The following is a 72,089-nucleotide window of genomic DNA, read 5'->3' as shown; positions in this document are numbered from 1 at the left end:
CCAGATACATATTGTTATTGCATTAGTATATGAGGGAATTACCATTCATTTCATGTGTTCTGACGGTTTTTGTCATTTGTATGTTTGTTGCATTTACCCGACTGTTCATTTGTAATGTTGTGGTGCCCTCCAGTGGATTTCTGTGGTGCTGCAGGCCATTTTCGTCCTGTATCTACGTGTATCTGTGTTTTGCTTGCATGGGTATTAATATGTACCTTTATTGTTTTCTGTTTCAGATAACCACACACACACATACACACACACACACACACACACACTCATATACGAAACATCAATAAACTTTTGAGCTGCACCATTGGAGTCGCCCTAGTCCTTCTGACCGAGGAAGAGTCGATTGACGAGAGATCTGGATTTAGCGCCTGCTTAGACGCACACAGTCTTCTACAAGTGGTCCTTCGAGCCGGAGTCTCATTGGTCGAATCAACAACATGGCTACTTCACAAGACAACGCTTCTCAGGAGAAAGGTCACAAGCATAGTCCCCGTCCACGCAGGAGCAGGAAGCTTCCGGGACATCTGGCAGAGTATGACCATGACCTACCTGATCCAGAGGAGTCAGAGTCGTCAACAAGCAGCAGCTCAGAAGAACCTGATAAGGATAAGAAGCAAAGATGGGACAAGATGGAGGCAGTATGGGGCAGCGTTTTAGAAGCAATGAATGAGATGCAAGTCACTATGAAGGAGACCAGTGGTGCATTAACCAAGCGTGTGGAGCAACTAGAGCGAACATGTAAGTCATGCAGCCCTCTCCTACCACACAGTCACGCTCAACAACATGGTAGAGCAGAATCCCTTCCTGCATTCCTACCACATCCTAGCAGTGTGGATATATACAGCAGTCACACCAGGGATCAGTTGAACATAATGGCACCAGCAAGGCAGGACAACAGAACACCTGTAAACCTACTAAGACCAGTAGAACCTGCTGCATCCTTCTCATCTCTAAAGGCAAGCCCCAGGGTACAGACAGCACCATGGCCAGTTCCACAGCCAGATGTACTTACAGCACCTCCGCATATGCTTCAGTCACCATCTGCGTCCCAGCCTTGGACGAACACGGTCTTCCAGCCTGTAGGTCGGTCTGTACCTTCACCTGTTCCACAGCCAAGAGGCCCTCCGGTTTACCCAGCGATCCAGCCGGCATCGTTACCAGCTCCGCCTCCTGGAGTGAACCATGTGATACAGCCTGCTCTACAACCTGACATCCAAGTATCACAATCCATGCAGCTTGGGCAGCTTGAACCACAGCAGGCTCAGTCTCTATACAGTCAGAGATACCAACATCCGCAGCTACCAAGCTGCGCCAACCAGTTGCACTCTGCACCATCATACAACCTCGCTGCAGCCTCCGCTACACCTCTGCTTCAGCCACCAGAGAGAGCGGCAGCACAACAGAACTACAGCCAGCATTATGCAGTTCCACCTGCTGATTTTCCCAGACATTACTCTGCTGCCTATCCATCACCTTCAGCTGAATACCAGGCAACAGCCTCCCTACCTTCAACAGCAGAAGTCAACCAACCAAAGCTGTTGGAGATGATTGTGGCATCATCATACGGCATCCCAAAGCCTAGACTGGTAACATTCAAATCAGGCCGAGAGAGTGAATTTGCACTGTTGAAGAAAGGATTCGACAGCCTACTAGGGCCCCATGCACACCTCACAGAGGATTATAAATATCACATCCTGCTGGATCATTTAGAGCATCCATGTGCTCTACAAGTTGCCAGGCGCTATATTCACGACCGCACTCCCTACACTAGTGCAATTCGAGCATTGGAGCAGAGATATGGACAGCCTCGACAACTAATCCAGAGTGAACTCAGTGCTATCCTTAACTGCTCTCCTGTTAAGGCCGGTGACCCTCAAGCCTTTGAAGATTTCTCCCTGGCAGTGTCTAGCCTTGTAGGTCTCCTCAGTACTATGGATGATGTAGCAGCCAGTGAGCTCCAGTGTGGTTCACATGTAGACAGGTTACTCACTAAACTCCCTCCTAGTTACAGAGATAGTTTCATCGAGTACTGTATCACACGTGGCATTATACGCACTGGTAGCAGCCGCACATACAATATGTATGACCTCTCTGAATGGCTCGAACGCAAGTCCCACGTTCTTCAGCTATCCAGGCAAGCGACTCAGCCTCAGTCATCAGACAGACCACGATTGGAGAGAAGTAACTTCAGAGCACCCACAGGATCTAAAGCACAGAGTAAGTCTGCATCCATATATTATGGCTCAGATCCTGCTCAAATACAGCCAAAGACAGACACTAAGGCAGACACTGTGAGTCCTTCTTCCCCTTCCAAGAAGAAACAGAAGTTTAAGCCCTATTGCCCATACTGTGAAGGAACAGAACACTACCTCAGTGGCTGTGTAAACTTTAAGAAGCTAGACCTCACAGCTGTCGCCACTTGGCTAAAGGATAAATCCAAATGCTGGCGCTGCGGCCGTAAACACACTCCAGAACAGTGCACTCTGAAGAAGCCGTGCACCACCTGTGGAGAACAGCACTTATTAGTGCTTCATGACCTGGCTGAGGCTAGAAGGCGGGACCCTAACATCCTAACAGTGAGTACCAGCAGAGTAATTTTGGGTCCTGTCAGTCACTCTGGCCGTGTAATGCTCAAGGTTGTGCCCATTCAGTTACACCATCAGAGGAAATCTCTAGACACGTATGCTCTCCTCGACGACGGCTCAGAGAAAACCATCATACTCCCAGCTGCAGTTAAGTTATTAGGCTTATCACCAGAAGAGGAAACTCTATCTCTGCGCACCATCCGTCAAGATGTGATCCAGATAAAGGGAGGCAACGTCTCATTCCAGGTGTCCCCGAAGGCCCAACCAAAACTGCGTTATAAAATAACACAGGCCTTTACTGCTCAACAGCTCAGCCTAGCTGAACAGTCATGTCCAGTGGAGCTCTTGAAGGAGAAGTATCACCACTTGCAGCAAGTGCAGCTGGAGGGATTCAAGCAGATACAGCCTCTTGTGTTAATCGGTTCAGACAATGCTCACCTTATAACTCCTGTCCGTCCAGTCAGACGAGGCCCAGCCCGTGCTCCTGTCGCTGTTTGCACCAAGCTGGGGTGGGCCATTCAAGGTCCAAGCAGTAGTATGCCTACACAGCAGGGAGACATGCACTGCCTGAATATATCATGCCTTTCTCCTGCTGAGGCCCTGCATCAGGACGTTCAACGTCTGTGGCAACTAGACGCTCCCATACACAGACCTGAGAAGGAGGTCACACGCTCAAAGGAGGACAGAGAAGCCATAGCCATGTTAGAGACTAAGACCATCAGGATGTCTGTAGATGGCGTGGAGAGATATGCCACTCCTCTGCTGAGGAAGAAGGACTTCCCTCGGATGCACGTCCCTCCAGAAGTAGTTAAAGGCCTGCTGAGGTCCACAGAGCGGAAGCTGATGAAACGTCCGGACCTGGCCCACACATACAACCAGGAGATCAAGAAGTTGGTTGATTCTGGTTATGTGGTGAAGTTGACTCCAGAAGAGATTCATAGTTCTACTGAATCTTGGTACGTGCCACACCATATGGTACACCATAACAACAAGGCTCGGGTGGTCTTTAATTGCTCTTTTGAGTTCCAGGGCACCGTCCTAAATTACTACCTCCTGCCAGGCCCTCCACTGGGGCCTACATTACTGGGTGTACTCCTCCGCTTCCGTCAGTATCCTGTGGCAGTGAGCGGAGACATAAAGGCCATGTTTCACCAGATCCGCCTGCTCCCTGAAGACTGTCCCCTGCTACGGTTTCTGTGGAGAGATGGTGAAACAGAGAGGCTCCCAGATGTATATGAGTGGAGAGTCTTGCCCTTTGGGACAACGTGTAGCCCCTGCTGTGCTACATTTGCCCTTCAGAGACACGTGAAGGATCATCAAGACACTCATAAGGACATCTATGAATCTGTACATACAGCCTTTTATGTTGACAACTGCCTGCAGTCCCTCTCTGACCCACAAGAGGCCAAGTTGCTCATCAACAGGATGAGAGAGTTGCTCCTCCAAGGTGGATTTGAAATAAGACAGTGGGCCAGTAACCTCCCTGAAGTGGTTGCCCATCTGCCCAGTACGGCCAGGTCAGAAAGCTGTGAACTGTGGTTGAACTTCAACAGCCTTGATCCACAGGAGTCAACATTGGGTCTCAGCTGGCACTGCCCAACTGATGTCCTGGGATACAAGCATCGCCCAGTGTCCTACACAACTGTCACGCTGCGCAATATTTATAAGGTGCTAGCCAGTCAGTATGACCCATTGGGTTATATCTGTCCTTATACCACAAGAGCAAAGCTCATTGTGCAGGCCCTGTGGAGTACAGAGAGAGGATGGGATGAGCCCATAGAAGGAAATCTGCTTCAGTCCTGGATTGAATGGGAGGAAGAACTGTCTAATCTTCAGCAGATTAGCATCCCTCGCTGCTACAGCCCGCACAGCATCACTGGTGCTACAAACGAGGTTCACATCTTCTGTGATGCCTCTGAGAGATCCTATGGGGCTGCTGCCTATCTGAGAGCCACAGAGCAACAGGCGCACATCTCCACCTCCTTCATCATGGCACGCTCAAGAGTTGCACCCCGCAAACAGGTGTCGATTCCCCGACTGGAGCTGTGTGCTGCGCTGACCGGAGCCCAACTAGCCAAAGTTCTGCAGACTGAACTCTCATTACCCCTGCACTCTATCTACCTGTGGACGGATTCTACTACAGTGCTGCAGTGGATCCAGTCCAGTTCCTGTAGGTACAAAGTTTTTGTTGGGACTCGGATTTGTGAAATACAGGAGTTGACCTCCTCAGAGCAGTGGGGGTATGTGAACTCTGATGAAAATCCAGCTGATGACATCACAAGAGGGAAACCACTGTCAGAGCTCACTATCTCCAGCCGCTGGTCACAGGGCCCACACTTTCTCACACAGACTCCTGACACCTGGCCAAAACCCCCAACAGAGTTTCCAGATTGTGGCAGTGACGAACTCAGAAAGACTGCTTTCTGTAGCTTCACATCTATATCTCAAAATCTACCAGATCCTGCACAGAGCACATCATTAGAGGACCTGGCTCTGGCCACTCACCAATCTCTACATGGGACAGCTGCCACCTCCTTCACTGCTGCTGAGCGTCTAGAGGCAGAGACTCAGCTGCTTCGCTCTGCACAGAAGGACAGCTTCCCAGAAGAGGTCCGAGCCCTCCATGCAGGTGACTCTGTCCGCTCAACCAGTCGTCTTAGTGCTCTTTCCCCTGAATATGACAGCATCAGTGGACTGATCAGAGTTGGAGGCCGCCTGCGCCAAGCTATAGATGTAGACCCCGACAGCATCCATCCGGTTGTGTTAGCTCCTGATCATCCTCTGACTCGTCTCCTCATAAAGCACTACGACTCCCAGCTGCTTCACCCAGGTGCAGAGAGACTCTATGCAGAGATACGGCGCACATATTGGATTCTCAGAGGTCGACAGGCCATTAAGAAACACCAGTACCAGTGTGTGGAATGTAGGAGATGGCGCGCCTCACCTTCCACACCAAAGATGGCTGACCTTCCTTCAGCTCGTCTGAGACTCTACAAACCCCCATTCTGGTCTACAGGCGTAGACTGTTTTGGACCCTACCTAGTCAAGATTGGACGTCGAAGAGAAAAACGCTGGGGGATCATCTACAAATGTCTGACCACTCGATGTGTTCACTTGGATCTCCTCCCTAGCCTTGACACCGACTCTTTCCTGATGTCATTACGCAGGTTTATTGCTCGCCGGGGAAAGCCGTATGAGCTGTGGTCCGACAGAGGCACCAATTTCAGGGGAGGCCACAAAGAATTGCAGAGCGCCTTTGAAAACATGGCCCCAGTGTTGCAGCAACAGTTAGCCAAACAGACCATCAACTTTAACTTCAACCCGCCGCATGCTCCTCACTTTGGGGGAGCCTGGGAGAGGGAAATCAGGTCAGTCAAATCAGCTTTACAAGTTGTTCTGAAAGACCAGGTTGTGGCAGAGGAAGTGCTTCTAACAGCTTTCATGGAGGTTGAAGGCATCCTTAACTCTAAACCTCTCGGTTATGCCTCCTCTGATGTGGCTGACCCGGACCCCATCACGCCAAACCTTCTGTTAATGGGGCGGCGGGATGCAGGATTACCACAAGCAGTGTATGGTCCTCATGGTGCCCTGTCCAAGAGAAGATGGCAACACAGTCAGGTTGTCAGTGATCATTTTTGGAAACGCTTCATCCAGAACTACCTCCCAGGACTTCAGTTAAGACAGAAATGGATAAAATCTACTGATAATACTGCTGTGGGACAAATTGTGATGATCGCTGATTCCAACCTTCCCCGAGGACTATGGCCTGTCGGGACCATCGCCAAGGTCTTCCCTGGGACGGATGGCGTCGTTCGAGCTGCTGAGGTGAAGGTCAAGGACAGTCTCTACATTCGCCCGGTAACCAAACTGGTGGAGCTTCCTGAAGTGCCTGAAGATTTGGATCGTCCTTCCAACTAGCGGACTTTGTATGAGTGTATTTGTTGCAAATACAGGGGCGGCTGTTAAAAGTCCGTCTGTTAGTTTAGTTTACTACATTACCCAAGATGCATCTGTTCATTTTGTGATTCCGTTTCACGTAGCTGGGTGGCTTGTTTTTCTGTGCTACTGTGTGGCTCGGTGGCATGGAAGTGGCATCCGCTGACATCCACTATCAACCTATCTTGGGTCCTTTGTGTACGAAACCTGTGTGCGTTTTTATGATGTAAGTGTGCAATTTCATGTTCTATATTTGCGTTTGTGTCGATTGTTGGCCCAGGAGGTGATGGCGTCCTCGTGTTTCTCTGGCTGCCGACAATCCAAGCGTTTAATTATGATAGCTCAAGTTATACTATACTTTACCAGATACATATTGTTATTGCATTAGTATATGAGGGAATTACCATTCATTTCATGTGTTCTGACGGTTTTTGTCATTTGTATGTTTGTTGCATTTACCCGACTGTTCATTTGTAATGTTGTGGTGCCCTCCAGTGGATTTCTGTGGTGCTGCAGGCCATTTTCGTCCTGTATCTACGTGTATCTGTGTTTTGCTTGCATGGGTATTAATATGTACCTTTATTGTTTTCTGTTTCAGATAACCACACACACACATACACACACACACACACTCATATACGAAACATCAATAAACTTTTGAGCTGCACCATTGGAGTCGCCCTAGTCCTTCTGACCGAGGAAGAGTCGATTGACGAGAGATCTGGATTTAGCGCCTGCTTAGACGCACACAGTCTTCTACAGTGGACCTTCCCATGAGTGCTTAGCTTACCAAAGCCATTCCAAAATTATAGACAATTCATCCAAGAGGTCAGAGAAACAGGGAAAGAACTACAGGCCTCATCTGCATTGGTCCAGCTCAGTTAATATCATTCAAAAAAAAAAAAAAGACTGAAACCTCTGCTGACCAAAAACAACTCACTGACTCATATCGCATTTGACAAAACATTCTGATAACACCAACACTTTGGAAGATAATCGGTGAACTGGTGGACCAAACGTTCAGGCAATGTTATACATTATTCTGTTTTTTTACCTCTTGGATAAGTTGTTAACATCTTGGAGTAATTTTGGTATCAGCCACTCCTGTTGAGGTTCACCACCATTCCATAATTTCTCTAAATGTAAATAATGGCTCTCACTGTGGTTCATTGGAGTCACAAAGCTTTAGAAATGACTTTGCATCCTTTCAAGACAGATTGATATCTTAACTTTTTTGTCAATGCCAAAAAATATGTATTTTTTACATTTACTTTATGATTGAACCAAGGGGGAATAATTTTTTCAAATAAGGGTAAGTTAGTTTGGGCAGATGTTTTTCCTATAATAAATAAAACAGACAGATTTTTCTATTTATCCAGGTCATGTTACTCTAGATGGCCTAAAACAAAAACAGAAGAAACCTGAAGATTGTGGCCTCGTGCTTCTGCATCAACCTCCTACTGTCTGACTATGAAAACTCTCAAAGAAAAGAAATCTTAAATAGCTGAATAATCTAAAGAAAAAGCAGCGTGCAACAGATTTAAGTACGGTTTTCATTCTGCCCTCTTTGTCTGTGCTGTCAGACGCAGACCGTTTAAAATACACACACCAGGTGCCTAAGTACCTTCTCATGCTGCTATATGCATTTCCAATCTTAATTACAATGCAAGGACTTCCCAGCAAGTCATACAGAAACCTGTCAAATGTTGACTGGTATTGTTCTGTGTGAGACTTTCTGTAGTCTTTGTCTGTGCCGGCATTCTTAACTGTAAAGAGCAGTTTCATAAAAAATATCCCTCTTAATGTTTGCACCTACGGTTGACATTGAACAAAGCTAGCTCCTATACATCTCTGTCTAGAAACTACATGCTGAGTTTTATTAAAAAAGATTTCCATCATAACGTTTTAGTCAATATCAGCATAGGTGCTGAATCGTCAGACTGAAACATTTTGTAAGTCAAACTGACTGACGTTTTTTCCCAGCGTATCTCTTATTTTTTTTGCCTCTGGTGACACTTTCTTATATGTTTTCCGAAATTACAATATCATGTTAACAAAAACCCTCCACAGGATTAAATTCTATCCTGCCTCCTCTGCGTCTCCGGTCCAGTTTTAGTTGCCTTCGGAACAGTTGGAATCTGGAGGGAAAAAGCAGCTTGAAACACACTCCAGAGTGGTTGCTATTCTAACCCTCTTTGTGCTGTCAGAAGCCGACCATTTAAAAACACACACCGGGTGCCCAACCACACGCTCATGCTGAGGTACACACATGTAATCACAATTATAATGACAGTGATTTTCCTGCAAGCCATACGGAAATCTGTCAGAATTATGACTTGCATTGTTCTGTTCGAGCTATTAGGCCCATAATGGAGTGGTTACCTTAACAACCGTAAAATCAAGCAAAGTAGGACGAGAGGATGGCGGCTCCAGGGGTTGAAGAAAATTCAGCTTACAGTAAAATACGAAAAAATAGAAACAGTGCAATGCATGGCTTTATATACAAAATAATCTGCGAGGACATTCATTTAATTTCTTCCTGGACCCCCTAAAATAAGAAACTATCTATCAGTTTTCTACTTGTAGCTTTTACTGGTACACCACTTTATTGCTAGGAAAGTGTAAAGACATATCAGACAAACACCCATTTGCACACACCTGAGGCAATGCATTGATTTTGACTGTGGGTGGATACCATAGTATCCTAAGAAAACCCACCCACACTTGAGCATTGTTTAACAAACAGCATGTGAATTTTTTAAAGCAAAATTCAATAACATTTTATAGATAAATGACTAGATTAAGTAACCATAAGCACAGGAAGAAGTTTTTGGTGGCTAATGTTTACAGCTAACTCAAAGCAACTTTCAAAGTTTGTGCTCTTATTAGCTGCTAGTTTCAGGAAAAAACTTGTTTGCTTTTAGTTTCCATTTATGCAAACTAGCATTAGCATTTCCAGGTTTAGACTGTGAAATAAAACATGAACGCTCAGACACCACAACACCACACAAAGCCAGCACTTTCATATAGAAGACATATCTTTCAAACACTCAACCAAGATTTTTAGGTAAACGACAAGAAGAAGTGAGGCTGAACAGCTTGAGCAGGAAGCAGCGTTTGGTGGCTAACTATATTAGCTACCTCGCCGAAATGTTATTCTGGCAGCTGCACAGAACAAGACAGCTTGTGTGTTTATAAGCATCTATTTTTATAAGCATCTAGTGCAGCTATAGAAAGTGACAAAAAGTAAAAAACTGCAAAAGAACAAAGCAAAAACTCACCTCCACTTTTTATACATCGACATTAGCATAGCAACATAGCAACATGCTTCTGAGCTAGAAGCACAAATAATTGAGAACTTTGAGCTACTCAGACATAAAGGGTGATTTATTTTTTTCCCTTTCATTAGGTAATTATTGTATAGTTGTTTTTTTTTTCAAAATTCACTGATCCTGAGATTATTTCAACATTATCAATGGACCTTACCAAGCTCCGCCCACAACCGACCCACGTGACCGCAAGTCTCACAAACAAAGCCTCGCGGCGCCTTGTTTCTATGTAAATGTGACTCGATTAGTGCATCATTTCTACCGGATTTTCACAATATATCAGCTACTTCAATGGACAGAGGAACTAACAAGTTCAAGTCATCATCTGGGAGGAGGTTACTGGTTTCTCAGTCACAAGCTGGTTGCAAACCTGAGGCCAGCAGGTGTCAGTCAGTTATGGTAGATCTGAAATTTGGTTTGATGACGTCAATATGAGAAGCTACAGACTGATAGGAGGAACCAAAGAGCTCTGTAAAGGTAAAGGCAAATCTTCTGAAGTTGGGATGTAATTAATTTAATTTCACATAATTATCGCGGTAGAAGCCATTTGTTTGTTAAAATTTTATGAAATGTATTTGTTCTATTTGATGTTTGTTGTGAATGACGTAAACTCACAAACGAACGAGGTAATTAGTCCAACGTTTAGAAACTACAGCGGCTGTAATGCGCCACAGCAAAGGGAAACAAAGGTAAAATAACCCGAACAAGTGATCAACTCAAAACCACTCCTACCTTTTTACTCTCTCTCTCTCTCTTTGTAGTTTAAGCACACCTGTTACCGTGGCAACCGCCTGCGCCCCGCAAGACGAGCGAAGATTACATAAAAACATAACATTCAGTCCGTTACGATATCAAGTTTCCAGGCTTGATATTTATTTCTCGATTATTAATCAGCGATTCCCTGAACACAGCGATGGTTGATTGACTAGCTGTACTTGGTGCTAGCGTGGCTAACACGAGTAACAGTTTAGTCCAAAGCCTTTTCTGCTAAAATAAAATCTTTAGTGTATGTCAGATACAGTACACATTGCATATTGATCTGTTTAGCTAACGTAAGACTGTGTAGCAGACAGGCTTCAAGGTGTAGAAGTTGTATCAGTGCTGCCATTATGCTGTACTTAGCTAACGGGAAGTTAACGGTCTGTTTGTGAGACGGCCACGCACGTGACCACGTAGAATGGGCATCAGCCAATGAAAAGCGGCCCCTGTGGTAAGGTCCATTAAGAGCCACCACAATAAAAGTCTCATGGTCCCAGTATCAATGGCAGGTAAATAAATATCCTTTTCATGACATTTGTAGAAAAAATATAATTTTCTAGAATATTTCTTTGATTATTTACTATGATCTTCAACAGCATCACATTCTACTAATTTGTCCAGACGTCTTAGTGCCAAAACTAACAACAATTTTGTCTTTAAAATAACCTCATAAAACATTGTGGAATAGTTCATTTCTGATTCATTTTCATAATCTAAGTCTATCTTCAGCTAACCCCTTTTCAGCGGCTCACCTTACAGCTAAATTGTTGCCAAATGTGTTGCCTAAAAGGCACGATTATTAAATTTAACCACACTTTTAAAAAAAATAAAATAAATACCAGCCAATTTTGGTATTTAGCTGTTTTGAGCTCTCACCTCGTATTCACTTTGTCCCGCCTCTTCTTCAACCTGCTTTAAAACTGCTTTCATAAATTGACAATTACTCATATTTCATGTAAGCAGTTCAGAATGACACTTGCTGTCAGCATCTATTATTTCTGCAGCTGTTGCGCCAGAACGAATCTCTAACTTTTGCCAAAGGCTTTGACCACATGCCAGGAAGTAACACCTTGAGAAACAGAAAGACGTTGCTGTTTGTACAACTGTCAGCACTGTCTGCAACATGTACACGTCCCAGGTTAGCAGATGGGCGAAACACTGATCTCAATGAGTAATAGTTTTCACCACAAATGACAAGAAAAGGTTGCTATAGTAAACTTTACATTTAGAAAACACAAAATGTTTTGAAGTTTGTTTTTTTTGTATAAGTTTTAGTTCCACTGGCAGGTTATTTTTTTTATCACATGGAGAAAATGTATTGTTATAGTGAAATAATCTGCCAGTGGAACTAGTACTTTTTAAAATCAGTATTAAGAAAGCATTGACTTAAAACAAGCTCCTACATCTTGTTGAAAAGTTACTTATAAGTTAGATTTGTCGTATTTCAAATGTAATGGGATATTTGCACCAGAAACTAGATAAAAATACTTGGTAAGATTGAGTGTTTTTGCAGTGTAGCATTTGTTCTGTTTCTTCTGCACTCCGATCAGAGTATTTCTCGTTATGGGGACGTGCTCAATTTTACCTTGAAACTTTCTCACAGCCTCTATAAAAGGAGTCAATTAACGGATCAAGTGTTTACCGCGGGCAAGAACAAAATATAACATTTTTGTTTAATCATCCCTCCTTGTTTTGGCTCTTGCAGATTACTCTTTAACATCCTTGATTAAAAGTGAACTAAATGTCTCCTTTCACTCTTCAAAAATACTCTTCTGCATAAAATTTCACCATCTCATTTCTGGATTTTATTCAACTTTTAAATAGCAACATTAATCCATATACTAATCCTTCAGTCACTTCTATATAAAAGAGATTAAATCTTCTTAAATGGCACTTACACTAAATTAAATTAACCTGATAGCTAATTCATCAATCCATCCGAAATTAATTTTAAATGCTAGACATGAATCTCTGGTGAATATATTATTTTCTCTACAAGTTTTTAAAAATAATAAAGGTAAATGGAGCCTGTGGTTTCGACCTGGATAAATAATGTCCAATCGGGGACACTTAAAAGGACACCAGAGGCAATCAGGTAAAATATAATTTGTGGAAATGACACCAATTATAGCATCTGGAAAATATTCAGTTTAAATGAGCATATTTGGACATGTGTAGATATTCAATCTAAATTTTAGCAACACTTAGAATTTATATAATCAAACAAAAAATGACATTTTAAAATCTTGTGTAAAATAATTTTTAAAAGAATTACGCTTTTGTTGAGGAACATAGTTGGGCATTCCCACATTTGTTCCTATGTAAAATGTCTAAAATCATGAATAGGTGAATAACAGAAGCTCTGAGCCAGTGATAACTCCTAAATTCAGCTGATAAACACAGAAGAACATGACCAAGTGTATCATAGCTGAGCTGACCGGCCCAGTTCAGGAAGGAGTCTGTTAAACACAGTGCCAGGCCAGGTGTACCTTCTATGTAGAGAATAAAAAAGTGTAGTTAATGGCAGCAATAAAAGACATTTTGTCAGTCAGAAAATACATCTTTGTTGATATCAAGGTTAAGTTTTGGTGTTTACCGCTGCTTATGACATATAATAAGAACATATCTGTGTAAAGAACAGAATATTTAATCTCTTAGAGTTTAACTTGGCAGTATTTAAGATGGCGACAGAAAAGGAGTGTTAAACCTGATCTTATCTGCCTGATTCACAGAGCTGTGGGAACATGTTCCACCTGGGGGTTCCTGTAGGCCTGAATGCAGAGAAGAAAAGTTGAACACACATAAGAAAAATACTGAGATGAGATTGTAAAATTCACTTTACCAGTTAGTTTATCTTTTATGGTCATGTAAACGTTTAGCTGATAACGTCAGCTGGAAAGTTAACAATACTAGCTGAAGTAAACAAAACACAAACTATTTGCCTGGGAAGTGTATTCAAAATCATCCCATGAATTAAGTAACACCAAGGGTTCATTGTTTTATGAAACATTAGTTTATAGCTGGAGAGCTCCCCCCAGTGGAGATAAAAACAATTTGGGGTTCTGGTTTTCGTAAATCTTGGACCTACCAATACCAGTTGTATCTTGTTCACTTTATAAGAAGATATAAACACAGAATTCAAATAACATTTGTTAGTTTAATTACTAACAAATGTAAATTATTACTTGAAAAATGCAGGTTATCTTTCACAGATTTGTTAAAATTTGTTGGTTCTGAAACGTTAAAGTGTGAAATAAAAAACTGCAAAAAGAGAAGAGGTCTGCGAGGGCATAAATGCATTTTGATGTCACTGCATGGATGTTTAGATGCAGAAATGCCTCCTCAAAAATCAAGGAACAACTTATTCTCCGAGTTCTGTAGGATTCTTCAGAAATGTCTCAGAGGAGAAGGTGTCCCTCGTTAAAGTCCAGTAAATCGTTTATTACTGGTTGTAATGAACTAAATGTACAGACTGGCATCAGAACAACCTGTCATTTAACAGCTCCAAAATTCAAATTTCCTTTTAATAAATGCATGAAGCTGCACCTGTGGCCACTTTTGAATTACAGTGAAGTCATATTTACAAGCCTCTCCGTCTGAGTCTTCTAAATTCACACTGGGTTCGGCTGAAACTAATGTAATTTTGATGAATGCCAGCTGAATTAATATATTCTTGCTGGGGATTTTTTTTTTCCTCCTCTCCTCCAAATGCACACGCTTTAACTAAATGCCATAAAATGTCATTTCTTTATTACAATATTACATCATCAAAAATGTTTGTAATGCTTTTGAGAAAGTACAGGGCCAAAGTGGGGCTATCAGCGAAAGGTCAGAAGCATACGAAAGCTGGCTGCAGTGCTAATGATTGGTCCAAAAGGTGGATGTGAATGTGTTGTGGATGCAGAAGAGTCCACAGAACATCTTTTCTGGAGTCTAAAAGCTTTTATTAATCCAGAGGAGCATTATTAGTAGATTTCATAAGCAATATGGTGTCTGAGCAGTCATTTTGAGCAGGTATTAAATTACCTTTGACCCGGAGGAACATTAGCAGCGAAATAATACCCCAACTTGACCCTCGACATTTACAACAGCTTATATCTCCCAGCTGAAAGAAGCAGCCTTGGCATTTGACTCTCTGCTCTGGCAACGACAGCAGAGTTTTTCTATTTCCTTTTCCCACCACAGACCAAACCTGACTTTGTAAATCCAGCGTGAAGGAGGATGTGTTCAGGCAAACAACAAGCCCTCGTTTCTAGTAATGGTAACAAATTACATTTGAAATTCTTCCCCGATCTGCTTAAAGTGTTGCAGAAAATTCTCCATCTTTCAGTTGCATCTTGATTTTTTTCAAGTGGTGCCATTGATTCTTCACTTAATGCAGAATTATTAAACCAATAACTCTTTGCTGTTGCATCTTCCACATTAACCGGTACTGAGTTTAAAAGCAACCTTAAAATATCTATTTTTTCCTCTAAGATTTAGCGTCTTGCAATTTTCATTAGTCGCTCTCAAGGCTTATTTGTCTTTCAAAAGTTTTTGTTGCACTTTGGCTGCTTTTTACTCATTTCTTATCGCAGCTTTTCACAGGAACCTCTTTAATAAAAAAGAAAAATGCACTAAGGACCTGAAAGATGCATCATTCTTAAACTGATCATCAATATTTTCCCATTTTTGACATTCTAGCTACAAACCGCAATGTGTGTGGAAGAACGGCAAGAGGAGAGCCACTGTTGGAGGACACAGATATTGAACTTTATTCAACTGTAAGCTTACAAAACAGGCACGTAAGTTATCACTTTAGTATTTATCTGGAAAAATTCATATAGAGGAAGTTAAGCACACTAAATGTTTTCAAAGCTAGCAAGAATGTTAAGGTGTTCAATGAAAAATAGTGGCTCTTGACTTGTAACAAGGTTTCCATAGCATATTTCATTGGGTAATTCCTTACTGTTCTAGAGTAAAAGCAATAGAATAATAATGTAAGATAACGCTATCTTCATAAGAAAAGTCTTTTACATTGAGCCTCTTCAGCAGATATTCCTACAGTGGTCAGCGGTGAAAATATGTAAACTCTAAACACAATGATTTTAACAAACTGAAGGTAAATAAACTAAGAAGGTTGCAGAAAACCACAACACACTTTGCTGAAATCAATGTTATCGCTTTTGTGATTTGGACAAGAAACCAAGCCTGGATAAACAAATATCTTGTATAATCTTTTTTTAAACTTCATGAAACGTTTGGAAAGTCCTTTTGTAGACTCAGCACTTGGTTTATCTGTTAAGCTATGAAGCTTATCTAATTAATTCATAGGTCAGGGTTGACAGGCGATAAAAGAGAAAACATTTCTCTGAAATAAGTAGCTGAAGTCCAGGAAAAACTTCATAAAAAGCCGGAGGAACAATCCATAGGGATCACATTTAAAGATTACAGGAAACTCTGGTACCTTGGAAACTAAGCATAAAGAAATTAGAGATGACTCCAGAGTTTTGTGTTTTAACCTTTTACCCTTCTCTCCTGAGCCCCGCTTCCCCTCTCCCCACATTATTCCAGCTTCCTCAAACTGTGTACCCTCCAGCAGCGTTGCAACCAGTTTCCCATGAGGCCAAGTGGCAGCCTGATCGACAGCCTACCTCCACCTGACTCCGTCTCTTCCTACCCCTCCTCTCCGCCTAAAAAAATGTTTCCACCAATTTCCCCTTCCATCCACCCACCCACGTCCCCGCACCCTCGGATGACTCAACGCGCTCCTGCCCTGCGGCTGTCGCCTATCAGTCAATCTCAGTCACAGAGGCTCACACAAAGAGGCGATCCATGAGATACATGCGAACAGTAACCGCTGCGAAGGACTGGAACGACAGCTTCAGCCCTCGGGGAGAGGCTGAACCTCTGCAAGTGGCTCAGACTGCACCTCCATGCATGTGTGCACACATGTAGATTCAGTTATGTCTATAAATATGTATGATAATGCACAGAGAGGGGTTGTGAATAAAACATGCAACAGGCGAGGGTTCCCTGGATGGGTGTTAATCTCTGAGGCTGTGATTGTGAGGACTTCACAATGTCCTGTTCAAATGAAGCAGGGTTCTGCAGGTCATGCTGAAGGGAACATGTGTGAAGCGGTGCTTCTTTATAGCAGGAATGACAAGAACAATTCATGTTTTTTTTTTGTGTGAGGCAGTGGCTTCCAAACCACCAAAACTATTAAAGCAAGACAAAAAATACTAAAACTATAAAATTATGTTATTAATTTTTTTTGTACCTACTAGAGAACAAACTGAGGATCCAATGTTGCATTTAAACAAAAGCAGTAGTCATCGTTTTGAAAAAAGAAAGCGTGTCTAAGTCATTGTACAAATTAAGGGTTTTTTGGGGTGTCATGTAGCGGAAGCAGTGGTGGAGCTAGACTTTCATCGTTGACGGGCCCAACCCCCAAGGGGGCTCTTTGGACTGAGAATGATAACTAACACAGTAAGAGTACTTTTAAACGAAGAAATGAGTGAAGGAACAAGTGAAAGAAGAAAGGAAGAAACAAAAGAACAGCAGAAAGAAGGAATGAGCAAATAAACAAATGGACGAACTAAGGAAGGAAAACACTGAAGAAGGAAGGAACGATTGAAGGAAGGAATGTAAAAAGAAGAGAGGAAGAAAAAGCGGAATGAAGGAGTGAGTGAACAAAAGAAGGAACAAAGGAAGGAAAAAAGAGAGGAACAAACAGATGACAGAACAAAGGAGGGAAGGGTTGAACAAAGGAAGGACTGAGCAAAAGAAGGAATGAATAAGCAAAAGAATAAAGGAATGACTGAAGAAAGGAACACAGGATGGAATAAAGGAAGAAAAGTGAGCAAAAAAAGGAAGGAAAGAAGGAAGGAAAAATGGAAGGAAATTAAGGAATTTTTAAGATTTTTTAAGAAGATTAAGGAAGGAAGGAGAAAATGAACAAATCAAAAACTGATGTAAGAAAGGAATCAATCAATCCATCCAGTTTATTTGTGTAACTCATTTTAGCAGCGAGGCGGTTCAAAGTGCTTTACATAATAAAGACAGAAAATTACAGTTATAAAGAAAACACCAATAACTGAACAAACATTACATTTTGATGAGAGCCATCACCAAAATCATACACATCAAATATGTTGGTCAGTGTTTCATTCATTATGGTTCAGAAGCAGGTGGGTTTTCAGACTTGATTTAAAGGAAGAACATCCATCCATCCATCCACCCACCCACCCACCCACCCATCCACCCACCCATCCATCCATCCATCCATCCATCCATCCATCCATCCATCGTCTTACTAACACGTTGTGCTGCAGAAGTTTTCCCTGCACCCCTCCCTCCCTCTCTGTCTCTGTTCCAGCCTATCAGACATGACAGTACCAGCTGGCTGCAGGCGAACTCCCAGCCAGAGGATAGCAGCCGTGTGGTTGTGTACGTGGACGGGGTGTGAGGGGGATGTCAGCATGTCTGTCTTCTGAAGGTGCGTCTCCTCTGCTCTGACAGTTCGCGGTGGGATGAGAGCGCCAAACGGCGGCGTGCGTTGAGTCAGGGAGGTGGAGTCTGAGCCTGAGTGATCCGAGTCACAGGTGTGAGCCAGTTTACTCGGGGCGGGGCTCAGAGCAATATTTAATTCCTATAAAGATAGCTGTCAACACTTGCTCGAAGCAGCTGTGTACTCTTGTGGGCGCTTGGCATTTGCTTCTCTGTCTGACTCAGCGAGCGCATTAAAAGCCACTTATTTGCCTTTCTTGATGTGTAGATGTGCTCCCTGAGAGCCCCGTACCCTTTCCTTTGTGCTTTTCACAGAACTTCTGGTAATTTATCGAAGTGTCTAATGAGAAAACGGGGAGCGAGACCACACTTTTCTTCTACACAGAGAAAATCAAATAGCACTAGTCCTTTCTGTCCTGGCAGCTCTGTGCACTTTCACAGGACTTTGGGAAACATTTAGAGCGTATTTAAAACATTTGAGATGAACAGTAGATTCGTTTGTGATTTTGGTCCTCTTCGACATGTTTACCTTGACAACGGTTGCTCCCCACCTTTCATACGCTGCCCGTATTTTCTACCAATTAATAATTGAGACAAACACATACTTCCCTTTTTCCATCTGTCCATTCCAAACCTTCGGTGGCCGTCCAGGCTGCAGACCATATAGTACGGAGGTAAATTGGGGCCAAAATGTTTGTTTCAAATAGAAAAAATAAAATCCAACTTTAGAAGATAAATTTGAAAATTCAAAATTACTTTATTATTCCCAAAAGGAAATTAACTATAAAATATATAAAATGAAGAATATAAAAGTTGGACAAAATTGATACCAAAGATTTGGAATTTAAAATAGAGGAAATTTTTAAATGCAAGAATTGTTTTTACAATCATTAAAGTTTCTCATTTTAACACGTCACAGTATCAGAATAACTATTTTAAACATGAATGCAAAAAATATTTTTACAAGGCGTGAAGGTAGAAATAACTAACTGAAAAACCATTTTGAACTTGAATAAAAAAGGACCTTAAATTGAGTGAAAATTTCATACATTTAGAACTAAATATTCAACATATAATTACAACCACCCAGTGAACATTTACTAATCCTGTTTTCTGTTTAATTTCTTCTCAGGAGTTTGTCAGTATATCTGTGGAAGAATCGCTGGATGTTAGCCTCTCACCAAGACACAGTAAGTGATTGCTCTGACTTCAGCAGACAAGTAACACTGATTGTGGCACTAGATTTTATTTTAGGGAATCAAAGTGAAATACCTATCCAGACATTTCAGGTTTTATTAGTGAACTTGTATTACCAATTCCCAATATTGCACCACTTTGCATCGATCTATCGCATGAAATAAACACCTTTTGTAAGTGCTGCATTCAAAACTAAATTTTAAAAATGTAAGATATTATTGCATGATTATAAGCAGTGTCTAAATGGGTAGCTTGTCCTTTATAAGCCAAGAAAAGTTTCCTCACAAGCATACCAGACTTTCTTATAATCTTTTAAAGTTATTTTCTTCATTGGACTTTATGTCTTTGATCCCCTTTAAAGCAAAAAAATATAAAATCTTGGGTTTGGCTTAGAGGTTTTACACAGCACTCCAGAAATGATGAAGTAGTGAAGCCTAGAATTTGATGCTTTTAAGTGAAATTTGGTGTAAGAAACATGGCATTGTATTGTGAAGCAAAATGTGTGTAATTTTCAAAGAATAAATTATAAGCCGTTAGAAGAATAAAGCCAACGCCGCAGTCGGAGTGAATCAGTGAGAAAAAGAGCTGAACATGTGGAGAGTAGATGACTGGAGGCGACTTGGCAGGGACTGTGAGGACTTCTGTAGCAAGGCGCTGATTCTGTTGCCGAGCCCTTGAGTCAGGGGCATTAAAACTCAACAGCAGCCAAGAACAATGGCTAACAGCCCCACAAATGGACAACATGTGAGCTGAATTACAATCTCCACTGCCTCAGACGATAACATCTGGAACTGCGAACCCGAATCAAGGGCTCGGGGCACGGTCTAGGTGTTGAAAAGAGAGGCGTACGGCTACGGCGTGGCGCAGGTGAGCCCCCTGGAGGCGGGGTGAGGGGTTGAGACGGGCAGATGCACCGTGGTGAGAGTGCAACCTGACAATCTGCTGACTGAGATGCTTCTCTCATTCCGACCCCAGCTCCCCTGGGACTCGTTTATCTGCAGAGTGAGCCTGGCTTTTTTTTTTTTTTTTTTTTGAATCACCTACGCTGTAATGTGTGTCGCAGCTCATTACTGACAAGGCTCGCTGTGATACGATCCCAGGGGGTCTTGGGAGGAGGAAGGTGACTCATCTCATGGGGCTTACAGGCTCACTGAAACCACCATGTATCTATCTGCCTGTCAGCGAAGCTTCAGTCACGTTAAAATATGGAAAAGTGTGCGATTTCTGCTTCTTGTAGTTTGTAAAAACTCTAATCATGAATTAACAGTGACGATGGGTTTCATTTCACTAGCAACATTCCCTCGCCTGATGACTGCCAGAGCTCAAAGAAATCTCTGAAATAGAGCCTGGAAGATCTCAACACATTATGCTCCAATCTCCCCCCCCCCCCCAAAAAAAACAAAAGATGAACAAACTCACATCTATCAGTCTGAAATAGCTTATGAGGCCATTTCTAAAGCTTTTGAATTCCTATGAACCACAGTGAGACACATGGAGAAAACATGGAACTGTTATGATCCTCAGATGTTTGGACTTTTAGTTTTTGTTATTTTCAGTTTTGACCATTTCTTTATTGTTTGTTTTTCTCATGTCTGGACATTTTAATTTATTCCTTGTGTTAGTTTAGTTATTCTCATTATTCATGTTCTGGATTCATCTCAGTAGATTAGTATTTGCTTTTGTTTTCCTTTTGGTTCTGTTTCTGTTTGTCTTCTCCCCAAAGCTCAACGTACCATTGTGTAACTCGTCCACACTGCTAATTTCCTCATTTTCCCCAACCTGCTCCATCCCTAGCTGCATCCATTCACCTGTAATTAGCTCTTCTGATCATTTTGTCTTTTCCACTCCCTCCTCAGTATATTTAGCTTCCTCTTTTCACTTGTTCTCCATTGGTTCCTTCTGTTACTACCTGTCTATTTTCCGTTGCTAGTGTTATTTTTGATCTACTACCTTGCTGCCTCAGTTTTTGTAAGGCCTCAATTTTTTACTAATGAATTCTTTTATAATGTCGATTCAAGGTTCTGCATTGTGGCTCTTTCTTAAATCCACACCTCACAACAGGAACAGTGGTAATCCTTCCCAGGAGAGGCTGGCCTACCAAAATTACTCCAAGAGTGACGACTTATCTGTGAGGCAACAGAAGAACCCAGAACATTTAGAGCACTGCAGAAATCAATGGTCAAGATTCAACAATGACACAGAAGCCTGGCAAAAAAGCTGTAATTCATGGGAGAGTTCCCAGGTGAAAAGTGATATTGACATCTCAAAATTTGCCAAAAAAAACCATTTTGATGATCCCAAAAAGCATTTGGGAAAATATTCCTTAAACTGATGAAACAAAAGTGGAACTTTTTAGAAGGTGTTTTTCCCGTTACATTACATTTCCCATTAAAACTAACAAAACCTCTCAGGAAAAGAACACACAAAAGAAAATGTGATGGTCTGGGATTATTTGGAACAGGTTTTATCCCTGTTTAGGACTAGAAAAACCTTAACAAGACAACTAAATATGAATCAAATCACATAAGCAAGTCTGTACATCTTGCGTGTAAATAACCGTACGTCTTTGAAAAGCAGAAGAGCTTTATCCTCAACCAACAAAAATGCAGTGAGTCGTTTCTAAAAATGTAAGTCAACAACAAAACACTTGTCTTTTCTAGCAGCCATTGTACAGCACATACAATGGTAAAACCAGCTGACCAAACATGCTGGAGCTCCGCTTGGGTTGCTAGGTAACAGGCTGGGCTTTGTTGGGGTTGAGGGGCAGTGCTTGGAGATTCATGACGTTTTCTGAAACGTCTCTTTTTCGAGATATCAAAAAACATTTATTGCCAAAAAACAACCAGGTGGTTTTTTTAAGCGCTTGGGCAGTAGAAGCCCAAATGGAAGTACAAAAATGTGCAAAATGTGAATTTTGCACAATATGTCCCCTTTAAAATGTGCTTAATATTTAGTGAAACCTGAAGAAAAATGTCTGGTTGCACATACTTCATAACAGGTCTATAATTTATGTGTTTGCAAATGTGTTTGAGTAAATGATGGCCGTCCATCAGCCAGAACTCTATTGATTTGGCTGGGCTGAATAATTGGTTGGGTCTACAAGCTGTCATGTTTGGCCTGATTGCAGAGCATCGGTGGTCTGTGCAGTTATCATCTTCCATATCCCTCTCTGATCCATCTTCGGCCTCCTCAGCCTAACCCCGGCTGTATCGATTACAACTCAGCATGGCTTTAAATTTGGACAATAATCTACTGTTTCAAAGTGCTGTTGTTACAACCTATTTGTTCACCTTGCCTTGTTTTGTTTAGGGGGGAATTTGGAAAAGTAAAAAAGAAAAAAAAAAATAGAAAAGAAAAAGAGAAAGCAGAATGAGGTCGTCTGGTAGGGTCGGAGCAGACATCAAGCGGGCTTGCCCTACTTTTTCTCGACAGAGGGCGGCAGTTTCTGCAACATAAGGATATTTAACATGTGTAAGAGATGCCCTGGAAATTTTATCACATGAACTAAAACCTGGAGCTGAAATGAGGGACTTCTGGGAGGCTAGCATGCCAGAATCTATCAAGATTTGATGTAACAGTTGCCAAAAAGGGCACAAATTCAAATTGCTCAGCCAACCAAAGGCTTTGCAGAAGATTTTCACATTTTGGCTCATTGCAACTACAAACCTTCATGTTTTTATTGGGATTTTATTAATAAACCAGCCCAAAGTTGCACATATTAGAGAAATTAGATGTACTTTTCTAGTTAGATTTACTAAATACAACCTGGAAACTGTGGTGTGTATTTGTATTCAGCTCCCTTTCCTCTGATAACTGCTGCTCTGTGAAGGCCTGAGAACATTAGAAAAAACGAAAAATCATAGCAACCAAGGAACACTTCAGGCAGGTCAGGGAGAAAGTTGTGGAGCAGTTTATAGCAGGGTTAGGGTATCAACATCCCACCCTCAAAAACTGACATGGTGGATCTAGAGAGAAGCAGCCACGGAGAGTTGAGGAAATCTGTTGATTTAGGTACTTTTAATTGTGAAACGTTTTAAATATGGCATATCACATGAGATCAAAAGTACTTTTTAGGCTATAAGGCGCTATGTTTGGCTAAAAAAAACAAAAACACTGTACATCACCGTCAACACACTGTGCCCACGGTGAAACATGGCAATGGCAGCATCATGTTGTGGGGATGTTTGATATCTGCAAACATATCAAACATCCCATAGTTCAACATACAGCCACAGGTTAAACAACTTTTACATGATAAATATTTAGCTAACACTAATTAACTTATAATTAACTAATATATTTTACTTATGTTTTTTTTTTTATCATATGGAACGCTTTTGTATAAAATAAATGTGAATTAATTTGCAATTATTTACTGTAATGATATTAGATGGAAAAAGCTAAAAAGGTTAACAGAAATAAAAATTGATGTTGAAATAATAATAATAACTATATTTGCATAAGGTATGAATAATTTTGGATTTAGATTATGTCCAATATCTGAGCAGATCAGGAATTGCTCAGGGCCACATTCTGCGTTGGACCGGCCCTGTCAAATCAGTACCAGCTCCTCACCAGTGGCACTGATTGCAAATTGCGTCATATTTGCAAATTAATATTCATAAGCACCGAGGTGTGGGTCACGTTTAGTGGCCAGAAAGAAGAAAACTCTTCCAGGATTGCTGAGGCAAGGAGAAGATCAGTAGTGACCCCGCTTGAATAAATAGGGGAACTGCAGCCTCCTCCTCTGAGAAACAGGTTTATTACGTGAGGAAAGTTTAAATGTATTGAACAAATATTTATTCCACACTCTCGACTTATCGCTTTAAATCGTGCATTATACAGATTTTGTAGCCTTACTCATTCAGTTCTTAAATTGCCATTAAAGTGACTAACACGCCATGTTTACTTCATTAAAGGCACACAACAATAGGAAAACTTCCATTTGCAGCAAGTTGGAAACTGCGCCGACTTTTATTCAACTTCAGAGTCAGTCTGGCACACTGCGGTCCGCTGAGCCTGGAAGTTTCTAGAAAAGCAGGAAAAATCCGTCCTCTCTTTCCTGCCACGTCTGAGCCTCCGGTTCGGTCCCACTTCCCACTTCCTCCGGAGGCTCAGGTGGAAAGAAAGAAGAGCTGCGGGGAGAGACGAGTGAATTAATTAACGGTAAATATGAACAAATCGAGCCATTCTCCTCTGTTTCCTCTCTGTTTGTCGTCAGGAGCGTTTTTTGGAAATCAGAACAGAGTAGGCAGAACCAGACGGCAGATGTTTCCCGTCTCCTCACAATCAATAACTCGGGGTTTTCTTTCCTTTTTGCCCCAACACCCCTCCACAACATGAATGCTTTTTTAGTGTATCAATTTCACCCGCTTGTTCAGTTTGAAAAGGGTTTTTTTCTTCTTCTTCTTCTTTTTTTTTGCAACTTCATCAAACTTAATTGTCGTACTTTGATTTTTTGGCGCTGCAGGAGAGATAATTATCAAGCGGGGAGGAATTTACAAAAAAATCCAGTTCGCTGCTTGCGACTCTGCAGGAGCGCTTTGCGCATGTAGAAGTTTTAACAGCGAAGAGGGAACCCTCCGGCTGTTTATAGAGCTTTATCTCAAATATTAACAGCGAGCTAAAGTAGCTGCTCAAAGGGACGCCGGTTTGCGTGAAGAATAGAGCTGCACTCTTCTGCTTGCATTGTAACTCAGAGGGGTGCATTCCTCTCATCCTCCACGTAATGCACACATACAGAGCACTGCTCAAGTATTCTTTCCTCCCTGGAAGCTTTTCAGATTTTTGTCATGTTTGCAGCCGTAAACTTCTTCTGGGTTTCTTTCAACAATGGCTTCCTTTTACCGCCCTTCCAAAGCCCCAGACTTGTGGAGGGGGCTATTAATGAAATAACGGTTGTGTTTTGGACAGACTCCACCATGTGGCTCTCTGTAGAGCTACTCCAGAGTTACGACGGGTCTCTTCAATGCCTCTCTTGATTATTTCCTGAAGGTCACAAGCCAAAACATGTTGATCTTCAAATAAAGTTGTTTCTTGAAGTGCTTTGGGCAGTTTATGTGGCATTAAATCCTTCCTGATAAGAAATACAAGTCCAGGCTCTAATTGCTTCTCCAGAGTTACCCTGTTTGGCTTCTTCTATAATTAATTCTCTCTTTTCCTGTCAGATAAGGTGGGCGGCCATGTTTTTGTAGGTTGGCACCTTTTTTTCTAAAGTCCTGGCTCCTAGTAGCTTGGAGAACAGCCTTTAAATACTTTTGTTTTTATAAAATCATTTAACGGGTCAGTAAACACCTGCTGTTGTTGTGTCTGCCTTCCAGACCACTCAGGTTTCCCCAGAACCAAACATGGCATAGCAGCATACAGTGTTTATGCTGCACCACCAATCTGGAACAAACTTCCAGAAAACTGCAAAACAGCCAAAACAAGCCCAACTGTTTAGAGTTGCCTTCATGTACCTTTGAAATAGGTACATGTCAATCAATAACAACATATATTGTGATGGACTCGGGATCGATATCAGTAGAAAATGTCTGATAGAATATTTAATGTTCAATAATTCCTTTCCCCAGACTTGCACAGCATTCTGGGGGATGTAGGCAGACGAAAGGCTTTAGCTGCTCAACCTCTCACAGCCACCTGGGTAAGGCCGGTGGGACTAATTCACTCAGTCACTCTTGCTTTGGTTACCTAGCAACAGCTTGTTGAGAAACTTGCGCAGCAGCAGTTTAAGTTTGGCCCCCCTGTCTCATAACAGCTTAAAAATAAACAGCATGGAGTGAAAACTGTGGATAGAACAGGAAAGGTCACACCTCCAGTTTGGCAGTATTTAAGATATTTAACACAAAAAACTAATTTATACTTATCGTTATTGACTCGTATGGAAAGTTTTTTTCAGCCATGCCATCCAGCCCTATTAACCAGAACATTAATCAACATGTTTGATGTATATAAAATGTAATATTTAGCGCTTTTTAATAATTGGTTTCTCTACTATATTTTGTGTTTAAAGCACGTTGAGCTGCCTTATTGCTGAAATGTGCTATACAAATAAACTTGACTTGATTTGACTTTGCCATACTCTGATCTCTGACAGCAGGCTGTTAAATTGGATTTCATTTCGAGGTATCGGACTGAAAGGGGCTGAATACTAATGTACATCTCTTTGTATGTCATTTTCTTTCATAATTCTGCAGTGATATGCGTTTGTCACATGAAATTCCTGAAGGTTGTAATGAGCACAGCCTCAGACTCCCTTATCGTTTTGTGCTCTGCCGCAGACCCGCCATGCTGTTCAGACTCGCCGTTTGCCTCCTGGTTTCTCTGCTTGTCCTCCTGGTGCAGAGCAGCACCACTAAATCATCAAAGAGCACCGCCGCCTCAGTAAGCCCCTCTCTTCGTCCTCTTGTGAATGACCCAAGCTGGCCTCTGGGTGTGCGCCTCTACCAGGCCCTGCGCTCTGACCCCAGCTCTGTAAACACGCTCTTCTCCCCTCTCCTCTTGGCGTCCTCACTTGAGGCGCTGTCTGAAGGCTCGGCGGGTAAAACTGCCGAGCAGATTCGAGAACTTCTCAAGCCTCCGTCTGGGACCAAAGAGGCGGTTGGGGAACTTCTCTCCATGGCGTTGGAGAGCTTTGTTAAAGCTAACGGGACTAGCTTCCAGATCCACGCATCCTCTGGTGTGTTCACCAAGCAGGCTCCTGCCATCAGTCAGGCTTTTGCGAAGGAGATCCAGAGCCGGTTCAGGCTGCAGCACCGGACGATGGGGAAGGGGGACGCCAAGGCTGACCTGAAGCAGCTGCGCGAGTGGGCTGAGGCTGCGCTCAGTGGGAAGGAAATGGCTCCTCTGGAGGCAGAAATCAAGGCTAAAGCTGGAGCCATGATCCTGACAAATGCTCTTCACTTCAAAGGTAAAGCAGAGTAGTGTGCTGAGTTTTGATTGGGACGGTCCTCTTTCAACCTCTTTGCCCACACCTTAACCCTACTAGTTCCAGTTGCGTGTTCAAACTGGGGAGCAGGTGTGTTCCAGTTTGTTTTGCCATCTTGACAAGTTAAGGTGGGGCAATCTGTTTATTTAAAAAAATAGTTTGTAGGGGGGAAAGTACCAAAGAAGAGGTAGAAGCAACAAACACAAGATCAAAGCAAATTTTTTCCATTAAAAATATCTTTCAGTTACAATAGCCGTGTTTCCATCGAGGAGTTTTTTTATGCACATTTTTAAATGTCAGTAGAAAAGGTTGATGGAAATTTGAAATAATGTCATAATTTTGAGCATTTGATAAAAATTGTGAAAAACGAACTTTTCTCTAAACTTGATAACTAGTTGTGCCACCTTTCGTAGCAACAGATGCTATTTAGACTTTTCAAAACCAGCCAGTGAGTCTTTTAAATCAGGATTTTGGCTCATTCTTCTATGCAGGATAAATTTAATCCAGCCACATCAGAGGGATTTTGACCGTGAATTTTGACTAATTAATTTCAAAACCTTTATTGATTTTTCTTTAGCCATTTAGAGGTGGAGTTCCTTGTATCCTTTGGATCTGTGTTTTGCTGCATAGCCCAAGTTGACTTGAGCTTAAAGTCACAAACTGATGACTGGACATGGATTTTCACAGCACCACCATGTTTGACTGTTAGTTTGATCTTCATGTTCTTAAATACTGATAGTTTTATACCGGATGTTACTTGGATGCTGACGTTCAAAACAGTCAGCATCCAATTCTATGGACCTTTGTCTCAGCAGTCCATACAATATTTGGTGAAAATCTCTCTGTAGCTTCAATCTTGTTCTTCTTTTGCTCTTTTTATTGTCTTTCTAATTAGGTTTTCTGCATTTGGTTGTGAATGTGCTTTAATTTCTTATCTACTACTTATGACATGTGATGCAGTAAATACATAGACCACAAAATGTCATAAAATTTTGAAGTCCATATCGCTCATCCCTGAGACCGAGTTACAATTCAAGTGCTGGAGTGGCCTATTCAAAGTCCAGGCAGAAGTCCAGTTTGAGAATCTCTGACAAGATTTGAAAATTGATGTTCAGATTTTCTCTGTTTGGTCCAATGGGGTAAAACATTTCTGTTTCTGGATTGGGTGAACTTGTATGGATATAACCCAGAAGATCCCTTTTTTGAAACCCTTTTTCGACAAAGTGTTGATTTGGAGAAGCTGAGTACAAACGCACACTTCAATTATCAGATTATTTAAAAGAAATTAATAGTAAAAGAAATGTATAGCTATGCACTACTTTGTGTTTCTCTAAGTATATAAAATGCCGGTAAAACACGTTGAAGTTTGTGGTCTCAATGTGACAGGTTCGATACGTATGGACGTTTTTGTAAGGTACTGAACTGGTTTTCAGCCCTAATAAACCAAATCTATAAATCCGAGGTAGATAATTGTGTGTGTCTCTGCGTTGTGACACCTGTCCTTCCTCCAGAATCCCGTCTGGAGGAAGGATAAGTGTGTATAGAAAATGCATGGATGAATTTAGGCGAACCTCCAGTTACATAATTGTTTGGATAAAATAGACATGAAACACTGGAGCGTCTCTGCACCGAGCAGAGTCATGTTGAATTATCCAATCTGTTCATTTTGGACCCGTTTGCGGCGCTGAATGGGGGGGGAAAAAATGAAAAAACCTCGCATGTGAACATGGCACCATTTTTCTCCTGCTCAAACAGCAACATACCCTCTGCAGGCTGCATGCCAGCATGGCCACCTGCGCTCAGAGTGCGCGTCCTTGATGCATTGGACTCCAGCTGGTGGACGCTGCGGATAAAGGATGATTCTGGGGTCCGTCGCTGAGAGCGAATCCATCTTTCATTGGCGTTTGCGGCGTTGGTGTGGGTGGGGGTGATATGTCGTCTTAAATAATTGAGTAACAAGTGCCCGGACCCTCTGCCTCACCGTCATGCCTAACATCTGCGCTCGGAGCGCTCCAAGCCTGTCGCGGCACAGCTCGGCTCTGTTCTTTTGTGGCAGGCTGCAGTGGTGGAAAGTTGTCATTGTTTCAGACTCCAATCCAGTCCATCAGAACCTCCATCTGTGATTTAATAGCTTCATTCCCAAAACATATCCATCTAATCCTTATCAGCACTCTGCTGTAGCAGCAGAGATGCATCATTAAAGGTGAAATGTTCCTTTCAAAAGGAGCAGTGGGAGTTTTCTCTGCTAGCCAAACGAAATGGGCTTTATTGTCCGTTTTCATGACGACCTTAAAGGAATTCAGTCTCAAAGCCAATGTGTCAATGCAACTCCTCCTGTTTCCACTCTCCAGAAAATCTGATAACGTGTTAAATATATTCTTCAGTTACATTTGTTCTCATTGTGCCATCCCTCCTTGTTTTTCTTGCTTTTGTCGTTATTTATCAGACGCCTTATCTCCCCCACTCGCCGCCTCCTCCTTCGTCCCCCGTTTGCGTCTTTATCTGCGTCTATCTGCTGCTGTTTTCCCCCTGCAGGTATTCTTTTTATTAGGCAGCGGCAGCTGAAGTGGGGACAGGTTGAGAACCCCCTCCAAAAACAACATTCTCTAAACAAAGTAAGCATTGATAAGCAACTTAATTAATTTTTCTTTGTTTGAGGATTCAACTCTATTATGAAATTAGTTTTTTTTTTTTTTTTTCTCTGTGCAGCAACTCTCGTTGGTTCATTAATTTTGTGGTGGAAATGTATAAATTAGATTATTCAGACCATGACGGCACACAAAGTAGATTACAGAAAATTGGATTCCTATAGTGTTGATTCGCAATTTAGAGGTGGTCGATAGTTTGCTTCTCGCCCCTACTAGCTGCTTTTATTTATTTGTTTTTGATTTCAGGCTCCTAAATTAGTGATGGCAGTGATTGGGCATTGTCCTCTGACAAGGTGCCAGTTTTCCTTTAGGTAAAAAATAATCGTTAGTGGATTGCAGTTCAGGGTGGAAGTACGATGGTTGCAGTGATGTTAACTGTGAAGATGCACCAATAAGTTTTTTTAGGCCCTTTCCAATTTTTCTAAAATTGCAATAAGAATTGTCCAATTTTTGGGCCCTGTTAATAGATCTGTATCTAGAGTTTGAGTTTATTAAAAATCACATAAATACTGGGAACACACGCTGAAATATTTGATGCTTAATGTGGATAATCGTAGTTCACAGATTACTATAATTTTTTGATTGTGTTAAAAACAACTAACTATACAGAATATACAGAATTGCAACATTTCTCTTATAATCAATTAATGTCAATCGTTTAGATGGCATTAAACGATTTGGAAAATATAGATTCCTATTTTAGCAGACTTTTTTGTTTTCTTTGGTTTTGTATAAAACATCCATTTGATATAAAGACAGCCTTTTTATGTTATTCTTTAGTCAGTTGCAACGTCTACACTGAAGAGGAGCTGCTGCTTAGCAGTTTAGCTAGATTGTGTTCACTTGTTCGGGGAACAAAGTCATAATTGTTTGAATGTAGACTTCCTAGAAGGAGGATCAGGTCAGTGGTTGGTGGTGAACTTTTTCTTTTTTAACTAAGAACCAAAATAGATGTGTGAATGGGTTGCAGACAAAGAAGCACTGGGTGGATTGGATAGGGTTAAATTAAGGAGCGAAACACTAAGAACAGTAAACTAAGGGACTTTGGCAGACATGGTTTAAAGGGAAATACTGGTGCTTTTGAAGCTCATCTTCGGAGTTCTTGTACATGCTGATTAATTAATTCAGGCTTTGTTTTGTTGGAGAGAAATACCGGCGACAGTGGAAGAAAATAATACAGTGAAACGAACAGGAGAGGCAAAGTTACACAAGGTAATGCAACAGCATGGGGGGGAAACAAGTCCCTGCATATTTGTCCTCAAATAATAGCTTCTGAAAGCCCACTTCGCCACGCAATCAGAAGTTGACGAGGAATCAGAGAAAAAGTGCTCACTCTCACTGATTTCAGTCTGGACTTTTGCTGAAAGTTGAAGCACAGTTTCAGTCTAAGGTTTTTATTCACTCGCGTGCATAAATGTCAGTAATTTTGTGCTTTTAAAGATTTACTTGCAAATAAATTTCCAGCTTGAGATTATGAGCCAGTTAATTACATTAATTATTTTAAGAAATGAAAATAGGATACACGAGTTTAAAATTAAGATGCATCTTCAGAATGGGTCAGAGTTATACATACATAGAATGTGACCAGCTGACTTTTTCATGTTATCCAGCAAATGTGAATAGAGTTGAGGTTTTAGCTTTGACCAGTCTGACCATCAAGCCTTTTTCCATACGGGTTTTTAAAGTTGGATAGTTGTGTCAAGTTTCAGTTTCATCAGGTAAAGCTTTTAAGAATTTCACTGGAATATTTTAGACTGGACAACATCCTTTTTTTTCCCGAGATATCAACCCATTTCCATATTTCCACTTTTGCTTTTTGTGAGTTTTCCCAAATATGTCTCACATTGTCTTTTATTACAACCGGTAAACTTTAAATGTTTACGTTGATTACCAGAAGGAAAGAGGAACTGCTGCCAAAAAGCTACAATTTCTTTGGAGGGCACAATTGTTAGCCTTATTTAAATATTGCACAAATTAAAATGTTATTTTTTAGGATGTGAATTATGGAAATGGTAGTCTTTCTGGAAAATGAGATTTGGATCTCAAATCCAAATTAATTTACCTGGTAAATTAAAGGTAAGAATCTAGTAAGTGGTAAAGATCTTCCAGTATGATCCTCTGTATGTGTAGAATCTGCATCATCTGGTATTGATGCATCAACACTTGGCTGTCTGGTGGGAGTCTCATTGAAACTCAACATTATTCTACAATGGGTGAATGTTGACGTCCAAAAGGTTACAATTAGTTTACATTTTTTTGTTTTTGTTGTAAAATGAGCAGCGACATTCTGGTTTTCTCCTGGACTATTAAAACATGAAATAAGATGAAGGAATATAAAAATACATCTAAAGATGAGGCGTCTTCAGATAAGGAGGTTTATCATTCATCTGAAAATGTTTCTTTCCTAAATTGTCTTCCTCTTTTTTGCTTAATCTAATTGAAATAGACAATAATTGTATAAAAAGGTCAAAACAACACACATAGCAAAAGCAAACTTTTTTCAATTGTTTTCATTGTTGGAACATGCTGTAGTTGTCTGAAGTTTTTTTCTGCAAAGAGCCAAAAGGAGGCAGTTTAGTTTTTATTCTCAGTCTTTTTTAAGGGCTTCAATCTGTAAAATGTCACCTTGCGTACGTTTTGCCTCCAAATCAGATCAATCATCCAACAATGGGAACAAAACATGATGCTTCACACTCCTTTTAATCTGACCCTTTGATCACGATAAGTTATCAAAATGTCTCACTTGTCGTTTTTGGACCTCTTTTCTCCGCAGCATTGTGTGCTGAGAGCGGAGATTTTTCCAAAAGATTAATCAGTAATGAGTCATCATTTGTTGTTGCCAAAGCCAGTCTAAAGTGTCATTCACAAAGGCCCAAATGGTCATAATTTTGTCAACCTAGACACACAGGCACACACACACTGTGATGGTCCAGCGGCTTTGAAAGTGTGTTTTGAGGTTATTACAACAGTAATTCCACTGCTCTCAGCCCCTCTTAAACTGACAGCTGTCATGGGGGGAGTAAGCAGGGCCAAGTGGGACGTGTCAGACAATGAACAGTACACAGTGGCCTTCTGGACTCTATAAGAGCCTCTGCAAAACTCAGCAGTTTTGGGAGAGGTTTACATAGTTTAATTGGCAATAAATGATTGATAATTCATGCTCTGTGTCGCTGTAAGAGGCCCGCATGTATTCTTAGGGATGTCATGTCCTTTTGAGTGCCTTTAATCATCTACAACTTTCAATGCCTGATGATTTTCATGGCTTTTTTTTTTTCCTCCTGCGTTTAAGATGTGGTTGTGTGTTCAGGGCTGTGGCAGAGGGAGCTGAGCGAGGAGAGCACCGATCGCCGCACCTTCTTGGGGAAGAAATACACCAAAGTGATTATGATGCACAGAGCAGGTAAAGACATGAAAGATAAAAACATGCAGCTGGCTGCTTTTTGATGCTAAATAACTGAAAGTAAGAGAGATTCAGCTTCTGTAAGGTCCAATCTGTTTCCCACCCATTTATCATGGTGCACCTTATGATTTATTAAGCATGCTCTCTATATTTTATGGATTATCTTCAAACAACAACAAGCCAGAGTGAATTTGTGCCATTAAGGCAGTAAAAGACGTCAGAAAGATGCATTGTGCTCATTTTAATGCTCTTTTTACAATGTCGTCTTCAATTTGAGAGAAACTTAGTCCACTTTATGGCTCCAGCTTGAACGTCTGGCTTCCTGTTGGAGTACAGCTGAGTCGAACGACGCAAACTCAAGTGACTGTAAAAAAAAAAAAAAATAAACATGTCTGCTGAGAGCTTCAGCACTGAAGTAGTCAAATATAAAATGCTCCTGTCCTCAATGCTGTGATCTTCTCTCACCCCTCCTGCAGGTCGGTATCGCTTCCATGAAGATGTTGACAACATGGTGCAGGTTCTGGAGGCGCCGCTGTGGGGAGGCAAGGCCAGCCTTGTGCTCCTGCTGCCCTTTCATGTGGAAAATCTGGCCAGGCTGGACAAGCTGCTGACCCCAGAGCTGCTGTCAAAGTGGCTGGAGAGAACCGCCGTTACCGGTGTGGCCCTTTCTCTGCCCAAGGCAAACATCACCAGCTCACTCAGTCTGCAGGTTGGTGCACCGATGTTAGCTGTATGACAGTTTTCACAGTTTTCTGATGGAGAACTGCTATTTATGAACATAAATGTTTTTATTCCATACTTTTAGCAACCTTCAGAATGGGAATTGTGCAAGAATTTTCAGCAGTGCTGACAGAGCTTCTGCATGTTGAAAGCATGAACCAAAATAATGTTGTTTCTAGTTCATGTTTGTAATATTTTAAAGCACTTACTTTAATTCAATAGGATTCCAGTACAGTTTGTCTCTGAGTAGCGAGGCTCATGCTACAAAAGTTTTGACTTATTCAGAGAGTGGCTTAAGTTTGATTATATATGCTGCAATTTCAGATGTGAAGGAAGGTGGTGCTGGAGGGTTATTCTCCTGAGGTTGGAGTCATTTTTATCTACATCCTTAGTAAATTAAATATGACCCAAGTTTATCAAGATTTATTATCTACTGTATAAACTTTTTGTTTTGTATTTCAAATAAACTTAAAATGAATGAAATTTTGCAACTTAGTGGACAGTAATAGCCTGCAAGTTATGTTTAAAATACATAATAGTACAGTACCAGAACATATGCAAAAAGAAAAAAAAAAGATTTATTAAAAGAGATAGCAATTTGAAAGGATCTGAGAGTTTTTAAAATACCAAGTCAGAATTAAATAAATGGAATGTTGTATTTCTACATATGGAAAAAGTATGTGAAACAATCTGTCTAAAGTATCCAAAGAGAGAAAATACATGTTTATTTTTTTTTTTCAAATCTGACCACAAATTCAAAAATAGATTCCACACTATTATGACTTTTGTTTTTCACAAACTATACAGAAATGCTGTGCACGTCTGACACTAACCATGCTTTCATTGCTCTTATTGGATTTAAGTGGGAAAGCAGCAGCCAGGTGCTGCAAATCAAACACATCTGATTATCTAATTGTGGCCAGATCTATAAATAAATGAGCTTCGGTAGTTTGCTGCTCTTTGCAAAGTTCTTTACGTTTTCGGATTTAGATTTTCCAGGCGGGTTTTGTTTGTGCATTTTTAAAACATTCTGAACATTTGAGTACTTGTAAACCTTGAACCTGTTTGAAGAGTAGTCGGGACTTATTATCTGTTAATTTCACAAATATTGAAAAAGTGTGGCTTTGAACCATTTCATTGCCTTTGTGCCTTCTGGACTATCTTACACTGCATTCACACAACAGGCAGTTGCGACCCGTATCCAACTTTGTTTCTCACCTTTCTCAAATATTCAGTTTCAACCTTAACTCTATAAATGTTGAACTGCAGCTGATGGTGACAAAGACATGAGGAGCAAAAAAAAAAAAAAAAAAAAAAAAGACAGACTGGAAGAATAGTTGGACCAGACGTATACAGATGACATGGAAGTAAAAGCTTTTTCCCAGAGGAAGGGCATGCTGACTGAAACCGATTACCATGTCCTCCTCGTGTGCACGCTGTAACCTCATCACGGACTAATGAAATCTGCTCTGCCCTCGTTTCCAGTTTGACAAACATCTCTGTAGAGCTACGCTGCCATGTTGCTCTGCTGGCCGTGCCCTGAAGAACAAGCTTTTGACATTAACATTGTCGGGACGCTCCGGGGGAGGAGGAGGCGGCTGTAATCTAGTGCTGAGGCCTGAAACAACTCTTTTTGACACGGCTGTGGCCCGGCTTCAGAAAGCAGGAGGAAAAAAACTCTTTGTTGCACATATCTCCATTTGTTCCATGAAAGAGTTTGTCAGGCTGAAGGAAAGAAAAAGAGCTGTAATTCCTGTAAATACATGAATCAGTGTTTTGATTATGTACTCAAATTTGGCCTCTGATTTTCTGAGTCATCACAGCCTAGGTGTGTTTGATGAGTCGTGATGGAAAAGGCTTCGGCAGGTTACCGCTATCCGGTTATACCAAGGTTTTAATAAATCTCTCGCAGGAATCGTACTGTTCCTGCAGCTTCAATAAGACGCCAGACAAAAAGACACAGCCTAACAGTGCTGCTGATCTCCTACATGTTGCACTGCTGGTCAGCTGGCTGAACGAAGCCAACTACACATTTCCTTACAAGTCTACAGCTAGTAAGCAGTTAGCTAATATAATAGCACATTATGTCAGCTGTTATATTAACTGATATAATGTATCAGCTAATATCATGTTAGCTGTTGCTAATATGATATATTAACTAATATAATTTCAGCTAATATCGTATTAGCTAATATTAACCAGGTAATATAATCCCTTAATTATATTACGTTTAGGGTTAATCTGTCAAATGAATCAATATGTAGGACTATGTCCATACAACATGCAAAACTGAAATATTTTACACTCTTATAGTTTTAAAACAGTTTATAATTTGTGAAGATTGTTCTTAGTAAACAAGTACAAAAGTAAAACATTTGATTCTCAGTTACACCTCAAAAAATCTAAGTCTCTCAAACCCACTAGTGTCTACATATTGCATTGCGTCTGTCAAATGCGAGTAAATAGATGTCATAGATAACTGTAATAATAAATATGTTAATGCAGTTATTACAGCAGTATAAATTACAGCTGATCATGTTTTACATTCTGAGATTTTTACCGTGTCGTGCGCTCTCACCATACCGTGAGATTTTCTAATCAGGCTGAGCTGCTCTGCCCTCCGGCCGGTGACAGCCCGGCATGTCTTCATTGACGGTTATTCTTCCAACTGGGTCTGGCAAATAATTGCTCATCACCGTTGGTTAATTCTGTTTACCACTCTGTCTGTCCGCGCTTGGGTCGGCCATAGCCCTGAGATTAGAGGGCAGCATCTGGACAAATAGATGATTATTGTTATGTCTGTGTGTGCCGTGTGTGTGACCGTATATGAGAGCAAACAAAATCAGCCTCCTTTGAGTCAGGTTGAGCAGATTCTGCCCCCCCTTCCCCATCCAGATGCACCCATTTCCTGCTTCACCCCTGTCCTCGCCCTCTTATCAGTCACAGGGATCTAAATCCTTTCCCTTTTTTTGTGGGACTCACATGTTCCTCTAATATGCTATCACCGAGCAAGTGTATCTCAGCCCTTCTGACCTAAATGGAAGTGACATTCGGCAGGGAAGTGAGCGAGAGATGTGGAGGAGCATGGTGGCAGTGGGGGTCAAAGATTGCCCAGGGACGAGGTGGAGAGCGTAACACGGAACTATAAATAGCGGCTGAATTTAGCTTTCTCCTTTTTTTTTTTTCTTCCTACGTTTTCCAATTTGTGGTGTTTTCCTCCGAAGGGCACATTACGTCGGGGGTCCGCGGTCGGAGACGAAGAGCCCTCTTAACAAGAGGTCAGCGATAAGCCACCCTTTTCCCTCAGTGATCCTCCTCTGACCAGGACACACACACACACACACACACACATACACTAATGGCCAATGTTGAGGCTGGATCTCCAGCCGGTGACTAAGACATATGAGTGTGCGCCACAGAGCTCACTCAATCATAGCTAATGAGGTCAAGAGGGCATCAAATATTTACAAGAGCTCACTCCGCCGTGTACAGTGTCGAGGGGGCTGCTGTTTCGACGTATCGTTGCCAGACCCACGTATGAATTAACCAGATGTGCTTCATTTGTGTAGCTGCTCGCTAAAAGCAAAAGCTCCCTTCTTTCACCTTTTTTTATTTTTTTTATTTTTTATTCCGATATGGCCTTGTGGAATAAAAACAAGCTGTTCTTGTGTGTACGCGAACGAGTTGAATGAAACACTGAGCATATTGACCATGCAAAAGAGGTAAAAGCCCATGGAGATAATACACCAGTGGAGCTGATGAGATCCAATAAAGGAAGAGAGAGGCTTTGAAGTCTTAAGGGAGCCGTGAGAAATAGAGCTTTTTGTTTATTTCTTCCTCTGAGCCCGCATCATCAGTGGCTCCATGAAATGAAGCCGTGATGATGCCAGAGCCGCTGCATGCTTTAAGCCACCCACTCAGGATGTTATGGGCAGCGCTGAATTAAGCAGAACGTGTCTGCATTTGTTCAAGGTGGCAGCGGCTTAGAGCAGCGTCTCCGGATGGTTAGTGGTGAACCAGAAGGAACCGCAGGTGTGAGCTGTGGAGGCAGAGACAGTCTGTCTCCAGGTTTGTTGCTATGATTGTTTTTCGTTTGATTTATAGAACTCTTTCCATGCTGACAAACTACTAAAATTGCTCTTTTAATTCCCTTAACTCTGTATATGTTCTTGCGCCAAAGCGCTACTTCATATTTGCTTCTTCTTAAACACCCTGGAATAATAAACCGCAGGAAACTGAGACTGAAGACAAGTATGCAGATCAGACTGATAGCACAGTTCATGGGCCTGGAGTAATAACGGCAGTAAGAATAATAATCGAGATTTGTGGTTTAAAAGGTGCCTAGGGTAAAGCTAATCTTCTAATGGCCTCAGTTGTAGATTCTGCAATCTGGCTGTTAATCATTATATGACATCATGGGAGCATATTTCAACACAAAGTGATGTCAGAACTTTAGGGAATGTGCTGACTTCATTCAAACTCTCATATGTATTCATAAAAAAATTTGGACATTCTTGTAAAGATTCAGCTCAATTTGATGTGTTTTGTGAAAAAAGGTCTTTTCTGGAACGGAAATGACATTTTTTTCATACTTGATCTTCGGTCTTCTGTTTAGTGATGCTGCCGCCAGCGTGTTATGGGTCACCTGACTCAGAGCAGCTCGTCTCATTCAGCTTGCAGCACACATGTCCGACTCCGTTCCAAAATTAGGAATCACTAGCAAGTTCTAGATATAATCTTTAAGCCAAAAAAAAGGTAAAAATCTGCTGACCTGTGGTCAGTTTGGCCAGTACAGCTACAATGTCATGAAAGAATGGCCATAGTGATTCTTCCTCTGACACATAACCCCCATCTGAGACGATCTGTCTTGACATTGTTGCTATTGAGCACTTAGACATACCAGCTCCTTCTGACACACAAGTCAAGGTCAGTGGGAGTATAATTGAAGTGCCTTCAAATTCCCTCAAAGCATCAGTATGGCAATAAAAGGTGAACAAACAAATATTATGGCATCATATTCATAAATCCTGGACAGTGTGGTCTTCTCAGAAACCTTAGGAGAAATTTATTAGCAGATTTCTCATCAGCGAGAGTCGAGGACACGGAAACCTTTTTAATCTCAGCTGGAAGACAAGAAATATTCACATTTGTTAAGATCTATTTAATTTTTTAAAAAAAAAGGTTTTGAAGGAAAAAAACAGCTACAACAAAAACATTTGATTAATATAAAAAGTTTTAAGGTTGTTCTGTTGTAGCAGACAACCAATCCCATTAAAAGTTTTCTCTGCTGGAGAGCAAACAGGTTCCATATTCATTGTAACACTTTGACAAGAGATGCAACTGAAGCTTATTTTTCTCCTGTGTATGCCCCTGAGAACTAGTTTTATGTCTTTTATGCAGACTAATTATTTTTGCTCTGTTGAAGGCTTTTGTTAATGGACTTTGTCTGTTCAGCAAAATTCTGAAAATTATCTCTAAAATTGTGAGATGGCTTGATAGAAACTTTTAAAATTAGCCTTACTTCCATAAAGCCCTCTTTGCTCTGGGACTTTATGCAATTTACCGTCTTTTTTTTTCCATTGCTTCTTCACTCAATATCTCCTTGAAATCTTTTTTTTTTTTTTTTTTTTAGGTTTGATTGCCTTTTCTCAGATATTTGTACAAAGAATTAGCAAGAGATTCATTTTTTTGACAGATGTCAGTTTTTATTTTGAGCAGGGAGTTTTTGCCAGATTAACTTGGAAACAAAAAATGCTTAATTATACCCTTGGGGAAAATTTCTACTTTCACTGCTGCCATTCCAAAAAAAAAAAAAAAACAATAAAATGCAATATGCAGTTTGTAGATATAAAACATCACAAAAGACAATTAAGAAACAAAAGAAATGGCACAAATGGGGCCGCAAATAAACCAATTACATAAGAAATTTTCAGCTTACCTGTTTTTTTTTTACTTTAATTTCTCTGACAGGATACACCAGCTGTCTGTTGGTGAAAACAGTCATTATCCTGTAATTCTTAGGTTTTGATCTTGGCGTCTTTTCCCAGTTCGTATCGCGTAGTTTGCATGCAGCAGCGGGAAAAAGATCTTCTCCTTAACATTCTCTGTTTGATCCGTTTCTTTTTCGCCGAGCCATAATTAAGGCTCCCTTTTAAAATCTGCAGTGATTCCTCACAGATCCTCTGTCATGCCCTGGGTGCCCCATACTGCCCTTTCGACAACCCCCGCACTATAATAAATACAAAAAGCTACTTAGTTTGTCCAACCATTAAGGTGAAATAATGTGATGGTGGGGGTTATGTGTGCCTGGGGGCTGACGGTTTGCTTCCTCAGGCCTGGTTAGCGTTCACAGTGCCGCGTGCCGAACAGGCCTTGCAGATGTTCACAGGAGGAAGAAACCGGCAGCTGACAGCTCCTCCAGCTCCCACTCGCAGACAAATGCCTCGTGGATTCTGTGTGTGGGGCATCAGCAGTCCTCCCAGAACTCCTCCATCTAAGATTCATGCGGAGCGCCGAAGAGAAAGGGCAGCCAAAGAGCACCTCCCAGAGGTTTTTCCTCCCAAAATAATGCAGTGCCACACCTCTGCAGGGCTTCTCTTACATCTCGTCCCCCGTGCTTCTTCTTGATCCCTTCGGTTTCACATTTCGCCGCTTCCAAAAACAATTAAGCAAAAATATATATTTTTTGCTTTGCTGGAATGTGAAGGATTATCAGATTAGGCAACCTTGTCGTTTGAAGTTGATTTGTGCTGTTTATATGATAAAAATATTAGTAATTGTTTTTTTAAAAAAAAGGGGTGCACTGATTATTCAGCAGGTGATAAAGCTGTCTCTGGATTTAGTGGATTTTTATTTTTGCAAAACTGACCAGTGACCAAGAGATTCAGCACTCTAGAGTTCAGACTGTAATTTACTTGATTGATTTTACTTTAAATAACTCATTTTGCTGAAAAGTAATAATAAAAAAAAGTCAACGCACTGATTGCATAGCAGGTGACTAAACGTGGTTGATTTTTCACCTTTAACAAAATTGACCGATGACCGAAAGGTCCTGCAATTTTGCACAAATATTTTGGACTATTACTATAATTTACAAAAATGACGGAAATATTTCAAGAGTGGATAACGATTGAGCTTTTATAGCTCACTCAATCACAACAACAATCAAAAGCAGCACTCTAATCGTATTTATCTAGAATGACGTTTAGTTTAATGTCATTTTATTTCAACTTAATATCATTTAAGGCCTGAATGAGACAATACATCAAGAGCTAATCCTCATAAAAAGCAAAGACTGGCTTATTTTATGCCATAGTGAATTTTGAAATAAACATTAAGGACCTTGGTTCTGATGCCACTCTTTATCCTGTACTGCACTTCTGTACTATAGGAGTTTGTTTTAAATCGATAATTCTTTAATATTAATGAAAAAGTACTACTAGCAGTTTATTTGAGATAAGAAAAAATCTTGTTATAAGTAAAATGATTTGACAAACTTTTACTATTTCATCAATATTAAGGAATTGACTTAAAACAAGCTACTATATCTTGTTGAAAAGTTACTTAAATGTCAGTTTTGTCTTAATTCAAGTGTACTGAAATATTTGCTCTACAAACTAGACAAAAATGACAGATTTTGTGTTTCTGCAGTGTGTGAACTTGGACAGTATTACTGTATTGTTTATACATATGTTGGTAATTTTCACTTTCAGTTTTAATGGCTGAAATATTTCAACACCAAACTTGGCAAAGAGAAAAAAAAAAAAATGCAACTACACAGACTCTAATAAGGACGCTAAATTTGGTAAATGTAGAATAAAAATCTTCATATGTTGATAACTGAACTTTTAATCCTGCTCAATTACTGCTTAACTAGAAGATCTCAATTTTTTGATGACTTTTACTGTGAGTCCCGCTAGAGGAAGTGTACTGAAACATACCGATGCTCAAGTTTTTAAAACAAAACCTGAGCATGGGCGGTCCTAGACAGGGGCCAACGGGGGCCAGTGTCCCTAGAGCTGGCCCCCGTTGGCCCCTGTACTGAAGAGATAATGTTAAATTAATTTCTTATGATGAAAGTAGAGAAACTGTAACCAATTAGTTGCTTGGACTAATTTCATTTTTTGTGTTCCCAGTTTTACATAAACAATTAATTTAAAGTGAAGGTGTTGAACTTTTCTGATACATCAGTATTGAGAGGATCTCAGCTTCCATCTGCTAGATAAGCGATCTGCAACCTGCAGCTCCAGAGCCACAAGATGATCTTTGGCTCATTTAATATATAAGCCGATGAAATATTGCCCTTTATTTTGTCTTGGTTCATTTTTTTGTTTTGTTTTTACCTCCATGAAAATGGCCTGTTTTTCATGTTTGGTCTACAGTGGCAACTAAACATGAGAAAAAGAGACTAAAGAAAATGTGAATGCAGCAATTTCTGTAGATTCTTTTGTTGTCTGGCATTTAAAAGTATTACTTTACTCTTAAGGTAATACTTTAAAATAGAGCTAATGTATAAATACATAAAAATATTCTTTAATTTTGGTCGCTCTATTACTTTGACATAATCCTTGTAAAGAATGGTGAATATAAATGCAGATGTCAAGGCAGATGACCTAGGTGAGTTTTGTTTATCATCTTGGCAAAAGTGAACTGAGAACAAATTTTTAAAAGTTTTAACTTGGGTTTTAAATTTTTGTAATTTATGACTAGATTTTTCCACAGAAGATTCAGAACTCAAAATACCAGTTTAATTATTTTTAGTTTCTTCTAAAAAATTAGTTACATCCTCAGTTTTTTTTTATGTTTTTGTGTGTGTTTTCTGTCCATGAATGCAACCTTTTAGAGAAAATAATAATAATAAAAAAAAGAAATCTTCAGTGATTTACTATTTTCGACCAGAAATGTTTAAAATATTCATGGAAACCAAGAAATGAACTATCAGAAACCCTGGAAGAATAGGCAAAAAAGCAATCCAAGCCGTTCCGCACGCGCTGTCATTTGTCTTGGACAATTCGAGCGAAACCGGCTGTTTCCCCCAACAATAAGAAAGCTTGAAATGGAGACCGAAAAGTTGCTAGAGCACAGAGTAACTGCACCGGCAGGCCTGTCAAAGAAGAATGAGGTGAGGAGGAAACATACCAAGTTAGGAACAAAAAGCGGATAAAGTACAGGCGGAGGGTCAGATGAAGGATGGGCGACGCCAGGCGAGTGGCGGAGCAGCAGAGGAAGACAGTGATGTAGTGGTGGCGGGGTAAAGGAAAGAGAAAAAGTGGAGTAATAATGGATGAACACAATAGAAGTGCATTAGAGCTAGAGGTGGCACTTGAGTTTCTGTGGAAGGAGGGTTTGTATTAAGGACACATCTGAATATCCCTGTAATTCTTGATCCAGGGTCATTTTTTTCTGCAAGAAGTTATGTAGAAAAGCAGATAATTTGTATAGATTATCTCCAAAATCGGTCCTGACAACGTCATGGAGGCACAGAAAATGTACCCATCCAGATGATTTAAGAGAGATCTTTGGTTTACTCAGCTGAAGTCTAAAACGTGCCGGAAAATCACGTTGTCACCCTCCCGACTCCGCTTCAGCTTCCTTCCGCGGCTTTCTCCACACATGGGTCCGCGCGGCCTCACATGCGGCCCCCTCCCACCACCACACCTCAACCACGTGCTCTCATGTGGCCCCCAGAGAAGCCTGTCACTGTGAATGGCCTTCTGCCACGGGAGGATAAACTACCTGTCACGCCGGCGACTTTCTGTGGAATTCATATCAGAGGCAAAACAAAGGAGGTGCTGAGGTCACGGGGCATCACTCTTAAATTATTCATCCTCTGCTTCCTCCTTCCGTCTCCTCTCGGCCTGTTGCCTACTTTGTTCTGCCAGATCACAACAAGGGCAACTGTCAGTGTCCTCCCCGACTCCCGGGTTTTTTTGGACGCTCAGTCAGTAAGCGGCACTCCGAAGCCCCCCGTCGGAAAAGTTACTGTTTTGGGAGGGTGCGTTGAGTTCAGGTTAATCATGTGACGAGGTTCAGGAGAAGGAGCACGTCTTCCACTTCTGAATGTCACAGCATCATAAAAATTTTAAAATATTCTTTCCCTCCCACTCGTCGTTTGGTCTCCCTGAGTGCATAATTTATCAGCGTCTTGGCAGCTGCTTGTTTGCATACACTTTGCAGGACGTCTCCGAGTCGGATGGCCTGGAGATTCAGGGGTAACTGATTTGAGAACATGCACAGAGGAGAAAACGCAGCCGCTCTGCTCCATAGGCTTCAGAGCAAACCCAGTCATCCTGAGGATTTAGCAACTGGACTGTAAATGAATAAAGGAAAAAAATTAACAAAATGTCAATGAAGACGCAATACTACAACAATTTCTTAATTTACATACAGTTAAGCTCCAAACTATTCATACCCCTGGTCAGTGGGTGGAGCAGTTCTCTTGCAATCAGGAGATTGTGGTTCGATTCCAGCTTTCTCCTGTTGCATGTCGATGTGCCCCTGGGCAACACACTTAATGTGTTCATTTGTGTGGAAAGGTGCATGTAAAGTCCATGTAAAAATAATTTTTATTCAATCTTTTTTGCAAAACATGTATCTTAAGATATTAAACAATGTAAAGTTTGAAAATAATTAGTTTTTACTAACATCTCTTTTTAATGGCATGTTAAAACAATTTAGATGCTTCTCAATGAAATAATTGTTATTGACACTATAGCAACTAAAGCCGCCTTATAATTTGTTACCAGTGTCTCCACTGGTATTTTGATGTTGGATGTTTTGGTTTGTGTTTATCTAGCTAGCACTCGATGATGAGCTCTCTGTTTTAGTCCCAAGTGTCCCTTCTGTTCAACCTCAAAGTATTTTTTTATGTCTATTTTTCTAGCCATACATCCATAATTAAGGGTTCCACTTCTACCCCTTAAATAGTATTTTTTTGATGAGACAAAATGGCAAAATTAAAGGCAGTTTAAGCACTATGTTAAAGTTAGTAGTTTGCTGTTTGTTCCAAGGTAAATTACTGTAATTTAGGTGGATTTTAAGCACACACTCTCATTAGGTTTTCTCTTATTTTGATTTGCAGATAATATTCCTTTTAGTCTCAGTGCCAGCCACTGCTAGGCCTAAAGGTGAATTTATTTTGGTATAGCTAAAGAACAGTTAAGTCAGATGAATCAACACTTCAGTCTAATTCTGGTTACCAAGCATAATTAAAAGCATGCTAATTTCCATGGAGACCTTTGTACTCACAATATGGAAGATGCCAAGGGAGGTCAACAAAGTCGATGTGGCGCCTCTTCTTCTATGTCCATGTTCAACATGCTCCGATAACTCTGTTCACTTGTGTTTTCGTCCAATTCCAGAAACAGCTGTCTTCTCTGGGTTTGAGTGACGCCTGGGACCAGAAGGCAGCCGACTTCTCCGGGATGTCCGACAAGAGCAAAGGGAAGCTTCACCTCGGTGGCGCCCTCCACTGGGCTTCCTTAGAGCTCGATCCCGCAGCTGGCGAACAGGACGCTGATCTAGAGGAGGAGAACATAGAGCGACCCAAGCTGTTCTACGCCGACCATCCGTTCATCATCTGTGTTAGAGATAACACCACTGGAGCCCTGCTGCTGATGGGCGCTTTGGACAACGTCGAGGGAGACCTCCTACATGATGAATTGTAGCATCTCTTTCTACTTCCTGTCTTTTTTCGTTTCTTCCACCAGTCCCTCTCTGAGACAGCTTGCTGGTTTCTGAGTGCAGACATTGTCATTCACTGTGGCACTCTTTCACATCACACTGTCATACGCTGACACCGCCATAGTCTTTTGGCTGACTGGCACCGACACTGCCATATCCGACATTTACACTGTCACACACTCAGAGCTACACCTACACTGCATGTATAAATGATAACTCTGTACAAGACATTACTGAAGTTGACGGATACAGGATAAGCCTCCAACTCAAGAGAAAATCGATGGCATCTCTTTTTCTCCCAAAATCTGCCCCCACGCAGAAACCTTCAGAGACTGATCAAGTCAACAGACACGACAAACAAGACCACTGTAGCAAAGAGCCGCCATGCTGACATACAGAGGAGTGCTTAAAGAGACACAGCATTCAAACAGAAGCCCTCTTTCTCCAAAAAACACCAGGACAGGATCAGGAGTGACACCGCGGTTGTTCTGGGTTGCCAGATACCCGGGACAGCGTCCCCTGAGGGTCAACAGGGGAAGATTGATGGTCCACCCAAGTGCTTATTGATGAGCCAGATAATGCTAATGACCGTAATGCGTTACAGAGTGTGTCAACAACATGGAAAGCATGGGCGAAACCTTTTAATCTCTTAAATCCATCGCTGATCCATGATGCCATTTTATCACTTGAATCGAACTTGACTGACATTACTTGGCCTAAATGTGACAAATTCATGTTAATTGATTTCAAGAGGTCAATGAGTTGTTGACGGTGCAATTTTTTAAAATAAATAACCTAAAATCAATAATAATGTTGTGATTTTAGTATTTTGCTTTAGGTCTTCATGGTTGTTTCACTTTGTACTCAGAAGTGGGAATTTCTTGTTGCAAATTGGAAAAAATAAATAGAACAGCTTCTGAAAGTTGGGATTCAGATATGAAAAGTTGATCAACCCTAAAGTAGCTGCGGTGTTGTTCAGTTGTGCAGAAGTGAAGACAACAGTTGGATTAGGAAGAGGTCCAATCGGACTCTAGAGTGGTTTGTTCCTTGATGCAACGCAGCTAGTATGGCTCAAAGCTAGTAAGCCTTCCTGTAGCCAGATTTGAGTTGCATTGTGGGATGCCGTACAGTAAATATGTTCTCAAAATGGTTTGGTGTACCACTCAGATGCTGTGGAGAAACATACAAATGAATGACTAATTCTGCGCGTTTCCATCTAACTCAGAACACAGCATCCACTTCCTGTATTTACATTCTGCTTCCCCACCATCTGACCAATACATAGACTACATTTTGGCTCACTTGAAGTTTTCTTTATGTGAAAAGAACTGGAAAAGTTACAAGAGAATGTGGCTCTTAAAATGGCCCAAAGGTCGTCACTGTGTTTGTTGGTATGACAATGTTGTCCTGAAATGCTTAGTTACTCCAGATGTAGCAGGATACAGACCTTTTGTCTTGTAGTTCTAAGCAACATTTTACAGAATCATCAAGATGGTTTATTTTTGTTTCCTTTGGCAAACCTGAAACTAACCTTTGTTTTCTTTTGGCCTTGAACTCTTCCACTGTTGTGAGTTTTGCTCAGTCTCATTTTATTCTTAAACCATGAGCACTGACTCTATTTAAAGCCAGAAAACCTGCTGTGCTTTATTTGTCGTTCTTGATCTTTTGTTGCCTCCTGGACGAGGTCACTTTGATTGGCCAGCCATTCCTGGGAAGGTTCATGACTCTTCCATGTTTTCTCTATTTGTGGGTAATGACTCTCACTGCAGATTGAAATGTGTTGAGTCTGCCTCATGTTCTCAGACAGGTTCTATTAAAGTGATGTCTTGATTCTACGAGTCAGATGTGGCGGAATTTAACTTCACTATCCAAAAATATGGATATTCAAACTGTTACTCATATTATTAAGGCAGCTGCTTTTTCACATATAGGGGTGTGTTGGTTTGGATAGACAAAAGTTGCATTTTGTAATTGTCTGATCTAAAAAAGATGTTTCTCTGCAACATTTGAGTGTGACAGAAAAGCAAAGTAAGAAGGAATTGATAAGGACAAATATATTTTCACAGCAGTGTTTCGAGGGAGGTGATTAGTCTGAAAACATGAAGCATTTGTGAAACTGGGCTTAAGACCAGGACAGCCACAGGGTCATAGCAGAATAACCAATAAAGTAGCAAAACAGCTACCAGGAGAATGGAACAAAGCATCAGTAAATACACAAAACCTACACCTAAAACCTTAACTGATGCTAAAACTCAATCCAGGTCTCTCTTGTTGGTGTAGCTCAGAAAGTGCACTTTAAAAGGAGAAATCCACAAAAACATGCTCTTAGTTCTCAGCGTGAATATAAATGCTTCAGAGCGGTCGGCTACCTCTGCTTTTTCACTCAAGTCAGCAAGTCCTCGCTGCGGTCAAACACAACAAACATCTGTTTCCATCTACTTCAGGCCAGTTCTTTCTCCTGACCCATCTTGAGCTTTTACCAGCGGCAAGGTGAAAATGGAGGGTCCCCCTTAGCATCTCTATCAGCAAGCTGACCCTCAGTTGAGTCACTTCTATGATTTTTCTTCTAAAGGCCAAGTGCTGTGCTGTAATTGGGATGACTGTGCTCTGAGTGCTCTTCCTGCTGTCTCGCTCTTTCTTTCTTTCTTTCTTCTTTTTTTTTTTACCTCCTCAGTCATTTGGCCTGACCAAAAGGTGAACCCATCGCAGAGGGCAAGGAGGAAGACAGGAAGTTCACATTCCTACTTTACATTATGTTTTATTTAAAGACACAGATTAAACATTAAAACGTGATTTTATTTTTTCATGTGAGAGGGAAACTGCAGTTGGTGCTGGTGTCAAGTCATCACAGGAAATTAATATTGATATTAATTTACCACTAGGGGCTGCACAGTGGCGCAGTTGGTAGCACTGTTGCCTTGCAGCAAGAAGGTCCTGGGTTCGATTCCCGGCCGGGGTCTTTCTGCATGGAGCTTGCATGTTCTCCCTGTGCATGCGTGGGTTCTCTCCGGATACTCCGGCTTCCTCCCACAGTTAATTGGTCTCTCTAAATTCTCCCTAGGTGTGTGTGTGTGTGTGCATGTTTCTTTGTCCCGTATGTCTCTGTGTTGCCCTGCGACGGACTGGTGACCTGTCCAGGGTGTACCCCGCTTCTCGCCCGGAACGTAGCTGGAGATAGGCACCAGCAACCCTCCCGACCCCATTAGGGAAAAAGGGTGAACAGAAAATGGATGGATGGATTAATTTACCATAAAAAAAACACTAAATAAACTCCCATAAAAAAAGACAAAGAGAAACAAGTATTAAAAGCAAAACATCTCTGACTATATCTTAGAGTTGCATTTTAAATCGCCTCATAATCCTGAGCAAATCCAGATATAGTTTGTAAAGTGACATGATGTAGTTCACGGCAAGCATCAGATATGTGGGCAAATACCCAATTTAATTATCAATCTTTTCATGATCCTCTGAGATCAAATAAACTCTCCTTATGCTAATTAATGCTGTGTTTGATTTGTTCTCAGATCTGGGAATTAGCCTTCCTCCCCAGAGTTGAGCAATGTTCGAGGCAGAAAACCAATGGGATTTAATAACTGTTGTGGTGATAACTAAAAGTAACAAAAACAAGCCAAAAACAATATTCTGTATTTCTCCTAATTTTATGAGCTGAAACACCAAGGGAAAAAAATTGTAACAAAAATATACAACGCAATGTATGTTTTTGTACGCCTATGATTTATTGTGATACAAAAAGTCAGAACAATTTTTTATTTTTTTGTGCAACCTCTACTGTGATTTATTCACCATTGAACTCAGAGGTGCACAGAGACATCCCAATTTCTACTATTATATTCTTTAAATGAAACACTGAAAACAAAAAGAATCCAAATGTTTTTATTTAAGAAGTAAATTAGTTTAGGCTGCACATGCAATATAATGTTAGTAAACGTTGTAGCAACTATGACTCGTGACAAACGAACACGTAACTCAGCCAAGTATTTGATTTAGATTTTTTGCAGACACTGAAAACAGTTTATCCAACTACTGGAAAAAAATATTTCCGTCTGAACTGCATGGTTTTGTTGAAAAAGTTGCATCTGTCTTCATCTGCTGTTTAGACAATTAAACAGTGGTAGTTTCTTAACGACTCTACCAACACATCTTAATGTTCATCTGAAACATTTTCTGCTGCATTAAACAAGCAGCAGTAATTACAATACTGGTAATGTAATTATTTAATTAGATATTTAATGTAGCTCGAGCAATTATTTGCAATACTGACGTCGCTTATAGTGACATTGGCATAAAGATAAATGTCTTATAGCTCACGCAGCTTTCACATTACTACAACTGTTAGTGCTGAGGGTGAAATAGAAAATAGTGAAATAGATCATCTGTTTCTGCTTTTTCAATCGTAGTGGTTCATTATATGGAGACCTAGTAAAATTCAAGAATAAAATTATGTCTTATGATCGATACCTATCTGTACATGCAGTAATAAACAGTGTTGAAAGTTGTATCAGAAACAAAAGAAATTAGATCGCAGCTGCTGAAAATGTTATTTTTCATACCATTACTCTGCATTCAGATATTTTCTCTTGCCTAAAATGTATGTTTTGTAATTCACATTGACATGGAGCATCACTGATGAGACAAATTAAAAAAATTTAAGATAAAGTAAAATAAATGTAAATACCTATCAAGTGTAAAAGTAACAACAGTGTAAAAGACCATGAAATATTATATTGTAAACATTGCTTTATGCTTGAAAACAAACCTTTCCATTTAAAGAGAATATCAAAACATTGGGATTAAACCAATGCAGGTCTAAAAACCAAATATATTGGGATATTTTACTTCCTCCTCAGGTGGACTGGATAAAAAGAATGTAAGGCTGCTACCCAGCACTGCGAATTGATTTTTATTTTTTTTTTTAACCCTGCCTTTTCCTTGAAAGTCACATTATGTTTGGCTAGCTGTGAGTCGATGTAGACATGCATGTGTTTGTCAGTGTTCTGACCTGAATAAAATGTGAAGGCGAGCCAGCTGGGAGCTGGTGTTAGAATGGGCAGGATTGATGTGCTCACAGCAGACAGCCTCAGATCCATCATCGGCCTGTCTAAATTGAGCACATGGGTTTATTCATTGTGGAGTGTACCTGCCGTATTGTGCCCTTTTACCGGTCTGAGCAGCGCAGGAGGCCTCTGTAGAGAAAACGGCGCGGCAACGCTTGCTGTTGCTAAGCAGAGCCGTACAAAGGGGACTAATTTGGGTAAAAGCTGGAACACTGGAGTGTTTGAAAAGACTTTGTTGAATGCTGCGAATCAGACAGACCAGCTGTGCGTCTAGACAGCGTTTCCTTACAGTAGCAGTAGAACAGGACAGGCGCAGCCGATATTTACTTGTTTTTACCTTTCGTGGAAGTGCACATCTTTTTCTGGCTTTGTTTCTGGGCTTTCAAGGCATCTGGGAGGAAAACTGCACAAACGTCCTGTGTGTGCGGACAGATGGATAGTCAGACTGAAATGTTGTTCTTTAAATAAAACACTGAACACAGTGAGGATGCCAAACGCAAACAGCGTTTTAAAAGGGAAGGCAAAAAGGGCACATTTGCTTTTCTCCCTTTTAAATTTTTTTTTTTCTCAATTATTCATTTGTGTAAATGGAGGAAACATCTTAACTGTGGTTGCTTGGAAGCTTTTGGAGAGTGTTTCGACAAAGTTTGTGCTACACTTCAAAGTCTTGTCATGAGTTGCCTCGAAAATTGAATAACTGATGCCGGTTCAGGGCTTTAAATCTACTTCCATGCACCCTTGAGGCCCAGCGTCAGTCAACCCAGCTGGGGTGGAAATGAAAAAAATAGAAATGGCCTCATGTCTTTAATTCATAGCTGTGTGAGGAGATAGGAGTGGCATTTCTCACATTGCGGGTAAATGATCAAATTTTGGACATACATGTAGCAACGTGGTGTTGTTTTTTTTCATCATCTCAAAATTCCTGACATTTGACCTTTGAGAATTTTTCTTTTTTTTGTAATTCATTCAAGGTGGTCTTGATCCATACTTGTCCAGACTTTCTAAAAGTCTTTAAGTTGTGTTTGATAAATCTAAGCATACAAGTGGGTCTTAAACTCAACTGCTTTCTTAACACTTAGAAAAAAAGTAAGAATTTTCTCTACTTAAGCACAATTTAAAACAAGAAAATTGTTTCCGGACTGATTTCTTTTCATTGCTATAGATTCAATTGACTTTACGTGAATCTTTACAGTCCTACTCACTCCTGTGATTGCAGTGTTGATTTTTTTGTGAACATTTGCATAGCTGTGAAATGTCCCTTACCCAGACTGTGTTGTAACGACACTTGTGTACGTGTCCGTGCCTCTATTTAAATATCTATGCATGTAGTTCTTGGACATCAAAAAACTATTTTATATGATAAGTTTACAAAACTTAAGAATGTAACTGATAGATTTCATGGCACAGATCCAGCTATTAAGCATAGTTCACAGGAAGAAGTTTACTATTAACCCGCATTATTTGGTCCAAATAGATGTGTGGGAGGATTAAACTGTTATGTCCCAGTTTCTGCCGCTTAACTCCAACAGTCGGCGTTAGATGAAAAGAAATTGGTTAGGATCTTCAGCAAACACAAACAATAACTACCATGACACAGAGCTACCATAAACTGATAATTATTGGAACAACAGTGGGATTGTCCACAGCGAAGCCAGTTTAATATCAACAATGTCAACCGAGAAAGAAGCAGTTGTTCTAAAATCACCACTTTAGTTTGACAGACAAATTTGGAGAAAAGTTTTGGGAGGAGATTTATGTGATTTATCTAATAAGAGCATAAATTGTAAAACAAGTGAAAATGAACGTTATGAATGGAGGAATTCCTCTAAATACTTCACCTTGTGTATTTAGAGACTAGATGGTTGATGCTTTGAAGCAGTTCAGTGTTTGTTTTTTTTTAGAATAAATCGTTAAATGACAAACTAATAAAATATTCAAGTCGGTATTGACTGTATGCAGACCTCTAATTGGATTTCCTTGGTCTTCATTATTTTATGACCTCAGATATATTTGTTTTTTTTTTTTCTTTTTATATAAACCTTCATGTTTACAGTAAGAAGTGAATCATTCTGGTGTAAAATAAACTTTCTCTGCTCCACTAATTGCTGAAACCTAAAAACAGAGCGCTTGATGAGTTCGGTTTATTAAAAATATTAATAAAGGTTAAGCATCGCATTGATATTTCCCGTCTACGCAAGCAGATAGTTAATATGCCAGAAGCAGAAAGTTTGCTGCAGCCCATATTAATGTTATTGATCACTGTCAACTGTTGTCTCCTCCAGCCGCCGATCACATCGCACACAGCACTTTCTTGTCTTTTTCTTTCCAGCAACAGTATATATTTTTTCATTATATATTTTCTCTTTTCTGCTCCCCAATAACCCGTCTTCTTTATTGCACACAGTCCTTAGAAAGTGACATGTTGGGAAACTGAATCAAAGTTTCAATAAAGTGTGGACCGCTGCGGGCCCTGACAAGTGAGGTGGACGGAGAACAGAAGGAGATTCAAGGAGGACATATCAGTTCAAGAGAGATAAATAGTTCATGAAGCTGTTGACTCCCCCATTTTATTACTTTTGTCTATGATTTTTCCACCTGCCTGGAGCCCTTACTGTCCACAAATTATTCATTGAGCGCCCCGCCGGGCTCTGGCTGCCAATCCCAGAAATAGGAGTTGAAAGGGAGGAAAGCATAAATTTAAAGGTGATTTCTTTTTTAAGGCAATCAGATGTTTGTATACCTGGCAGAACCTCGATAATCAGCAAAAGCTGTGAATGCATTCAGAAAAGTCTACATTTTTTACAAAAATATTATAGTTTTGTGTTTTTACTCCAATTAACGGCTACATTTCCCGGTTCCAATGTTACTCTACTGCTATGAAGATTATTTTTAAGGCATTTTACATACTTTTACCAGAGATGGATATAATTGCTGAAGGTACGGTATTTCATGTCAAGATGCTGAAAAAAACCCCCCATCTTTTCAGACGGGAAACGCTCGTTAGTCATTGTCAGTTTCTTGTCGTAGGTGTTGCAGTTATTTGAGGTTTACTTGAACTAAACCTTGAAGTTTAAAACACCAGACTTTTCTCTCTGGTAGAAGTTCCTCTGTTAAACAATGAGATGATGTATGTAGGTTAAAATAGATGCAAGTTTTACATCCAAAAAGATTATTTGTTCATTCTTGCTGACAACAGATTATGTCTGCTTTGATTAGTAAGGAGAGTAAATCGTCAGTTCATTGATTTTTAACTGTTGTTAAAAATTAAAAGCTCTCAAGGAACCTTCACAGTAAAGGACAAGCTTAGCAAAGCAAATGTGTGAACTCTTGTTGTCTTCTCAGCCACTATCCAGGTTTTTAGTGGCGCCTTGATTAGACTTTGTAACTTCTTCCAATATGTTTCACTGCAGGTATGAGATCCAATAAAGCCTGATCTGGATAACATGGAGAGCAGGCTTGAGATGGCTGCCACCTGCTCAGTGAAGCCACACAGTCACTCTGCTCTCATCAGTTGAACTGATGCAATTAATTACTCCTTTCTGCCTGGGAACACACTGCTGGCATTTACATGTGCTGACCCATAATCCCTCCTTCTGCACCGCCGTGTGTTTGCGTGTCCGTGTCAGCACGGAAATGAACAGCTGCAGCGCGTGGACACAGATCAGGCCCGTACCTTCAGTCCCCCTCGCTGGCAAATTGCACGTTCTGCTGTACCTGCCTGGTGGCGTTATTCAACGAGACAGCTCCCTGTATAATCTGCACAGGGTTTGTGTTTGGGTAATATTGGAGGAGGTTTAGGTGCCACCTGTTACTGTGGTGAAATTGCAGCTGAGAAATGAGGCCAGGTGGGCGTGGGGGGCGCTGGAGTGAGACCGCAGCCTTCTCTAATTATGATATACAGTGTTATAATAGGGGGGATACATGTATTTGGGTGTGATTGTTCAAACCTTATTGCCTTATGCCACCGCAGTGCGGAAAGTCTAACGTGAGATCTCGCCAGACTGAAGATATTCTCCAGAACAGATTTTAAAAAAAGAAAAATCCTCACCATTTAAATTTATTTTACTTCTAAGAGTTAAATGTAGTAAATTTTAATAGTTTAAATAAAAATGTCAGCTAAAAGCCATGCTGTGTGCAGAAACCAACCGAAGAGCGGTGGGTGGAGCCATAGTACGGGATATTTACAGCAAAATACTACAACAGGAGCACAGAGAGAAAGGGGAATTTCCTGGCCAAAACGGGAGACTTGACAGGCATGTCAATACTGCCTCTGACCATACAACATGTTGAACTTTAAAGCTGGTTCTGCAGAGAGTAGCAGAGAACCACACCGCAGCTAAAGCATTCAGATAGTTGAGCTTAAATGTATGTATTCAGTTCAGACAGCTGGTGTAATAATGGGATATTTTCTTGTCATGCTTTATTGCCTACTGAGCGTCATTGGAACATCACATCCTCCCCATAAAGTTTTCCATGAATTTATTTTCCCGTATAAATTCTGAAGTTGTAATTTACTTGTCTGCTTGGTCAAGTTTCAGTCGAAAACATCAGTTTTGATTATTGACTGCTAAGAATTCATCAAGTAGACAGATGTCTCTACTCATGCTCTTATTTTGAAGTGCGTGAAGACACAGCAGTTCATTCTGTAAAGCCCTTAGATATATTTGTGTCTTGTTCTCCTCTATCCATGTTTTATTTTGTTACTGTATGTTTCTTGTTTGAAATAAAGCTCTTGGGGTTTGGGGGGAACAGAGAATGTGAGGAGAGGAAATTGTAAAGTACAACACAGTATCTTTTAACGGTAGATATAATTTGAACTGAAGTTAGTGCTTTAGCATTAGCTTCCACTAAATATAATTTTGCTGTAGTTTTTTAGCATTAGCTGAACTAATGTTTATGGTTAGTGCTTTATGGTTAGCGCAACTAACGTTTTTAGTTAGCAGTGTCCGTCACTGACCAGATCTATGTCCAGTACAACCTCTTGATATGTAATTTCATATTGTAAATGTAATGTAAACCACAACCAATCTGCAGCGAAATTTGCAGTTTTCTGCGGGGAAATTGAGTAGTTCGACAAATATCACTACTAAAGCTTAGACAGAATCAGGTATATGGTGAAACTAATAAAAGTCTCCTTAAATTACATATTTTTACAAGTTTCAAATTTATGAAAATAAATCTATTTGGAAATTACTAATAGATTCAATAATCAAACAATTAGGAATCATTCTAATATACTGATTAATTAACAAACAAGATATAAATGATTGTGAAATTTAACTGCGTACTTAAAGGCAGTAGTTGGAGAATGAACATTCAGGCTTTCTTTAGCTGATAAAAGTTTTAATTTATCAAACGTCTCTCTGGGAAGCAGAACTTCTGGTTTGCATGCATAATTAAGATTTCTAAATACCTGACTGGTGTCTAAAGGGAAAGTTTGGAAGAATTTAAAATCACAATCCCAACAGAGGAAGGGCAGCAGATCAGGTGTCAGAAACCAGTCTTATCATGACAGGATAAAGAGTACCTCCATTTTTTTCTTTTTAAAGATTTTTAGGCCCTTGTGGCCTTTATTGGGCAGTAATTTGACAGGAAAGAGGATAGAGAGAGAGAGAGAAGGGAAGACATGCAGCAAATGACCAGAGACCAGGAACTGGACCCAGGACAACTGCGTCGAAGACTATAGCCTCTGGACATGATGCGTCTGCTCTCCCAACTGAGTCATCCGCCGCCCAGAGTATCTCCATTTTAGGTCAGATCCTGTTTACTTTCCCAGAAGCAGGCTGGGTGTCTTGCTCCAGGTTCCATCAGGTCGCTCTGGGCCTGGAAAGAATCGTCAGCAGTGGGTCACACAGACGCTGTCCGCCCAGGGACTCTTTCTCTGGGAGGCTGTTGGGTGTGTAGCTCCTGCTCTGTGCACCATCTCTTTACCACTCTGTTGCACACTTCACTGACTCAGCTCTCAGACACAAGTCAGAGTTTTGTGCCACGTCTACATTAGACCAGACTCACATTTTTTTTAGAACCTTGTGTTTACCTTGGCACAGGGAGCACATAATATGCCAGATAAGGAATGTTACTGTCTGGAACAGTGGATTACTTAAGGTATTAAACCTGCACTGAAAAAATACAAGCTTAACTTAGAAGAGAAAAAGAGAATTATTTATGAATTTAAAGTGCGCTTGTACTTCAATAAATGTTTTAAACATTATGCCATGACTTTATAGTCATTTTTGGACAATCTCATTAGCACAGTCCACAGAGTTAAAAGAAGATTTTGCTCAATCTAATGTAACTCAAAGTCATTTTCACCATTGTTGGTCAGATTATTTAAGTGTTTACATTTCTGGGGAGTGTTTTTGACATGGTTTAAACCTTTTCTTTTCTCTGTAGTGGCCTTCATTGAACCCTGAAACTGGAAACAGAACCCAGGATGAATGCGCCAACAACTGAGCCGCCCAGACCCCCATTGACACCGTTGAGTCCATACTGCAGAAAAGAGGCAGTTCGGAAGTAAAGTTTATTTAAGTGCCTTTCTCAGACAAAATCATCAGAAAACACTTTACGGAAAACCACTAAAATAACTATTAAAACTAACTGCAGATTTTAAAAAAAGACTAAATAACAGCAAAAAAGACAATAAAAGTAAATACTCAACAGAAAGCCTATTTTAACAAGTTTATTGTTGCTTTCTGTACCACAAGTCCACAAAGGAAGGCTGTTCTACCATCCTTGTGTCACAAACTGTTTGGTCCCCTTTGCTCTTAAATCTGCTTCAGGTAATTGAAGATACTGAGCAGCAGTTTGTTTTGAGAGATGATTAGAAAATTAAGATCTGGACATTTAGGGTGAATTCACACCAGCACTGGTTAGTCCACTTTAATTGAACTCTGGTTCGTTTGCCCAGAAATTCAGGTTTAATTGGGTTGGGTGAATATGCAATCAAACCTTGATGAGGACCAAAAAGCGAACTTGGTCTCGGTCCAGTTGAACGAACTCTGGCGCCGTTTTGAATTATGTGAATGCCAAGCAGACCAGCGACCGCTCCAAAAGCAGGAAGACTGGGACATATCTAATAGTTGCAGGGCAACTATACCAGCCTTTGAGAACTGGAATTTTATACCAGTTTTTTCAGCTCTATGCTAATTTTCTGCAAACAATACGGAGACAGAAAATCCACAAATACTGAGACGAGAGTAGTTGAGGCTCCATACTACACTGTACTGAAGACTTGGATATTGTTTTATTTTCCAACCTTGCTTCTTCTCTCCTGCTTTATGACCATCACTGTATTTTATTTAAGAAGCTGAACACAAATTATTTGTTTAAAAAAAACCCAATTGGTTCCATTTTGTGTTGGATTGTCACATCAAATGAAATCCATTAACATTTGAGGTTGTAGTGTCCAAAAAAATGTTCAAATCTAAAGTGTGCTTACATGCTAACTTACTGACAGAAATAGCGGCAGACACAAACGTGACCGAACCCCTGTGAGACATGATCTTGAGCCTTTAATGAAAGACTCGTGCCCCATTGAGCCTTATAATGAAAGCCCTGACACTGAAAAACCCAGGAGGGGAGCATTAATTCCTGTGAGTAGCTGCTAGCTGTTTTGAATAGCAGCAGAAAATATTTTTATGGCCATATTTTTATGAAGTTCTGCACAAACGGAGAAAGGTGTTCCAGCGCCTTTGTTCCGGCTCTGTATGAAGGCTTGTCCAGTGAGTCTGATTCCTGTTCAGCTTTCATCCTGACTAATGGAAATGTCAAAAAACACAGTAGAGGAGCTGGACTGCCCATTCCACTCAGATGGCAAAAGATGTGAAACAGAGATAGGAGGCGAGTCGTGTGAAACAAACACACACCTCAGACACACAGGCAGCCCTCTGCAGCTGATAAGAGCTTTTGTAGGTTTTGGTAATGATGTCCCTGAATACCAACCGCGCTCCGTATAAAGAGGCCCACAAGAATTAATACAAATGCCTGTCGTTTTATGGCTGCAGTCGCTTTCAGTTTTCTGACATTACAAAAGAGAATCAATGAATGCCACAATTTAATTATGTCTTTCATGAAGTCTCTGCTTTTTGGAATTCTGCATCTTGAACTCAGTCCCGCTCTTTGTCTATTTTTCCCCCCACTCTGTCCCCTTTCTGCGTCCTTCAATTTTCTCTTTTTCATTATCTCCACACATTTCCATTATCTCCCCTCCACACCTCCTCCCCCCTTCTCTCATCCATGTGTCCAACATTTCCTATTCTGGTCTCATTCCCTGTCCTTTATGTCTCCAAGCCCACCCAACTTTCATCCTCGTGCTCGCTCCCATTAATTTCTCCTCTGCTTCAGGTCTTTACTCTGACAGGTGGTGCAGCAGCTGGCCAGCTATGTCCATGTGTCAGAGGCGGTAATCACAGAGGAGATGTTTGATGCAGTGCTGCAGGTTGGTGAGGTGCAGGGCCAACCCACCCAGGGCTGAGCAAAATGACAATGTTTGCTTGACCTCTCGGCTGAACCCAAACCCTGCTGGGGAAAAGAGCATCGGGGACAGCTGCCGACTGCACAGTTTGATGCAGGTATACTGCTAGCGTTCTTTCATACTGCAAATACGTTCTAAAGCATCCTACTGTTGAGTTAGGTTTACTTATTTTAAACATATTTATAGAGTTTTTGTTCTTTTCGGTAGAACCAGAGCAGTGATTTGGTAACGAGGATATGATACTGATCAAAGTTCCTCCCTAACAGGATGTTTTATACCCCAAATGGCCGAACCTCAAAGTGACAAAAGGGTTGAACTGATTTGTGTTGTTTTTGCTTCTCACGCAGAACATGCACAGTAAGGCTAGAATATAAGGTGGTTGACGGATGCAAATGCACAGCAAACGTGCTGCAAACATGGCGCAGACTCCAAAACACACAAACACAAATGCAACAGAAAACGTTGCAACCACAGGAAATAGAAGCAACAGGGAGAATACAGCAAATGGCAAAATCAAGAAGTACAAAATGCTGCAAACTCACTCCACAAAATGGAAGTGCTCCAGACCACTAGGGGGAGTCAAGAGTAGATATTACCAACATAATTATGATGCTGTGCGCACCTTTTCTTTCTTTCTCCAACTTTCTTTTAGACATCCCATTAAATCATGACATCCCATCTTTACTGAGTGTCTGGTCACAAATGATTTGGTGGTTGACTCCCTCTAGTGGTCTGGAGGACTTTTGTTTTGTGGAGCAGGTTTTCAGCTCTTGATACTTGCTGTTGTTTGTGGTATTTGTGCAATTTCCCCCTTTGCCCCTATTGTCTGTGATCACAGTCCTTTATTGCATAGTTTTTCTGTTGCATTTGTGTGTGTGTTTTGGAGTTGGCATCATTTGTGTGTTTGCAGCGCATTTCACCATTTGTACATGTCAGTCACTGTCAAATTATGATTCCATTATCTGACTGTAAATAGAAAATTGTGAAATAAGTGAAAACATTACTCACTAGCTCACTAATATGAAAATTATACTCATTAAGCATCATCCATTTCAAATTTACAAATAGTTATAAGCAAGAGTTATGGCAAGATTACATTTGGACTAAAGGTCCAAACTTTTTAATGAAAGGTGCCTCACACACTGAGATCCAGGGTGTGAGGTACCACCATCTCACACCCTGGATCTCAACTTAGTTGCTGGTCAAAGCAGCTGAATAAATCTCATCCTCAAGGTCTCTGGAGACTCCAGGTGAATCAGCTCCAGGTCCTCTTGTGGATCACAGATCGATCTTAATCCATGAAGGTGTGATAGTGAGGGCTTTCACTCTCCAGAATTCATGTCCGGACGAAGCTGATGTGAATTCTGCATCTCTATCAAGCTCTTAGTTGGAGTCGGGACCAACATTCCAATATATCACTGGCCCTTATGGGCTGGGTTGCAGGTGTCTTGTTGTCTGTCTTTGTGCTCCTCCCCTTTACAGGTGCTGCTGATTTTATTCATTTGGAGCACAGAGCATTTAAACCTGGCTGTCTCCACCTTCTGGGTCGCCATCGGCGTCCACTCTGCCTTGATGCTTGCGGTGTTTTGTTGCCAGGCCTCAGCTCCCCTCCTTTTGCACATTTGAGTTTGTTTTTGTTTTTGCACTTCAACAACTCCATATGCACTCATACATCACATCCAAACATTTGCATTACACCACTGATACTGACATCCTCAATCCATTGTTGTTTGTGTTAATAAATATTCCTTTTTATGCACTTTAATCCCTGCATGGTCTCCCGTTATTGTTATGACCTTGAGCCAGTCGTAACAATCACTTTCTGCTTCTATTTCTGTTTGAAATCTTTCTTGTCTAGCTTTCAAATCTGTCCAGAAACAGGGTGAACGTCCTTTAGTCTTTATTGAGGAACAATTCCACAACCAAGTGTTTGTGACTCTTTGTCCAGCACAGTTGAGTTTTCCCTCAACGCGGTCAGGGAAAACGCTGTCAGGATTCTGGTGCTCGAGTGTGTTCTTGTGTGTGTGTCTGTTTTAATAGAGGATCTCTGCTGGATAGCGTGGGCTACCTGCAGCACACTGCACACCCGTCTCTTCATCAGTGTGCTGGGGCTTTTTATGGAGCGGCAGGATGACCACTCTTTACTCGACCGTTAAACTCACTGGTTGTATGAAGCTGTTTGACCTTCTTGTGCTTTTCCTTGAAACTTTGAAGTATTTCTCTTGATTCTTTGTTTTAGTTTTTGGCTCTTTGTGCTTGTAGTTTAAATAATTCAACAACTTCAGGTTTATTCACAACTTTGTGTTGGTCTCTTACAAAATCCTAATAAAATGAAATGAAGCTTACAGTTTTATTGTGACAAAACGAGGTATGAAACTGTTTGTAGCCCTTCAATACAGGTGAAACGTGTTACCTAAACTTTGCTGAGCAGCCAAACAACTGTTTAATTCTCTAGGTCATCTAGAGGTTTTGTACATTAATCTAAAAAAAAGTTGCTTGGGATCAGAGTTTGAAACAAATTGTTTTCAGTCTGACTCTAAGCCTTCATTATTCCATTGTGTTTCCAATCTCCACATAGTTTTCCTCCTCTCTCTTGGCTCTTTAGCAACAAGACGTCTTAGCAACAATCTTTCTTAACAGCAGCACTTTTAATCAGTTTCACCAAAGCTGCCTGGAAATTACCCTGTCATTTGTGCAAAAGCGTTTCCTCTTGAAGAAGAAAGTGCCTCACAATAAAGGTTATGGCGCTTCGCTCGCTGACAGAATATCATTTTGACAGGAAACCGCTGATCTTCTTCAAGTGGAACAACAAACACATCCAGGATTTGGACTTGTTCTTTTAATGTTGCAGCCAAAGAGATGTTTGTTGTTGTTCGAGAAAGCCGGGAGACGCCGACGGATTGGCTGAATTGAGCGGGCACCCGGGGGGCAATCAAACACCGTGCTGGTGCGTTGTGATGGTTCAATTCTCATGCTAATTGTTTCAGTCAGTGTACAAAACGCAGCTGCTTTTTAAGGAGACGCCACGTACACTCGCGCTCTGAGCTGGTAGTAAACAGACTTGCATACCTCCCCTCTACCTGACACGGCCTCGTGTTTCCTGGATAATCAGACAAAGATTGGATAATCCTGACAGAAATCCTTTTCATTCCTACAACCTCCCTTCCAAATTGTCATTTTGCAATATCTCGTTCAGTCGATACTCTAGCAATCAAATGCATTTCAGGGATGTGAAATTACTGAACTTTAAAAGCAGGCCAGCAGAGTAAACACTTTTCTTTTTTTTTCACCTCACTCCACACCTTCCAGATCTGCTCACAATGATCTCGGAGCTGCGACGGCTGCACCGGGAGGGCTGCAGCAGGAAATGTAAATGGAGAACACAAGTCACATTATAGCTCCTGGGTAAACAGATTTCTTTCCCACGTCAGACTGAGTGGTCGCAATCATGCAAAACATTTCTCTCGCTTGGAGCGGGGCTGCACCTCAATCACTCTGTCTTCATCCATTCACTTCAAGATCCCAAAGGTCAGCACACACTGTCACGTTCATGTATGTAAAGCACAAGCAGGTGTGAGAGGAAAAGAATGCCCCGCTGGTTGCAGAAACAAGGTGTGTATTCTGCTGCAGAGGTTTCCACGGTGTGGCGCTTCAGTTGTTTACCGCCTGCATTTAAAATCTGCCTGCATTGAAATGCAGCTATTTTATTGACCATATATTTGCAAAATTTGACATTTTGAAAATAAATTTGCTCAATGGAAACACGGCAATTAAAAAAAAAAAAAAACTAATTTTTTGTTAAGTTTTGTCACTAGAATGAGGTGGTTTTTTTGTCTCTTATGCAAATTGGTTTATTTTGTAAAACTCCAATTGAAATACTTTTTTTTACATCACACAAGTTACATGATCAACAACAAGATGTTGCCTCTGGCACAAACCATGAAGAAGAAGATGACAGGAAGTAGTTGGAGGATCAAGTCACTTTTGTAAGCCCAAGTCGCCACAAATGTCATATTAGTTTCCTGCTCTGCAGAATCCAATGTGACTGTTGGAAGCCAATACAATCAAATCACAAAGTTTGAGTCAGACAGTTATTTTCAATTCGACAATGCAGGTAAATTCAGTTGGTCACATGACTTCTGATGTGTGAAACTTTTATCAGCGGACGCTCAGCCAATTGTGTTGACCCTTCGACTTTGCAGCAGGTCGAGGGAAGTTTATCTGTATTGCGCATTTCAGCAACGAGGCAATTCAAAGTGCTTTCCATGAGGAAAAACATAAAACACTAAACAAGCAAGAAGCATAACATTGGAGTAGCAAAATAAGGGGAACCGATGAGTACAGTTAATTAATTCTGTGACGACAGTGAAAAGTAACATCTCACTCCACAAGCTCAGAATGTGTCAAAATGCAGTCATGGTCCAAAGAAAACATTTGAAAGACGGTTGGAAAGCATAGTGGACAACAGATCCAGACCAGTTTAAAAAATAACAACCTCAGGCTGCTAGGAAGAAGAAAAAAAAATGGGCCATGCTGTATTCTTACTTTCATAAGCATAAATTTCTCTTGGCTTCAAATGTCTATTGGAGATTGAAAGTGCTGAATACTTTCTATGTCTCATGCTGAGGTTTGTTTGATTAAACTCCAATGAATCTTAACAGCTTCTTTTTCTTTGGCCTTGTACAGTAGGGGACAGAAACCTAAATTATTACATGTCCATTAGTACCCTTCATCTTTGTGTGGAGCAGATTAAGCCAATTATTAATCAGATTTTCTGAATGATATCCAGGTGGACATTTCTGCTGCCATGTGATGGATGTGTGTTTTTCCTATTTCCCAGCAGATATCGTGTTTAAGATGGAAGGCAACGCCGGGCCGTTTCTCCCATCTGAGGGCCAACAGCACAGCCCCGAGGAGGCCAGAGAGGATAAGAAGCCCGTTTAGAGAATCTGTTATGTCGGTGCCTTTGTCTTTCCATTCATCTCTCTGGGGATGCTGCCGAAAAGGTCACACAGACTTTATCGTTTGATGAGTGATTCTCTGTTCAAAACACTACTGAAGCCCCAGCATCTGCTTCCTGACTCTGACTCCTAAGTGTTTTTATCTAATGAGGCACCAAACTCGCCACCTCTCACCTTCACATTTTCCACTGTTTTTAACATTCCTTTTTGGTCCTTGTACCTTTGCACTTCCACCGTCTCTCCTCCTCTTTCAACCTGTATTTTTTAACCTTTCCTGGTGTCCTGTTATTCACATCATTTCAGGTTTTTCTCACCTGCCTTATGCTGGTCTTGATTCTTTATTCACCGCCGTTCCTTACCTTCTGCTCTCCTCCTTTGCTGACAAAGAGCTGCTGATTGCCTGGAAAATGATTAGGATAAGGGCTACACCTAGTCACAGAAATTGGAAGCCTTTTGGGGAGGCTCCTGAGTTAGGTTTTTCTCTACTTGCTTTATAAAAGCCAGAAGTCAAGCAGAATCAGAAAATAATGGGTGTTTTTTAAAAGCGAAAAGGGTACATGAAGTCTGCATATCATGTGCAGAGCATGGACTCTGTAACACTGTTAGCATACAGTTATAAGTACAGAGTGGTATGGTTTGTTACGACTGCATAAACACATAAAAAGAAAATGAGATTTCCGTATAAGTGCAATGCAAATGTTCTGCAAAACTGAAAGCCGGTTTCATAATTCATTGTTTGGCAAAAGTATTCAGACCTCTGAAATGTTTTTTACATTTTGTCACATTACAACAACAAACTTTAATGTATTCTATTGGAATTTTATTGGGATACACCAACTCATATTAATGAGTAGTTGGGGAGGTGAAAGAAACAAATTCACACCTCTGACAGATTTAGATTTAAAATTATTTTCATTCAACCAAGATTATTTCTGATTGGAAATGGAAATAGACATCTTTCAAGAAAGACAGGAAAATGCGAAAGGATTAAAAAAAAAAGTTAGGTTTTATTGAGATTTTATTGTAAATGGCGTGTTGAAAAATTATTTATACCCTTCTGAATAATCACTGGAAACACCTTTACTGACAATACACCAATCAAATCTTTTTTTCTTTTTATAACTACTGATAAGCGTTTTACATGGTTCTACTGGTATTTTCATTATTCAAGTTTAGTGATAAACTCTTAAGTCTTTGAGTTGGGAAGACCTTGATTTTTACTGTCACGTCCTTCACAGATTGTCTGTCAAATTAAAGTTAGGACTACCTTAAACCTAAATCTGCCAGTGGTATAAATAACTGTACATAGTTTACAAAATCTTTTTCACTTGAAGAGTGAGTTTTATGGAGAAGGTTTCCACCTACTTTGCACATCCAGACACTGAAATGTTTGCCAGTTTTGCTCCAATTCAGTCCAGCTGGATGGAGATGGTATTTAAACATCAGTTTTCAAGTCTTGCCACGGATCGTAGATTAGATTCAGACAGGATTTGATTGGATCCTTTTAACATGTGAATATGATTTGAAAAAAGGGGTTTGAATAAAAATTTTGGGATTTTTATTATTGTAAAAGATTTTTAAAACAGTACATCATTTTCCTTCCACTTTACAACTGTGCAGTACTTTCACATCGGTCTATCACATAAAATCCCAATGAAATCCGTTGACATTTACCTTTTTAACATAAAGAAATATGGAAAAATGTGAATACTTTTGCACGCTGTTTGTGTGTAGAAATGCCTCTACCATCATTCTTGTAAATGTACATACTAAAACCATCTGTGCTTTGACAGTTTTACAAACTACATGCAGAGTTTGCCTTCCAGCATTGTGGACCACTGCTTTAAAGTCATTACAGAAGCAATCTATGATGGATTGTACGCAAGCTGAGAGTAGCGAGACCTTACCCACTGTGCCTTTACAACTTGGAGTTGGCTTAGCCAGCTAAACAATCCATAAAACACTGCAGGGCCGGTCCTGCCAAACAGCACCTGCTCGGATGAAGAATTTACTCTCCCTCTATGACTGATGACACTGGCTAATGCTCAAATCACGCACAATTACCTTTGTTTAAACAGGAGGGGATGCCAGCATTTTGAAGTATCTGAAAGTATTTAGATGGTATCAAGTGAAGAATGCTGGGTAACTTCGCAGCACGTAGACAAACTGGAGCCATAACAGGCTGGAGGCCTGAAGCTCAGAGCACCGTATCGGTTATTCCAGTCTGAGAAGTAGACAGAGGTGGTTAATATTCAACATCCATCATTAAAGGTGGAGCAACTGTACAGTACTGTGCAGCTGGTATGCATATAGGAATAAACATGAATTGCATGAAATAATTTAGTGTTATTTACTCATATCTTTTACTACCTAGGAAGCAAGTGAAACGTGCAACCATCCGAATTTTAGAATTCCCTTTGACTGATCCTAAATATTCCCTATCAGTCCCAAATGTTCAGGGTTTTCTTTTTCAATCTACTGAGAATTCCACAGCATCCTCAAACAACCTGGTTCTGTTCTGTTCTGTCCTTTGGAATTACTAAAGTATTTTTGAACTGAATTAAATTATGAGACTGCATTCATGTTTATGACGCAGCTCTACACCTTATTGGCAAAAGTGATAACTTGTGTGCCTGTACACATGTAACTTTGAGTTGTATTTAAACTTAAGGCGATGTTTTATTTCCTCTCACTTTTCAACAAACCTTTGGTCAATGTTGAGTGCTGGATATGTCACTAAACTGGAGAAAAAAAACAGAAATTTAACCTGATCATCTGCTTCCTAAATTGTATTTTAGGGAGCCGTCTCTTTCATTGTCACTAAATATCATTTAGTAACAATAAAGGACACGTCATGCATGAATAACTTAATGCAGAGATCTCTATGTGCCAGTTTGAAAAAAAAAATGCTTCCATTTGTTTTCTCCTTCCAAGATTACAACTTAATCTATTCATCTACTTTATTCTTATATGCAGCATGTATGTTCTAGTATGTTTGTAAGTTAAATAGATTTAATACATTTATTTAATAGAAATGTTGAGATAGTTGTATTCCTAAGAGTTGTTAAAGTAAAGTAGCGACTTCCTGTTTTATTTTGTGTAACCAATTTTTCTATAAATAGTTAATGGTTTTCCTTCCTGCTAGTTCACACCTGAGTTCAGTTGCTCTAATTACTGGTGCCTGTTTAAAGGAAACTCGGTTGCTGGATCATTAGGTTTGATTTCAGTTCTACATTTCTCAGCCTGCCTCTGCACGTTGGCTTTCACATCACCCAACATGACACAGAAACTCACTTTGACTGTATCCATTAGTGCAGTTTGAATTGTAGTTAGAGTAAACAGAGAGCGTTTTCATCAGCGCCTTCTTCCACATCACAGACTGGACCAGCACTTCCACGTCACACTTGGCAAAATCCAAGATTACACATCTCCACTATAACAGTATATGAGTTTGTAAATAGACTACGACATCAGCCTTCTGCTCAAGGATTCCTACCTCAAGATTGAGCTGAAGGTGTTGCCCTATTCATCCATATTGAATTGGATTAACTCCAAACACAGGAAGAGAACTGATTTTGAAAGGTACCAGCATTTTTTCTGGCTATTTTGATAGTATATATAACTGAAATATCTTGTCTTTGGGCTATTTTTCCATCACCAAAATGCAACCACAGATGAGACGTCTAATAATATGCCATTGCTGCTGTTATCCCATTTAACTTTCTTACCCGACACAAACTGTAATCCAATTTAAACCAGTTGATCAGATCTGCTTTTTGTCTCGTCTCAGTGCTGCTTCGAGCTCATCTTGGGTGTTCGACATCAGTGTAACAATACTACGAGATAGAGACCGCCGAACAAAGGGGCCCCATCACTGTTTTCATTACCTCGGCTCCACTCATTCCAACAACCGAGAGCTCCGCACAGCAAGGTAAAATGTTTAACCTCAAATAATTATGTTCTGAACCCGCACTGTTGCGATCATTTGCTGCCCCGGTGCATGACTTTTTGTTTTTTCTTTGACTCTTTCATGTGTGCCTTCATTTCAGCCTAATGCTTATCATCTTTTTCTCCATCCTGTCTCCCCTCCCCCCTCTCTTTTTCCTCTCTGAAGATACATCAGAGGACTACTGGCTCGCACAAAATACTTGGTGTAATTGTTTTCTATGTCTGGATGTGGTGTAATGATCTGACAGCAGGAAAATTGTTTGAAAGCATACTTTTAGCAGAATCAATGTTGTGCGCCGAGTGGAGAAAGTTTGAGACAATTTTAATCCTTAAAATCCTGCTTGAAAATATGAAGAGCCAGTAGCATTACAATTATCAAACTAACAATTAGCTGTAGATTTTCTACACTAGAGTGAACAATTGTCTAATATTACAGCTAAGACTAAACAACACTTTTGATTTAAGCATCACATTTCAGAGTATAATCAGATATCACTTCATTCCTAACAGCATCATGATGTAACTTTAAAGTCTACAAGATTGGAAGAAATTATAGAGCCAAAGATTATGACTTTGCTTTAATATTACTGAATCAGAGAACATGGCCAATTCAGCGTTTAGAGTGTATTTACATCAGGAAAGTCCTTTGATTCACCTTTTTGCTCCAGACTAAAAGCAGACATTTCTTGTTGTTGTTTGGTGTGGTTTGCTTTCACATTGTTCAGTTTGCAAGTGAACTACACTTCATAAACAACGCCATGTGGGTGACAATCTTTGCTCCCATTGAACAGGAAAACCGCGAGCTGGACAGAGCGCCGATCCAGAAAGAACAGAAACAAACATTTCTGGCTAAATATAACCAAATTTTTGTGCATCTTTTTAAGCAGTTGGATTATGTATGCCCCTGCGCAGACATTGAGGTAGCACAGTTTGCCTGCGGTTAATTTTTTTGTAGCATCCTTGCAGTAGTGTTAGCAAAACTGGGTCCCACCTTCTGAGGTGGTAGTCTGATTGTTTGGTTTGCACCAAGGTTTGTTTTGGTGTATTTACACTTGTATGGCATGGGAAACAAATTCTGGTTTATTTAAAGCAGACCAAATTTGCTAGGTGTGAATACACCCTAATAGGAGAAACCAAACTGCAAGACCATTGAAATGTTAAAGGTTATGCTTTATGGTTTATTTTTGTCTGTTTCAAGAACTGAAGTAAACCAAGGTCTGACCCCTGAGGTGCACCAAAATTAAACTTTGGCCATTGACAATTGTTAACACTAGTGACTGCAAATGTGTGGTGAAAGAGGGTGATTGGAAAAACCTGCTGTGTCATTGGCACACCATTTGAGATTATACTGTGTTCAAAACTGTCTTAAAAAACTGACACAACAAAGTAGTTGTTGATATACACAAATCAATTACAAACGCTAATATGTAGTAAATCAAGTTAGCAAGAATCGTCTCAATCCTAAACTATTTTCCAGTTTCATTTCTTTTTTTAGAGATGCCATTTTAGCTCTTTGTCTGCCATTAGAAGTTTAGTTTTTTGTTTTGTGCATTGATTACATGCTGGTTGTAGAGATCATTTCTGGTTTGATCCCTGGGATTTCTGTTCCTCTAAAACGGACGAAAACCCTGCACCAAAAATCTATTTCACATTAAAGCAAAGATTTTAAAGCACTGATGTTTCTTTGTTCAGCAGTTATTTTTCTAACCACACAGTAACTATTGTTGGCTTGCTGCACGAAATCTGATGATTGTGGTTGAAATGATTTCAACTGAAAGGCCAATGTATGCTTTTGAAGCATTTATCAATGTCTTGGAGTTGGATTTAAGAGTCACATCAGGTGACTCATCAGATGTCCTGATGTCCTCATCAGGGCATCTTCGTCTGTCCCGATGAGATGACATTTTTTAAAAGGTCTTTATGATGCAACAGGAGGCTTTTCAGTGTCCTCTGAGTCTTGTTACTACCTTATTTATTATTTCTGACACACAACTGGGGTGGGGAGCTATTTTTACAGCAGCTTGTGGTTCTTGCAAAAACCACTTAGAGAAAACTATGAATGTATATAAGCACACTCCTACATGCATGTGTGAAGATCATAGAGGTGTTTTAGTAGACATGTCTGGTGTTTCTGCTCCCTTTATGAAAAGATCAGTGTTGTGAAGGTTGTTGACAACCTGATATATGGTGCTACATGCAGCTTTTCTGCCCTGTGCTACACCCTCAACCTGATTTCTCAAGTGGTTTAAATTCATATGACCAATAACTTTTAAATGTTATGATATGCCCTTTTGATATGCTCTTTTGTGGAAATGTGATTTACTGTATCACAGTATAATCACAAATTAAGCAACAATTATTACTACTTCTGCTTTAGCAACAGTTTATAGTGCTTATATCCAAAGAGGAGTAGTTCACAAAAAATTTTAATATATTTTTTAGTAGTTTTTAAATGCTTATTGAATATTATTATGCTCAACAGGCATGCAGCTTGCAACTTGCTAACTGTAGTTTTAAGGGATGGGCGATACTTCTTTAGCTTTAGCACTGTAAGTTGTTGAAGTTTTCACGCAAAGCTGGTCATTTTTATGAGCTTGGAAGAAACGTAGTGCCTTTCCTCTAGCCAAGACAAATATCTGCAGCAATATGTGGGAAAAGAGCATCACTGCATTACATAAAAAATGTGACTTTTACAATAGTTGCTTATTAAGACATCTACATAATTTTCTACAGATATGCAGTCAGTTTCACTTTTAAGTTTCAAGCAACCAGCATGCAGAAGTTAGTGAATCCTATGGATAGTGTTGAATGAGATGAAGTACACATGTGCTTTGATGTGCTATAAAAGTTTTCAACAAGTCTGTGGTAGCCAGACTTAACTGTCTTTTCAAATTTTGTGTGCTGCAGTGTCGTGTAGGTAGGCAATGCTGGAATGTTTTTTTTTTTTTCCTATTGCATTTACTGAATGACAAATACACAACGCTATGATGACCCTAAAAATATTTAGTGTATTTGTCACCAAAAAGTGATAATATTTGGACATTAACTGTGATTTTTATGACAAACCCCCCCTAAAAAAACCCCATAGTTTTGAAGCTCATTCTCTTGCCCAGCAATACCTCAAGCATCACAATTTCATGTTTTTTGCTGCTTTGTGTTACTGTCTTTTTCCTCTCTCTTCCTCTCTTTTTGCATCGGGGAACATGGTGTCTGACTTAATATCGTTTTCCAATCACTGAAGTCTGCGGGGCAAGGACTTCTGACTGGTCTGTTTTGTTCCAGCTAATACCAAGGAGAGGGGAGAGGAAATAATAACCGTGGTGGTTCATAATAGCTGTAGTGATCATTCTGCAGTCATTTGCCTCTGGTGCACTGTAACCGCAAGCTGATGTTGTGTCTGTTTTCCTACTCTGCACTACACAGAGCTACACCACCGTTACAAGCTGTACAGCACCCTCTGCGTCCTCCTTGTCCATCTGAAAAATATTCATTGCCATCTGGTTGTTATCACAGGGGGCTAAAGCAAAAACAGAGAGCTGTGTAGGGTATGATCAGTGGAAATTTAGCTCTAAAAACACACTTGTCTTCTGTAATTAGAATCAGTTCTGAAGAGCTGCAGATTCTGAGAAAACTGATTATGCACCAGCTTAGCAGAAGACCTCCAGAGCGTTTAGATTCAGGGACATATGTTGTCTCCATCTCTGCCCTCTTCTTCTCTCTTCTGCCCATCATGTTTTATTTTTTCTTGTTCCATGAACGAGCAGGAGGGGAAGGATCGGAGGGAGGAAATCATTATTAACTCATAAGCTGGTTAATGCTGTAGCACTCTCAACCTTCAACTCAAATGAGAATTTCCATCATTTACATATCAATTTAATTTCCTGTGTTTCCCTCTTCTTTCTGCCTGCTCCTTCATTAAAAGCAGCAATGGCTTGCTGGTGAAACA

At 40.4% G+C, this 72,089-nt stretch overlaps 1 protein-coding gene and 1 long non-coding RNA gene across 2 annotated transcripts; both read left to right on the top strand.

Moving 5' to 3' along the window:
• The first annotated feature begins 6,297 nt into the window (after positions 1-6,297).
• Positions 6,298-19,591, top strand: LOC116732190 (uncharacterized). The gene is made up of 3 exons (XR_004341728.1): positions 6,298-6,759; positions 7,132-7,294; positions 19,581-19,591. It is a non-coding gene; the product is annotated as an uncharacterized LOC116732190 (long non-coding RNA).
• Positions 19,592-24,259: 4,668 nt separating this feature from the next.
• Positions 24,260-46,631, top strand: serpinh2 (serine (or cysteine) peptidase inhibitor, clade H, member 2). Its single transcript, XM_032581992.1, has 5 exons — positions 24,260-24,475; positions 26,590-27,218; positions 33,192-33,284; positions 33,761-33,993; positions 45,365-46,631. The coding sequence occupies exons 2-5, from the start codon at positions 26,597-26,599 to the stop codon at positions 45,668-45,670; spliced, it is 1,254 nt and encodes a 417-aa protein (XP_032437883.1). The 5' UTR covers positions 24,260-24,475; positions 26,590-26,596; the 3' UTR covers positions 45,671-46,631.
• The last annotated feature ends 25,458 nt before the right edge of the window (positions 46,632-72,089 follow it).

The sequence above is a fragment of the Xiphophorus hellerii genome, chromosome 14, assembly GCF_003331165.1.
Source record: "Xiphophorus hellerii strain 12219 chromosome 14, Xiphophorus_hellerii-4.1, whole genome shotgun sequence".
Lineage (NCBI taxonomy): Eukaryota > Metazoa > Chordata > Actinopteri > Cyprinodontiformes > Poeciliidae > Xiphophorus > Xiphophorus hellerii.
Note: the sequence above shows the minus strand (reverse complement) of the source record. Positions and strands in the feature narration are given on the sequence as shown.

What these genes read in the sequence shown, in the direction of transcription:
- serpinh2 (XM_032581992.1), top strand. Translation starts at nt 26,597, where the DNA reads ATGCTGTTCAGACTCGCCGTTTGCCTCCTGGTTTCTCTGCTTGTCCTC. An exon ending in AAATGCTCTTCACTTCAAAG is followed by an intron (nt 27,219 to 33,191) that starts GTAAAGCAGAGT and finishes TTGTGTGTTCAG; the next exon opens with GGCTGTGGCAGAGGGAGCTG. An exon ending in GATTATGATGCACAGAGCAG is followed by an intron (nt 33,285 to 33,760) that starts GTAAAGACATGA and finishes CCCCTCCTGCAG; the next exon opens with GTCGGTATCGCTTCCATGAA.